The 72089-nt window shown below is 40.1% G+C and overlaps 3 protein-coding genes and 1 long non-coding RNA gene across 6 annotated transcripts in view; 2 read left to right on the forward strand and 2 right to left on the reverse strand.

Annotated features, from left to right (window-relative positions):
- The window catches only part of LOC135701838 (probable fatty acid-binding protein), a 12587-nt gene extending 8067 nt beyond the window's left edge, over positions 1–4520 (forward strand). Inside the window, exon 2 of the mRNA XM_065222784.1 lies at positions 3720–4520. Within this exon, the coding sequence (XP_065078856.1) occupies positions 3720–4045 (326 nt within the window). The 3' untranslated portion in view covers positions 4046–4520. The remainder of the gene's footprint in view (positions 1–3719) is intronic.
- A 9195-nt stretch (positions 4521–13715) lies between these two features.
- LOC135701807 (uncharacterized) lies at positions 13716–14443 on the reverse strand. Its single transcript, XR_010517665.1, has 3 exons — positions 14286–14443; positions 13950–13995; positions 13716–13746 (listed from the first exon to the last, which is right to left on the reverse strand). It is a non-coding gene; the product is annotated as an uncharacterized LOC135701807 (long non-coding RNA).
- A 3487-nt stretch (positions 14444–17930) lies between these two features.
- Positions 17931–45109, forward strand: sea (scheggia). Of its 2 annotated transcripts, none has more exons than XM_065222768.1 (4): positions 17931–18316; positions 43649–43890; positions 43957–44083; positions 44150–45109. In XM_065222768.1, exons 2-4 carry the CDS (start codon positions 43680–43682, stop codon positions 44775–44777), a joined length of 966 nt encoding a protein of 321 aa, XP_065078840.1. In that variant the 5' UTR covers positions 17931–18316; positions 43649–43679; the 3' UTR covers positions 44778–45109. The 2 variants fall into 2 exon arrangements, with proteins under 2 accessions (XP_065078840.1, XP_065078839.1); XM_065222767.1 differs by lacking the exon at positions 17931–18316 and adding an exon at positions 29384–29591.
- Positions 45110–66808: 21699 nt separating this feature from the next.
- The window catches only part of LOC135701815 (uncharacterized), a 23311-nt gene continuing 18030 nt past the window's right edge, over positions 66809–72089 (reverse strand). For both annotated transcript variants that reach the window (XM_065222741.1, XM_065222742.1), the window contains exons 7-9: positions 68127–68223; positions 67879–68051; positions 66809–67814 (exon numbers count right to left, since the gene is read on the reverse strand). In XM_065222741.1, coding sequence (XP_065078813.1) covers positions 67637–67814; positions 67879–68051; positions 68127–68223 — 448 coding nt within the window. In that variant the 3' untranslated portion in view covers positions 66809–67636. The remainder of the gene's footprint in view (positions 67815–67878; positions 68052–68126; positions 68224–72089) is intronic.

Raw genomic sequence — 72089 nt, forward strand, 5'->3', positions numbered from 1 at the left:
GCCGTGTAAAGCGAGGGGGGTGACTACCTACGATGCAGGAAAAATGTGTTTTGCTGTGGTTAGCTGCGCGCACGCTGTATAGATTGAAATCAGATTGATGACGATTCTGAAGATTTCCTACAAAAATATGATGCCCGATGCAAGTAGATGCGAGAAATGAAAGAAGATTTTTTTTTAAGATTGATTCGCTAGTGTGAGATTTGTTGAGCATCTAGAATTGAGATTAAGATGTGTCGCCCCCCTCGGTGTAAAGTTGTTTATTATTTTCCTCTGACTAACCTAAAAAATGTATAGAATTAGATCTATCAAAATGAGTTTGACCGCGATTTGTTATGCATTTTCCTCGGATTTTCATTAACATGCTCTCACATATATATTTGGGTTTGAAAATGTTGAGCAAACGGAACAAAAGTAAAGAGTTTGCCAAGTCTTTGACAAAGTACGGTGAGTTCAATTTGTGTCGGAATACTCAAAAGTGAGTATTTGTAGAGACAAAGAGAGTAGGAGTTATTCACTATGCTAAATCAATGTCACTCAGTTTTTATTATTTTGGATGGAAAACTGAGTAGAAGTTACTTAGAGTAGAATTTAGCAAGCGTGTGGAATTCTCTTAAAACTATACTTAGATTTTGTTTAATTTCTTCAGAATCTCCAGTGTTCCATACTCAAAGTTGCTTTGAAAAAATGCTCAACATTTTCTGCTAAACCTTCCCGGAAACTTCTTGAAATTCCTTAAAATTTCTTATGAATTCTCCTAAAATTCTGCATCAAATTTTATTTTGCTGAATTTCTCTTTGGTTCGATTAATCGATCGACATTTGAGAGATTTTTAAGTGAAGTTTCAGGATTGAAGTCATCATTAGAGGGTGACCGTTAGGTGAAGTTTCAGGGTTGTAGTCATATCATCATTAACAGTCACAAGCTTGCTTTTCGATAACGGGACAGTCGTCACAGAATTGACAAGCTTTTTGCAGGTTCAATATTATGAAAGTTAAGTTTGCCTTACGGCTAATTCACTTTGGATCCTCTTCCGAATTCATTTAGAATGCTCCTTTAAAATCTTTCCGATTTGCATTACAGTTCCCTAGAATTCCACTCAATTCCCGTAATAATCTCTTCAGGACAACTTAGAAATCACCTGTAGTTCTTCTTTAAATACTTCTCAAAATTGTCAGAAATTTGTAGTCAAATTCCATTGAAAAATCTACACAGAAATCCTTTATAATTATCCCTAAAATTTATCTACAATTCTCCTCAACAAATTTGGCATTTTATCTTAATTCTCTAGCCAATGCTTCGAAGTGGCAGGATCCTAAAATATTTTCCTCGCAAAGTTCAAGAATGTAAAATATCTACATTATGGTAATTATGAAACTTGGAATTTTTCGAAAGATTCACATGGATCATGAAACACACACCAACATACACATGTCCCGATCTCCTGCAACCTAAGTCGATTGGTATATGGCACAGAATGTCGGCTTCGAAAAACTTGTGCTGCCTTGAATTTTCTACATTGAACTGAATTTATGTACAGGAACTTCATTGTCCTCAATCCTACGAGATGAGGTGAACCAGATTTTGAATCTGGAATTTCGTGCTCCAATAATAACTCCCTGTTTACCAAGATAACATAGTACTATTGCGACACTGATTGTCGGTGGTTGTTTAATCCTATGGAGTCTTAGCCCTCTGGATATTGGATAACACATGGCTCCTGACAACAGAAACAAGAAACCAGTGTTATCTTGTTATCTAGTGCCTTAAGCTTCAGTTTCTCACATGTTGGAATGCGAAGAAAAATCAACACGCGAGCAACAACAAGAGTCTTAGCGGCTTATATTTCACATTGAACTTGTTGTTCTTCCGTAATGTTTTTCTTGTTTCTTTCCAGTAATCAAATGCGCTTAGCCGTTTAGGAACCGATAAGATTTTCTCCGAAATTCAATCGCCGCTGTGTTTTGGATAGAGATAACATTGAAGCGTAATATTTGAAGTTCAAAACAAGAAGTGTCGAACCTTATCTCGACAACCGTGTGATATCGATGCGGTTAGCTCTTGGCGTACGAAGTTCCAAGCTCGGTAACAAATCACTCCGGTAGCAGCCAAACGCTTATCGATGATTAGTTTACCCAAATCGTTCTGTAAATAGATCCCAGGAAAAGCCTTATCTGGCCTGGGGTTAATCAATTATGTAACCGTAAACCTCACCGTCACCTCATGTCAGCATGGAATAATTGTTTGTTCAATCAGGGAGCACCTTGTTCCATTTAGAATCCACGAACGCAACGAACACTCTTGTTGCACCCACGTCCGTGCGTCATCGTGCGATGAGCTCTGGATGGAAATTGGTAGTGAAAGAAGCGGAAATCCGCATTAATAGAAACTCTTCGTTCGACAAGAGAAGTTCAAGCACCTTATAACCATCCAAGATAGAACGAAGCATTATAGCCTCTTCCTCTTGTAAATTTATACTCCATGAATGCATATGCTAATCGGCACTTGTCGCTTCTGATAAAGTTGAAGGAAGGAAAACGACAAAAAAAAACCGGCGACAGACAGACGACGCGGCGACTCTTCCCAGGCTTTGACACAATTGATCAATTGTAATTTAAATTAATCGAATTCTGTTGCCGGGGTCGTCGGAATTCTCTGATCTGGATTATAATGGATTCTTGATTCAATTAACGAGCGCGAATGCCTGCTCGTGAATTGTCGTGGGGCACCTCGCTGATCGAATTAACCTTTGCTACAATATCTCCCATACGAATGATGTCCGGCGTGAAATCTGGGTCTATTCTGGATGAATTTAGTGATTTAGTATTTGTCCGATTTGTCCTACCGTATGTAGAATGAGCTTCTTAGTTGATAAAGAAAGTGTTCACAAAATTTCCGGTAACAAGCGATAAATATGAACTTTTTGCATCGATAGAATCTCATAAGGTAAGGGTGTTTTATTATGTTCACTAATTACTCAGAATCTATACTATACATAAATAATTGAAGATGATACATTGTTATTTTTTTTCAAATGTTACAAACGAGACTCCTTTAGCTCAGTTGGTAAAGGCGCAGCTACAAAGCAAGTCCATGCTGGAGGCGACTGAGTTCGATTCCCGTCCAGTCTATTAATTTTTCGGGTTGGAAAATTTCTCTACTTCCTTGGGCATAGGATAGTACAGACATAGAAAACTCTCAATTAAAATGTGAAAGTACTTCAAAGAACACTAAGTTGAGAGCAGGCAAAAATCTAATATGCTTGAAATGCCATGTAGTAGTATACAAATGGTATTTTTAGGCAATGAAAACAGATTTTTTTTGTCGCGGCTTAGTATTTGAAGTCGCGGATTTCTTTTGAGAAATCGCGGATCAAATTTAGAAAATCATGCAACAACCCTGCACTTGTGATCGTCTCAACAGGTCTGAACGAATTTCAATAATGTAACTCGTATGTATTTTTATTTAAATCCAAACATTTGCAATTGACGCAAAGATTGGACTGTGTTCGCTCTCTGATCGGTAACAATAATTTACTGAAATTGTATAAATCAACAATGCGCTCACACTTACATAAATGATACTTCTCGACCGCTCCAATTGCCAATCATTCTTATCACCTGTTTAACATTTTACCCTATATGCGATAAGCGCCAATTTAAACAATCCAAACTCAAACAATCTTTCTCTTTGCTGCTCTCGTTATCATCCCCCAAACGCAGGTGTCGGTTTGGTGCTCCGCAAGCTCGGCAACAGCATCTCCCCAACGGTCGAACTAGTCAAGGAGGGCGATGAGTATACCTTCAACACCACGTCGACCTTCAAGAACACCACCATCAAGTTCAAGCTCGGCGAGGAATTCGAAGAGGAAACTGTCGACGGACGCAAGGTCAAGTCTGTGTGCACCCTCGAGGGCAACAACAAGCTGGTCCATGAGCAGAAGGGCGAAAAACCAACCACCATCATTCGTGAGTTCACCGAGACAGACCTGACTGCCACCATGACCGCTGGAAGTGCCAAGTGCGTCCGATACTACAAGGTCGCATAAGCCGCATCTCGCTCGCCCATCATCACCCTTGTGAACGAAGCAGCGTCCTTTCTTCGACTACTCCAGTCTTTCTAAAACCGAAACGCCATCTTCCATACTCGACAACATCACAAACAACATCGGACCAACCTAGTCATCATTCCTAGAATGGAACCCAGCAGCTCGCGCAGACCGTTTCGATCTGTGACCGGAACGGTGTGGTGACAGCATGGTTCTCTTTTCCATCACAGTATCTGACGGGTGCAGACATGTCTTGTCAACCGACACAAATCAAGCGGACGCACGCTTTTCATATATTGCATTTAGTGAACGAAGTGAACAAATTCAATTTTTGTTTTTTTTTTTGGCTGTTTTGTTTAATTTTTTTTTCTCTACTGAACCATTGTTGAACCGAAACGAAATATCTATTTTCGGATATTATTTTTAGCATAGTAGTGCAAGGAGCATGTTGTATGAACGATGAACAAAAAGTAAAGTATATAACCACATTTTTTCAGTTGTTTTATTTTCATTTTCACAGTTTCCTTGGTTACCTAGTGAAATTACGACGACGAGCCGCAATCTATTGCGGCGAGTATTCTACAGCGTACAAATTCCTAGTATAAGCGCAAATAAACTAATTTACCTAGAATCTATTCACTCTGCTCGTTTATTCCGAACGAGCTATTTTTCCAAAGATTGAGACTTTTGAGGTCTTAGCAAACTGCCCTCCATCTCCTCCTCTTACTCAACAGGGGATTTTTTATATTATCGGACAAGTTTGAGCCCACGGTGTATAAAGAAAAAAATCTTACACGGAAAAAAGTTTCCATTGGGAATGCACATAATATTTTTCCATCAACAAAACCAATGATACCTATCTGAATTTCACATAACATTCATGTGATCACATGAGTTCTATATGATAAATCACTTAAATTTCATTTGACATTTATGACATGAAAGTTATGTGAAATTTTAATAAATATTTTCCATTGGATATGTGAACTATCATTTACATATATCAGTTGGGCAACTAGGGACACCCTCTATATTTACCAAAATATCAACTTTTTTTTTCAATTTTGTTGCAACAGATATTTTGGGGGTTATTCCGAGAGTCGAAGTGACTTTTGTCACTAGTGAAGTGAGAAAAGTCACGTCGTGCTGACGTGACTCTCTGTACAAATCAAATGAAGAGTTACGTCACTACGACGTGTCTATTCTCACTTCACTACTCAAGTAACATTGCAAGTTTTATGGAGGTTTTAAAGCATGCTACAAGTCTAAATCATGGTCTACAGAACCCTTATAAAACCGAAATTGTTACTTGGGTAGTGACAAAAGTCACTTCGACTCTCGGAATAACACCCTTCATTTCTCGTCTGAATGAGTAGTTTAACGAGTGAACTAATTTCAATATGTTTCATTCAAAGTGTTTTTTTTTTTTTTTTTTGTTACTTCATACGCGAAGTTAACGATTTTCAGAGTTGGTTGGAAATGCTAACATGAAGCTTTAGTGTGATGATTTATTAGCTAGAGAATGATTTTTAGAAGAGGGTAGGTGGATAGTTCCGTTAGAGTACGGCAGTATGAAAATTGAATAGAAGTTGAAAATGAGCGAAGGGCCATTAATTCGACAGTTTTCAAAGATAGACGCACATTTTTGCCTAAGCCGTACGATGTACGCGGGGACTTGAAGTATGTCTCCAACTCCACAGGCAAAAATGTGCGTCCCTCTTTTTGCTCATACACTGACTGCGGCTGTGGAATAGTTCTAGCGACGTTTTCATCACTACCTAAAGCCCCACGATGCGAGAGCATTTCCAGTCGATGGTGTGTTATAATGCAGTTCTTCTTTACCCAACTATTGTGTTGCTCCTCTCGTCATGACCAACGTGATCATCTCAGAGAGAAAGCAGTAGGGTGGTTCCTAATGTGAAGAGAGAAAGCAGTAGGGTGTTCCTAATCACAAGGTTGCAAAGACTCATTTCAGCTAAAATAATGTTTTTCGGAATAATAAAACCAAAAGATGGTATGATGGCATGTTTTACTTGTAACTTACAAGAAGAGGTTACAAAGTATGCGTTGGAAACATAAAACCTGTAAATTTTGCTTTCTATGAGTCACAATCAGCGATTTGCTGATCGCTGAGTGAGTGAGTGAGTTTGTGAAAAATCGCTGATTGTGACTCTCATGAAGTGAAATAAACAGGTTTAATATGTCAAACACATTCTTTGCAACCTCTTCTTGTATCCTACCAATTCAAAATTTGATCATGGCATCTAATTATTTCATAATTTAGAAAAACATTGTTTTAGCTGAAATGAGTCTTTGCAACCTTGCTAATCACCGTAAATTCTTGAAAAAACGCAGAGGCTTCCTGTGTGCTGAAAAATTATAATTCTCACGTATCAACCAAATAAGGTGTAGTGAGCGGTAATGAGACTGCAATTATCGTTTGTTGTGTTATATTCAATCGTTTTTGTTGTTCCCACATACATCGTTAATTAATTTTCCAATTCGGTTGCTTCTGGTGGTAAAATATTACGCATATTCCTAATTTTTTTTATTTCTATAAAGTGTCCATACTACCCGCTAGCTATACAATGGCAATGTAATGTAAAAAAAATTCAAATTGTTTTTTAAGAAGAAAAAAGTTATTTTTTTAAATTGCTTCAATGTGCAACCACAAACGAAGTTAACTTGTTACCTTTATTCAGGGTGTCGACTACCAGGAAAAACTTGGAAAATCAGGGAATTCATTTTTGGACCTTTAAAATCAGGGAATTTAATTGAAACACAGGGAAATATTTCTCAATCACAGAAGTATGTAAAACTTTGCTAGTTCAAACAACTTAATTACTCGGTGTCGTTTGAGGATGCTTTAAAATTTTAAATAGAGTTGCGAATTTGTGGTTGCTCAATGCTTGATGTGGCATGTTTGGAAGTTGAGCTAAGGGTATTTTAATTATTTTGCGCCTAATATAAATTCAGCTCCTACTGGGTTTTAACACATTCCTGAGTTAAACTGAGATTCTGAGGGTTGATAAACAAAATCTATATCCGTAGACACTAGACGTTGTTATTTGTTGCAAAATATATCCTCCAAATGGGTTTGTGCGTCTCTTTGATGGTACGACTGACTCTAGATCTACGTCTGACGTAGATCCTTTGGGCACATTGGATCGCTTTTTAACATATTCAAGACTGGTCAAAAGTTAAGAGAAGAAGACGATTTTTTTTCTGATCACTTGTAGTTCTTGTTCCTTGTTGTCTTCTTAACAGCATGACTAGCTCAGATAATAAACTATTTACGATAATAGCCGTGGAATAGCACTTTTATGATTATTAAAGAAACGTAGACTAACATTGCCTCGATAGCATAGAGTGGCGCTATTCAGTATTCTAGTTCTTCATTGGAAGCTTGGAAAATTATCTTCTCAATGAAGTATTGCAATTAATTATATGATTTGAGTAGTAGCTACACTGAAGATCCGAGAGATGTCGCCCCTTCAGTGGTAGGAAAATCATTTTTGCAGTATGGAGAATATCAGAAAATCCACGTTTTGTGACTAAACATGCTTTTACAGAAGGAAACAAATAAACGAGTGTTTACCTTATCACCATAGTAATGTACTCGTGCAATTTTTGTGCATCTAAAACTACCCATAAAGACGATAATGAATAAAAACTGAAAATTTTCATGCATTTCCAAATTGTTTTACTACCATTCCCATACATTCGAAGTGACTGGCCCTCTGGATGTGGATGATGTCAAAAACAACAAAACATGATTAATTAAGTATATGATTTGAGTAGTAGCTATTCTGAAGATCCGAGAGATGTCGCCCCTTCAGTGGTAGGAAAATCATTTGTGCAGTATGGAGAATATCAGAAAATCCACGATTTGTGAATAAACATGCTTTCACAGAAAGAAACAAATAAACGAGTGTTTACCTTATCACCATAGTAATGTACTCGTGCAATTTTAGTGCATCTTAAACTGCTCATAAAAGTAATAATAAATAAAAACTGAAAATTTTCATGCATTTCCAAATAGTTTCCTACCATTCCCATACATTCGAAAGTGACTGGCCCTCTGGATGTGGATGATGTCAAAAACAACAAAACATGATTAATTGCGATAAAATTAGGCTACTGAATTTCGGAGGTGAAAGCGTTGTTTTTACGATTTCCCAACATAGGAATCTGCCCGTGAATTAGCGTATTGTTAAGTGTATTATCCGGAATAATTTTCTTGTGGAGCTGGGTCTCAAATTGTACTCAAGGGAGAAAATTATAAAGGGATTAAAGACAAGTGTTTCATATGCAAGATGTAGGAGAATTGTATAAATTTTTGCCCCTAGTGTTGATTGAAAAAGTTCACGATATTTCACCAAGTTCAGCAAGGGAAAAGTTCGCGAGTCATAGGGAGTTTTGGTGAATGTTTTCAACAATGCTTCTAAGGGTGAGAAAATCGCCATACCAAGGAGCTCTTCTCATATCATGAAGTTAATCGAGCAAATTTGCTGCAAACTTTAAGCGATAATAATAAATGTTTGTAGATGTAAATGAAGATGGTTGCAGTTTCCTTCACACATCACTATTTATCATGAATTGAACTGATTCCCTGGCGCTTACAATATGTTTATTTAGAAAAATGCGGTGCCTTCCTTATTTTGGCAACACGCGTTTTCTCTTTTTTGCATCCTATAAAATGTATCGAACGCTTTACACTCAGGTCTTTTTTTACACGGGGGATACGGTCCGTGTAAAAAAAAACCTACGAGATTTTGATTTTTCGCATGCTTAAATGTTTTAAAAAAATCGGATTTTGATGCCATTTGTAATTAAAGCATGATATGGTCCATATAGACATATTTTAAAAAATTCTGTATTTACACCAAAAATTGTGATTTTTTTTAAAGTATGCCATTCGATTACAAATAGCTTGAAACGGATAATGTGATTGGAATCAAGTCGATAGGTTGTATCGTTGTCGAGAAATCGTTAAAAACGTACCGTGAAAATCGTGGAAAACCGTGTAAAAAAACCGTGTAAAAAAAACGGGTAAAAAAAACCGTGTAAAAAAAGACTTCAGTGTATTCAATTTTGGATTGTACTCCTCCTTGGACCCCTCTTCATTGGTTAGAGATCCATGTGGTATTTCATGAAAAAATGTCCAGAAAGCACTACCCAACTAATAATTTTGGCTGCAGACTAGCTAATACAGTCAAAAATTTCCTTATGTAGATAATCACCCCTATTCTGTATTTCGTTTCGAACGAAATTCTCATACAAAAAAATATTTTTTTGTATGAGAATTTCGTTCGAAACGAAATACAGAATAGGGGTGAATGTGTGCCTGTATAGGCTGGTCTGCAGCTAGCTTCTTCATTGATTCATCACTCTGTTATTGTAAGAGGCATGGATTTCAACCTCTACGCTAAGTTCGTCCCTCGTCCAAAAGAAAACAGACCTTTTGAAAAAAAAACAATCAAGCATTCTACTTCATTCCATTAACTGACCTCAGTTGGACCTACTAAAAATCATCTCTGATCTACCCGTTTCAAACTTATTGACCATGGGACCTGAAATAAGAAAATCAATTCAGCACAAATATCAGAAGAAATTCCTCTTGATCTAGTTTCAGTATGCCTAGTAATCAGGCTTTATAAGAAAACTCTAAGCATGAGAAGAGCTCAGAAGATTTGTCTGCAAAGTACGATGGATGTTGTTGCTAATTGTCTATTCTCGAATTACTAATATATTTCTCTTTAAGGGTCGAGAGACGCATTCAGAACATATTATTTAGCGAGTTGATCCTGACGGTGTTTATGGACAATGCTACCATAGAGGTAACTCTAAGACCAGAAGGTCCCGTAGAAACGAGCTCTACTTTTCGGCTCAGCTCTGGTACTATCTTCGGTCCCAAACTAATCGAGGCACCCCTCGAAACATAGGAAAATCCACGAACGCCTCATTTTATCTGTCAAACTTTCATAGCGAATCAAAACAAACAAAAAAAAACTAGAATTTCGACTACAATGGGGTACGTTAGCCAATTTGCTTGGGACCAATAGGCTAGTCAAGTAGTGAGCAAATTTCATATCGATAGTTTCGTATTGATTGTTGATAGTACGGTGAAAGAGGAAATGTTTCACCAAACCCGAGTGTCTGTTCACATTTTCAATACTTTTAATTACATTTATTACGGATAGATACACTGGAGTCGCTTTTTACGTGGTTTTTTACACAGTTTTTTTACGCGGATTTCTGAATTTACGCGGTTTTTTTTACGCGGATTCCGGAATTTACGCGGTTTTTTTTCCGCGGGACGTATCACCTGCGTAAAAAGCGACTCCAGTGTAATTTTAATTACCGTCAGTACTACCAACAATCAATACGAAACTAATGATTTTAAATTGGCTCACTGCTTGACTAGCCAAAAAATTCAACACGTTTGATCGAAGTGTTTAAACACTAGATTTTTTAAATGCACAATCACATTTACTTTAAGTGTATTTCACCTTGGTTCAATGTGTTATACACGTTAATTTATAGTGTTTCAAACTTTGAAATGTTGAAAATCTTTCACTATCTATTCAAGTGAATTGCACATTTGCACATTGAATCACACTACTGTTCAAAACAGATGGATTTAAAGTGTTTTGCATTTCAATGCGATATGAATTGCTTGCTCAGAAAGGTAAACATCGAAAACAAGACTTGTGATTTTATCCTATCAACCCGCCTCATATATAAGAACAACAGTGGCACAGTGAGATCGAACGAAGACTCCGGCAGCAGCACACCAAAAGATATGTGAAAGCTCTGGCCTCTGGTTTACTTGAACATAATTTTAGCAAAACCTAAATTTTACCAAATTTAACATAAATTTAATTTATTTTTAGCATAACTTTAACTTTAAGATAGCATTAACTTACGTATAACACAACTTTAACTTAAGTTTAACATAACTTTAACTTCAAAATTACTTTAACTTAGCTTTAACTTACCTTTAACATAACTTTAACTTACCTCTAACAAAACTTTCACTTACCTTTAAATTACCTTTAAATTAACTTTAACATAACTTTAACTTAAGTTTAACATAACTTTATCTTTCCTTTAAAATAACTATAACATAACTTTTTCTCTTACATAACTTTAACTTAACTTTAAACTTACTTTAACATAAATTTCACAAAACTTTAACTTAACTTTTACTCTACCTTAACATAAGTTAAACTTAATTATAACTTAACTTTAACTTTAACATAACTTGAACTTTATTTTAACAAACTCTTATCTTAATTTTAGCTCTCATTTAATTTTAGCTTAACTTTAACATAACTTTTACTTTAACATAACTTTAACTTTAACATAACTTTAACTTTAAAATAACTTTAACTTTAACTTCAAAATAACTTTTACTTTAACATCACTTTTATACTTAATGAATGATTCAAAAAAACTTAACATTATCATAAAATCAACTTAACTTTAACTTTATAATAACTTTAATTTTAACATAACTTATACTCTAGTTTGAATAAACCTTAACTTAACATAATTGAACTAAACATGAACTTAAATTGTGCTCAACTTTAACTCAATTTTAACTTAACTTGAACGTTACTTTAATTTTAAATTAATTATAACTTAACATTATCATAACTTTAAATTTAACATAACTTTAACCTAACTTTAACTAAACTTTAACTAAACTGCAACATAACCTTAACTTAATCTTTACTTAACTTGAAATTTTAACTTAAATTTAACATGAATTTAACTTAACTTTAACCTAACATATACTTAACATATCTTTAACTTAACTTTAGCTCTAACTAAACTTTAACATAACCTCAACGTAATTTTAACTTAAATTTAACATAACTTTAACCTAACATTAACTGAAGCTTAACTTAACTTAAGCATAAACATAACTCTAACTTAATTTTAACATAACTTAATTTTAACTTCGCATTCACATAGCTTAAACTTAACATTAACTTTAACATAACATAACTTTAAATTAACTTTAACTTATCTTTAAGATAACTTTAACATAACGTTAACATAACTTAACTTTAACTTAACTTTAACTTAACTTGAACATAACTTTAACTTTAACACAACTTTAATTTTAAATTAATGATAACTTAACATTATCATAACTTTAACTTAACTTTAACATAAATTTAATTTAAATTTAACGTTAACATAACTTATACCTAAATTTGAATAAACTTCTACTTAACATATTTTTAACTTACCGTTAACTTAACATTAACTTAAATTTTACTTAACTTTAACTTAACGTTAACTTAACTTCAACATAACTTTAACTTAACTTTATCTTACACATAACTTTAACTTTACTTTATCTTAACTTAAACATAGCTTTAACTTAACATAACCTTAACTTAACTCTAACTTACCTTTAACGTAACTTTAACTAAATTTTAACTTTTACTTTAACATAAGTTTATCTTACCATCAACATAACTTTTATTTTAACATAATTTTAACTTAAATTTAGTTGTTACATACTTAATTTAACTTAACTTTAAATTTTACTTAACTATAATAAAACTTTAACTTAAACATAAACATCGAGATCCGGCATCGGAATGCGTTGCATCAGTAAGGATGCTTAACTCAGCCGGATTCCTCCTGCGGATCAATTTTGGAAAATAGTTACATCAAAATTGATCCGTTGGAGGAATCCGGATGAGTTAATCATCCTTGTTGATGCTTTGCATCAGTCAATTAAATCCGCCGGATTCCTCCAGCGGATCAATTTTTGGAAAAAAAAATACATCAAAATTGATCCGCTGGAGGAATCCTGATGAGTTAAACATCCTTACAATAAGGATGCTTAACTCAGCCAGATTCCTCCAGCGGTCAATTTAAAAAAAAAAATAATTACACTTAATAACAAATTGTTCAATACTTACCTCTATTCCCGAACACCTCCGGAATTATTGGAAGCAGCCGGCTGAAAAAAAAAACAATTACAAAATAATCAAAATTTTGGATCTGTTTGTTAGAATTTGTAATTATTTTTCAAAATTGATCCGCTGGAGGAATCCGGATGAGTTAAGGTTCAATTTACTTTGATGCTTTTTGGAAAATTTCAAAAGCAGTTTTTTTCCGACGGATTGTTTCAGATTGTAAAAAGCTCACACTATTCGATTCCTTTTGAAATTTTACACAAAATGACGCGAGCTTTTTGCAATCTAAACTAATGCGCCGAAAAAAACTGCTTTTGAAATTTTCCAAAAAGCATCAAAGTAAATTGAACCTTAAACATCCTTGTTGATGCGTTGCATCAGCAAGGATGCTTAACTCAGCCGGATTCCTCCAGCGGATCAATTTTGAAAAATAGTAACATCAAAATTGATCCGTTGGAGGAATCCGGATGAGTTAATCATCCTTGTTGATGCTTTGCATCAGTCAATGAAATCCGTCGGATTCCTCCAGCGGATCAATTTTTGGAAAAAAGACATCAAAATTGATCCGCTGGAGGAATCCGGATGAGTTAAACATCCTTATTGATGCGTTGCATCAGTAAGGATGCTTAACTAAGTCAGATTCCTCCAGCGGATCAATTTTTAAAAATAATTACACTTAATAACAAACTGTTTAACACCTACCTCTATTCAATTTCCGTATCCGTCCCTTAATCCGGAATTATTGGAAGCAGCCGGCTGAAAAAAAAAATACAAATTAATCAAAATTTTGGATGTTTGTTAGAATTTTGTAATTATTTTTCAAAATTGATCCACTGGAGGAATCCTGATGAGTTAAACATCCTTACAATAAGGATGCTTAACTCAGTCAGATTCATCCAGCGGATCAATTAAAAAAAATTACACTTAATAACAAACTGTTCAATACTTACTCAGCTTACCTCTATTCAATTTCCGAACACCTCCGGAATTATTGGAAGCAGCCGGCTGAAAAAAAAAAACAATTACAAAATAATCAAAATTTTGGAAACAGATCCAATTATTAGAATTTGTAATTATTTTTCAAAATTGATCCGCTGGAGGAATCCGGATGAGTTAAACATCCTTGTTGATGCGTTGCATCAGCAAGGATGCTTATCTCAACCGGATCAATTTTTGAAAATAATTACATCAAAATTGACCCGCTTGAGAAATCCGGATGAGATAACTAATGCAACGCATCAATTTTTTAAATTACAAATAATAACACTAAATATAACAAATATTTGAATACTTACTGTTAAAGTTGCTAATTTCCTTCGCGGCTCGGGTGAAGGAATTTGCGGTGCGCTCCGTGCACTCAGCCATCTTGTCTAGTTTGTTTATAAACAAACCAGACAAGATGGCTGAGCGCACGACAAAAAAAAATACACCAATTTAAAAACGTCAGTCTTTAAGTCGCCCAATGTCAAATGACGTCACTTTGTCGCCGGCAATTCGTGTGTAAAGCCCTACAGTAAAAGTATGGACGTCTGTCAAAAGTTGTTCCAATCGAACCGTCAAAATGCACCGCTTTCTCGATTGGAACAGCTTTTTTCAGTTTTGTGGTGTCAGTCGTCCATACTTTTACTGTAGGGCTTTATTCGTGTGGGGTGCTGTATTCTTACACGGTAAGAAAAAAGTACCCAACGGCCAGTTCACTTTTACCTACTTTTGACTAGTTTGTCTCCTTTTCTCCTTCTAATGTTGTCAAAAACGGAGGAGCAAAACCACCCAACAGGGGTAGTAACGTGTGGGAACCCAACGTTGAGTATAATAATATTTACCTACTGTTGGGTACAACTAACTTACTTTTGCGTTGAAAGCTAGTGGAAAATTCCATACGAATTGCACACAAGTAAATGAAAACTACTTTGACCCGCTTTACCTATTTTTGGGTTCCTGCACTATAGTGCCGAGATGAGTGAAAAGAACTTACTTTTGGGTACTTTTTTCTAACCGTGTACACGGATGCGGTATACACGCTAACTTGAAAGTACTCATTAATGAGTAAAAAAAAGACCCATTTTGAAGAAAAGTGGTTTGACTCATTGATGATTAAACAATTTTACCCATTAATGAGTATCTGTTACCCATTAATGATTAACAATTACTCATTAATGGGTAACAGATACTCATTAATGGGTAAAAAATTTACTCATTTAATGAGTTAAGCCACTTTTCTTCAAAATGGGTCTTTTTCAACCATTAATGGGTACTTTCAAGTTAGCGTGTACAGCACACTATGGCCGACGTTATGTTTAACGTACAGAACAAGAGTAAAATCGGTTTTCAATTGAAACGATAATAATCAATTAAAACACTAATTAACTCTTGCACTGTAACGTCACCAGGGCATTGTTTTACATACAAATAAACATTGCCCACAGGGCATGCCAAAACTTCTTTCAGTGATTTGAGGCTATGTCAGTCGTGCAAGAGTTAATGGTGGAAAGCTCTACCTTGTAATCGCAATGTGCTATTTTATATGGTTGCGTCGAGGATTGCGTCGAGGATCGCGCATTGGGCACATTTATGAGATTATGAATGCGGAAACACTAATAAAAGTGCGGTTTTACGTTAAATTGTTGTTGTGTCTTCATCGCACATGATGAAGTTTGATTCTGATGTAACGTTAGGTTCTGATGTCATTGGATGTATTCTGATGTTTTATGCGTGCAACAAATTACATCGTGATGAAGTTTGATTCTAATGTAACGTTAGGTTCTGTTGTCATTGGATGTATTCTGATGTTTTATGCGTGCAACAAATTACATCGTGATGAAGTTTGATTCTAATGTAACGTTAGGTTCTGTTGTCATTGGATGTATTCTGATGTTTTATGAGTGCAACATATTACATCGTGATGAAGTTTGATTCTAATGTAACGTTAGGTTCTGTTGTCGTTGGATGTATTCTGATGTCAAATTTTACATCGTCAAGACGTTTGATTCTGATGTAACGTTTGAGGCTAATGTATTTTTATGTACTTGGACGTCACACTGAAGTCTGAATACATTAAGGGTACAGCAATATACGTTAAAATTTAATGTATTGAAGATGTCTGCTGATGTTTCCTACATTACAATTTCTATTCGGGTGTCAATCGATGCTCCTGCTATTACACTATATACTGTCCAAATATAGGATCACATCCAAGTTTTAAATTTATTTACCAGTCAAATTACTTTTTGACGTAATCACCTTCTGATCAAAATATTTTACGACGTTACTTAAGTCACCCGATTTCTATGAAGATGCGGTTTGTCTTAAGTAACAGCGCTGAGAAACCCGTGAAAAGTGTACGTTCGTCGTTTCGCTTTCTCATTATTAAAGTGAGTAAATCTAACTGTTTGTTGCTAAGATGATTTCAGTGGTCCTAAAATGATGAATGGGCTGCACGTAAGGTGACGTGATTGATAATTCTCCCGAATATCCTGGTAAATACACGTTGACTTAAGTTACATTATGGGGCCACCAAAGGACGTATAATAACTTTTGTCCCCAAATCCAGTTTTTTTAGCATGAAAGCTAACGATCTGCTTTGTATGATTAAACCCCTGCTTAATATGTTAAACATTGCTATCACTATGAGATTATATGAGTTTAATTGGAAATAGGAATAACTTTTCAGTCATCAAAACAAAACTTTATTTTTATCGGATCGGTGTGGATGTTACTTTCGACATAATGAAACTTATCTCTTGCAATTTTACCTCTTCACCACTTCAATTTACATGGAAATGATGTTAGGTTATTGTTTTAACTGATGAATTGTGATGTGATGTGATCGTTGATTACATAGAAATACATAGAATCAAGGGGAATTATATTCATTAAGGTATCTTGATTGCCAAATTTAAGTATTTATTGGTGCTATCGTGAGTGGGTGTTCAGTGAGATTCCTTACCTTAGATCTAAAACGTTCAAAGTTTTACAAACAGATGGCCATACTGAAAAAATCAACTTTGTAAGGTTCCACCCACTGGAATCATGTTTGCATAGAACGTACCACCCTGATTGTTCGCTCACATACACATGTACATGTTGACGGCGCGATGAAACTGCAAACAAAAATAATTTCAACATAATCAATGTTATTCATTATTACAGTATCAATGTAATGGTAATCGGACCATAAATTCAAGAACAATGTACCGCCATCAAGAATAATAACGCCATGACTGCATAAAGTTTTGATTGAAGATTGGGGATATGTATGTGAAAGCTCAAAGCCACATGGTTGATTACAATTTAAAGGGTTATTACCACTATAGCAATTCTAATAAAGGATAAATCTAGACCAACAATTGAAATAGGCGGAACAACCAAACGTAAACAATGGCTTTAAACGCAAATTTCTCGATAATCAAACCATTCCCACGCAAACTAACTATGCCATTCAATAAAAGAAGTTTGTTCTATCAGATAGTGGTGTTAAATTGCTTCGATGTGTTTTGATTATCGAGGAATTTGCGTTTAAAGCCATTGTTTACGTTTGGTTGTTCCGCCTATTTCAATTGTTGGTCTAGAAATATAACCGACAAAAAACGACACTAAAATATTATCTTGATTGCTTTTGGTAACATACCACTACCAACTTACCTTGCTCACGTGTTCCGCCAAGCTCACTCGGTTTTGACATATAATACATATGCAAAGTAAAAGGCGCGCCCCCAGAATTCAGCGACAGCGAAGCATAAATCATAAAGCATAGAAGCTGACGCCAAAGCAAAACAAAATCCGCCCGAAATCATCCGATGCATGAGCCGATGTGGATGACGTCATTCAGTCGGCTTTCACGAAAATCGAGAGTATAGTCTGTTATTGTCTGCTTGGGTCTATTGTAGTGCAAGTGCTGCAAACTGAAGCCAGACACCCGCACGACGGTTGACGGATCGGAGTTAAATATTTTGAGTCAGTTTCCCAACACCGGAACAGGACAGATCAGAAAGTTGTGCAGTAGCAGGACAATTTTAGAACTCACAAAACCATAGTAGGCATTAATTTCATCAGTGCAGAAAATATACATATTATGGATCAGCGAAAAAAAATCCCATTTCGTCCATCACATATCAGCCGGGCCAATAGTTAGATTTCGATGTTATTTGTACAATAATTGCCTTAAGTTTGCTTGTGGGGTTGGCAGACGGCTTTTTGTGTCGTGTTGAGCGTATTTTGTGTGAACTGTAAAGAATTACGCACATACTGCGTTTCTTTTGAGTATTGCGGAATACAATACATCTACTCAAAACGACATTGTGAACTTGGGCCGGAGTAGTATTTAAAGGTAAGTAGTTAGTACAAATTTCAGAAAATGAAATCTACATTTTTACATGTTACGAAACAAGTGTTTTAGGAATGCTTCAATATTGCTACGAAAATCGATATGTACCAACATTGCATAAGACTGAATGTATGCTCAATACTGATAGCATAACATAAACTCGGGTATGTGTATACGTAGCAATGTTTTGATTTACGGAACCTTACAACATTCATAGGCAGACCGGGCAAATATGTATTGGAGGCAGTTTGAAGCTCACATATACCACATGCGCACACCATTCACTGAAATTGCTTTACACATAGTACAGAACTATGGTTCATGGTGGTCACTAAAAGCTGAGGATTCTGTCTGCAACTGTCACAACTGCATTACAGAGACGTACCGTTGTTTGTAGATGAAGTTTCAACCGGTATTTCTTTTTCTCAATTCCTGCTGCCTGATCTTTGATAGTAAGAATAGTGACCGTAAATGGTACTTATGGTGTACTGGTAAGCGTGACTGCCTCTCACTCCAAAGGGCCTGGGTAAAATCTCGGATCACGCCTTCCTTCGGAAGGGAAGTACACCCGTTGTTCCCCGGTCCACGAGTTGATGGGTACAGGTGTGGCGTCGGTAGCATTGGTACCAGTCAAGATCAACGGAAAACAAATCAAGGGAAATTTCAATACCCGAACCCGATAAATTGAAACCTATTTTACCCGACCCGAACCCGATCGGTTAAATTTTATAAAACCTGTACCCGACAAATCATAAATCTCAATACCCGTCCGTACCCGACACGAACTGAAATTTTCGAAATGCTATTCAAAAATTAAAACTATTTAACATCATATTTATTTTCGAGTTATCGTTCGTATTCAGTATTTTTCAAATAAAGGAGTGATTATGAGAGTAAACATTAATTACCGATAGGCCAAAAAAGCTTATTCGTGTGAACGAATGTCAATGTACTCAAAGTTCCCGGTGAGAGGTTTGTTCTTCTAGCGTCTAATGTTGCTCCTCACTGAAAAAGTTCGCTCATCCGAAGTAGAGGAAGCTCGAATAGCAAGTAACCACAAATCAAGCTTTGAGATACGCGGATAGGTTTCACTGTGGAATCAATATTTTTTCGACTGGGTAAGATGCAAATAATATTACCCGAACCCGACATGTTCGTTTATTTTGTTACCCAACCGGAAACCGACATATTTTTTTTTAGGTACCCGTACCCGAAAATTTATTATTTTGAATACCCGTACCCGACCCGAACCCGTAGGGTACGGGTCGGGTTTCGGGTAAAAATACCCGTACCCGATCATCTCTAGTCTGAAGTATACAAATAACGTTGCTGTTGTTTCCACAGTCCTTTTGTTGCTAAGTAGGTCTCGTCTCTCCGGTAATCGAAAAATTGTGGTCGCTGTTCCTGGCTTTCGATTGCTTGTTCTCACTTCTCACTTCTTCATCGAGCACCCCAATCGCTTCCACTCCGGTTACCACCCCTGCATACGTACTATTATCCAAACTGCTACCACTCTGGGTGCTTCCGAGCCGGAAGAATTTCATCCGGTGCCTCTCCACCTTACATAAAAAACACGTGTTTTTGTTCCTACCATACAATATATTCCCTTTCCGATTTAGGAAATGCAGCGAGGTGAGAATTTTCTATTTCACATCAATATATACACCACGTACTCCAGTACGAGCACCAGTGGACATGTCGAAGCGCAGCTCTTATGGGAAATTCTTCCGAATGACACGTTTAACTTTAGCGTATTTCCCCAGCATCAACGCTAAGTCTCTGTTGTGAACTTCAGGTGGCATATCATACACTCGTATCATACATATTGAACGTTAACCCCCGCATGCGACATGCTTACCTCGACTGTCTTTCCATCAGCATAATGGAAAATTAATTATTCAGGGTCATGCAGCAATGCATAGCGCATAGATTCTTCAGACTTGAACTTTACGAAAAGTGCTTTCCTCTCCGCAATCCGGTAAATTGCTTCCATCTGAACGGGATTTGCAATGCTTTTACAAAAACATGGTGGATGTCACACTTCCACTGTAAAATCTGAACTTTATGGTATTCTTTATTTCAACTCATCAAATTTTTGCTTTCAACGGCAACCACAAAGCTACCGAGCTGCAGACAAACAACAAAAGCGCACCGAACAATAACTTAATCGAGTAAAAAAACTATCGATAGTGTGATCGACACCGTCAACAGCTCAAAGCAAGCGACTAAAGCTTGGAAATGTTAAACTGAGTTTTTTTTTTCAAAATCACAGACATAGGAAAAAATTAAAGATCCATGACATGAAAAAAAAAATCTACCACATACGTTTTCTCCGGCGTGAATTTGGTACCCTTGGTGCGGATGAACCAATGTCGTGAGGCGAAATTTTCGGATTGAAAATTGAGATTTCTGTAAAACAGCGCTGGATATGGTTCCATTCCTTTCCAAAACCAATATTTCTAGCTAGCTAGAATCAGGCTCAAAATTTTTAATAGCGCCTGTGGAAAATAAGTGTGGCAAATCGACTCCAAATACAGTTCATATCACGAATGACTAAATATCAAACTGTCCACAGCCACAAAATACCAACAAAAAAATGGTTCATCACAGTACTATCATAGAGATAACTCTAAGACTAGAAGGTCCCGAAATAACGTGCTCAACTTTTTGGCTCAGCTCTGGTACTATCTTCGGTCCCAAGCTAATCGATTCACCCCTCGAAACATAGGAAAAACCAATAATCCCTCATTTTATCTGTCAAAATTTCATAGCGAATCAAAACAAACATTGCGTAGTACTAGAATTTCGACTAGAATGGGGTACGTTAATCGTTTGCTTGGGACCAATAGGCTAGTCAAGTAGTGAGCCAATTTAAAATCGTTAGTTTCGTATTGATTGTTGGTACTATTCCTTCCACCAATCCGTCGAATGCAAGGAAAGGTATCAATCAACAATACGTGAAAAGTGATCATTGCAGAAATGCAGATAACGTCAAGATTTCAGCTACGCCATATGATGATTCACCAACATATGACAATGACAACACTAAATGTATGTTCTAGAATTGGGTAATCTATACCAGCCCTTCGGACCCTAAACTATTTTGGCTGGTGTTTTCATAGTTTCCATTTCTATTTTAATGCGGTTTATTTATAAAAATGTCTATAATAGAATGATCAATGGCCAAATTTTTAGTTGAACATGTTTGGAATACTGACAGAATAATGGCCTTCAGATGTTTTTGTTGAAAATAAACGAAGTTCCCGGTGTTATGACCATGTAGAACCACCATCGACTGATGCATAAAAGGATGAGCAATGCATGCTCGACTTCGTATGCTTTTTCTGCTGGAGAGATTCGAGTTAAGTGTGTGCGTCGTTCTACAATGTTCTACAATGTGCGTCGTTCTACAAGCTTACAGGTACCTTGTATAGTCGAAAGCGTAGATGCAACACGAAATAAAAATGCTCGACTTCGTATGCTTTTTCTGCTGGAGAGATTCGAGACAAGTGTGTGCGTCGTTCTACAATGTTCTACAATGTGCGTCGTTCTACAAGCTTACTGGTATAGTCGAAAGCGTAGATGGAACACGAAATAAAAAAAGACAAAAAACCATTACATCGCCTGCATGGTCAATTGCTAACATTCGTTGCGATGTTCATGAACAGAGGATGATAGGAACTGGAACTAACATTCATTGTAATAGATTTTTGGTTTGCGTGTACAAAACGGATGATTTGAATCCAATTGACTTTCCTCAACAAAATTATTTAAAACCCCTGCCAAACAATGCTCTAAGAAGTGACCCTCGAAGTGACCTTAACACTAAAAATAATCACCCCTATTCTGTATTTCGTTTCGAACGAAATTCTCATACAAAAAAATATTTTTTTGTATGAGAATTTCGTTCGAAACGAAATACAGAATAGGGGTGAATATGTTGACCCTGAAATTGCAACTAAGGGGCTGTTCATAAACTACGTAGTTATTTGGGGGGGGGAGGTTGGCAATTTTCCACGACCCATACAAATTTTAAAAATTTGGTATGGTCGATTGTTTACCCAGGGGGAGGGGGTGGGGTTTAATAATCTCAAAAAAACTGTCTACGTGACAGCCCCTAACGGGTGATAACTAAAAAATGAGAAAAGCTTCAACTCTCTCATACCAAACATAGAGGTAACTAGACGGTCCCGAAGAAACGTGCTAAACTTTTTGGCTCAACTCTGGTACTCTCTTCGGTCCCAAGCTAATCGAAACATAGAAAAACATAGGAAAATCCACGAACCCCTCATTTTATCTGTCAAAGTTTCATAGCGAATCAAAACAAACATAGTGTAGTACTGGAATTTATACTAGAATGGGATACGTTAATCGATTTGCTTGGGACCAATAGGCTAGTCAAGTAGTAAGCCAATTTAAAATCGTTAGTTTCGAATTGATTGTTGGTATAAGTGTCTGGATTTCGAGCCTTTACAGTAAACAAAGGCAAGAAAGTTTGTAGTTTTCATGAAAAGTTTCTTGAAAATTGTCCGTAGCACTCATGAAGGTAATAATTCATTTGTATTCGGCCTATGACTATGTCCATTGACTACGTCCATGAACCATTTTACACAGCAAAAAGTTTGAAATATTTATCAGCGTAATGTTTGCTGATGTTTCGAATATTGATGTTACAATAACAAAAAACAGATACAATCCCGACCAACCATTTCGTTAAATTTCTTTAATTTTCGATATATCGTTGAAGATCGACATTCATATGAAAAATCGATAGCGATCGTCACCATTTAATGAATAAATGTAAAGATGCTAAAAGCCTGATCGTGAATCATTTATAAACATCTTTATCAAAATGTTGCTACTAATCATTACCTATGTAAAAATATCGATTCGTGTTGCCAGATCAAAATATCGATTTCTCTTGTCAGATCAAAATAACAATACACGGTACTGATATTTTTGGATTTTTTTTTATCTGCATAATTGCTAGTTTCAATCCCGTGCCATCCAGGGTGTAATGAGCTCTTTGTTGGTAGCTGATCCTCGGGTCTACAGCTACTGTTGATGAGCTTATTAACGACTGGAAATCACACTCTAGTATGTGGTTCCAGTGTTTACTCGGCTGTCGACAAAAGCAGGCCACTCTCGATGTGTGCCACGCGATCGTCTGTTTTCTCGGCAGCAACCATTGTGTGGTCCTCCTCATTGTTCTTCATCAGCAGTTCTTTCGGTCGATGCGTCATCGAATTTGGAAAGCAACCGTTTCGTGATGAGTGTGTGAGTGCTGACCACGTTTTGCGTCTATTGCTGCAATGGACGCGCTCTGACCCTCGTTGGCGTAACCGCCATACAATGAAACTACTAGAAGCGGCTCCAGTTCTGATGGAGGAGGCTTTTTGGATAGCGGAAGATAAAGTGTTTATTGTGTTGTACCTTTTGACTATAGTTTTAAGATGTATTGTATAGTGACCAAGAATCATCGGCTCTGTAAAGTTAATTCGTTTGAGCCTTATCAAATAAATTAATAAACAAAAAAAAAAAAGCATGAATTCAAAATTTATTTGTCATATCCATAACCAAAGGATCAAGTTCCCTCATTCGGTTCAAAATGCCGAGCATTCTACCACGCTTGCTATCGCTGATTCTTAAGAAATGGCCAAGAGCGTATCGACCTAAACTTAAACTACTATAATGGCAAACATTTGTATCATCGTGGCCATCGATCAGTCTTTCCATTAATTTTCCGGCAGATCATGCTTCTCATGATGAAGAACAAAATTTGTCGATAACTAATATAAACATTGCCATCTGTCATCTAGTGTGTATCAAACTCTCTTTACCCAGCGATGCTAAACGATAATAAGGTGATTATGGCTATCTTTATTGTTCTTCGCCAAAGTTCAACGTTACGATGGTATCAAGTATTCAAATATTTTTAGATGAATATTTATAAAGAAAACTATAGTCCTTGTGACACATCGAAATTAGAAGAAATTTAGTATGGCATCTTTATAGATAACTATCATGCGACCGATAAAGAAATAATCTTAAATGTAAGTGTCGATCAATAAAGGTTTTTAAATTTATTCATCGAAATCAAAGAAACTTGAAAGTAAAGAATTACCGACATTAATCTTTATTTTTGTTTAAAGAACTTTGAAGAAGTTTCACGAATGGTTGGTCGGGATATTACAGCCATGGATGTAAATTTGTTTGAAAATTCTGTTTACATCGTACAGCGAAATATGGCATCTGTTTCGGTGCAATATTCAACAACTTTTTTTTTGCTGTGTACCGTTCTTATACAAAACGAAACGTACAGGAATGTAGAGCAGACAAACAAATTGATAACTTTACAAGTTTCCACTGAGTGAATCACTTATCCCACACGAGATGCTCACCTGAAATTTGGTAAGTCTTGTTGAGCATAACAATGGACCATCAGGCGATGATAAGGATGACAAAGTTGACAGATGGCGATAGAGTTGTATTTTTAGTTACGTTATAGCTCATGCAGTACACTTTCGAATGAGTTTGATTACCACAATCATTTGTCACACCCAACTTCATAATGTTATTTTGATCTTAAGGGGAAGCTCACCGGCCCAAAAATTAAAAAATATTTTCGGTAGGGTAAACGCTCCTATAGTTGCGGTACGTTAGAAGCGTTAGGTTCCTATAGTTGTGTATTGAGTCTCCATACACAACTATAGGAACCTAGCGCTTCTAACGTACCGCTACTATAGGAGCGTTTACCCTACGTTTTTATTTTTCTAAAAATATTGGGAAAAATTATCAAAAATCCAAGAAAATCTTAGATTTTTGTCAAAAATTATATGCAAAAAAAAAATTTCTATCCCATCATGAAAAAAAAATTGGACTCTCAGAAAAACCGAATAGTTGATGTTTTGTGGTTTTTTGAGTCAAACTTTATGCCATAATGACTTATAAAACATGTTTTTGCACGTGAATTTTCTTTAAAAAATTAGAAAAAATGTGATTTTTTAAGATTTTTGATACTTTTTTTCAATATTTTTAGAAAAATCAAAACGTAATTTTTTTTTTCGGAGCGGTCTGCTTCCCCTTAAATCTTGAAATAATATTTATGCACTGATGAAATCTGACCGTCAAAAAAGAAGCTTCCATGATTACAAATTTTGGCACAGGACTAAAGGACCACCCATAATGTGGGTGACCCTTAATGGAATCGACGGCGTGCTGCCACTCAATACATGTCATGTTCGAGCTGAATGGACGAGTAAATCGATGATTTGTGTTCATTCAATCGAGTGCCACAAGCTGCGGGAGGTGTTTTTTTTTCATCTAGTGCGTTTATTTGGAAGGCTCAAGACGTTAGCTTTACGAAGCCGATAATCCATTGTTCATTGTTTTAACCAAATTTACTTATTGCTATGTCAAGCAGGAGTTGGGCCGAATACTCGCGGCTTACCCAAGGTTAGAGGGATACATTATCGAAGCATAAGATCAGGAGAGGAGCTAGGGGGTGAGGTTTCGTTGTCTCATCAGAGCGTTGTCGCCAGTATGAACGGTAGTGCGGTTCTAGATTCGTCTGCAGTTCGACCGACTAGGGTGATCAGTGGGCGACGACGATACTCATCAGGACAGGGACAAAACAAACATAAACTAGTAAAGAGAGACAAAAGACAAAGGTATTAAATTCTTATACTAAACTTAAACACATAAATCGACGCTGGTTCCCAATACGTCTCTGATAGGGATATAATGTGGTCTTCCTTGGGCCTCGAGGGTATTCAAAAGTCGCTCTCTGGCGGCGTCATTATCGGTTCATTGCCAAACTGCGTAATCGATGTCATCGTAACCGTTTCCACACCGACAGATGTTGCTGTCCACGAGGTTTATTCTATGGAGATGCGCATCCAGTGGTGGCAGGAGTTTAACGTTTTTTCTTAACATTTGATACTTTGCGTAATGCCTCCCCTTGGCTAGTTTTTAACCTGGACGTTGGTGGGCGTGCCTAATCTTATGCATCGTAGTGGAGTGTTGGAGACGGTTGGTTTAGGTGACGGCATCGTTGGCTCATGCCGTGGCAGAATAGCGTCATGAGCATGTGATGAGAATTACTGAGCTTCCCCTCTCTGATGAACCATTGCATGAGAGAACCTAAGTTCTAGCCTGAAGTGATATTATCACACCTGTTACTCCTTTTTTTAAGAACCGCGTCGTATAACGCATACGTATAGGCACTGACGTTTGGTGCGATACTGGCGGGTTTTTTTTCCGCAAATCACTCTTATTTTATTTATTTTTACACATCGATTTATTTTGGTTTGCACGGGAATGATACTATTGATATATTTCAGAAAGTGCCCAACATTGGTCCTTCCACTTGCGTGACAAGCTTTCATTGTCGTTTTCAATGCTTCAGGGAACAATGTTTAACACCATTTTTGTACATGGTATTGTAACTTATCTTATATGTGCTTCTATTGTGACATATCCATACGTAATTTTGTGGGACGACATAGTGGAAACGTGTGAGCGTAGTTGGAGCATATACAATATATAATTTAAAAATCAGCTAGGAAACTAACTTCAAAGTTAAGCATTTTAGTCACTTAAAGGTGTCACCTGGGTATAGGTATAGGTCAAAATCAAAAGTACTTGAAACACGTTTAATTTTAGATTACAAGCACAAATGTAAGTACATAATAAAGCATGGGTTATGATTGATTAGTTGAATTAGAGATTTCAATAATTTATTAAATTAGACTAATGAAATATCATAATCATCAAACGAACTTAAATAAGAAAATTTAGACAGCCTAATAACATTAAGTAGATTGACAAAAGAGTTAGGATGCGGGGGTTCGATTAGGGAGGTAACTAGCATTTGAAGCAACTGGCAACTTGCCTTTTCATATATTGTCTGTTTATTTTGGTGGTTGCTTTAAAATATCAATTTGGTATATATAATGAACCAGTGGAAGATAGATTTTCGGTTTCTTTACAATTTGCAGCACAAATCTAGTATTATGTGTCATTTCCTCAAAACCCCCCAATAACCAACCTCTTCAATCCCTTCCTTTTCACATAGCGTTCAAGTGGTCCGCATAGACTATTCAGCCGTTACCCTTCCTTTATCCTCGGCTTTGGGTTGACTTGCGCTCCCATTGCCGCACCAAACGCTGCAAAATGAAAATGAAAGGTTCAGTATTATGACAACTAAGTTTGCCTTACCCAAGTAACAATCTTGGTTTTATGAGGGTTCTGTAGAGCATGATTTAGACTTGTAGCATGCTTTAAAACCATCATAAAACTTGCAATGTTACTTAGGTACGGGTAATTCACTTTGAATCCTCTTCCGAATACCCTTAGAATGCTCATTGAAATTCTATTCTACTCAATCATCTACAGAACAACTAAGAAATCACCTGTAGTTCTTACTAAAATTTTCTTTAAATACTGTTCAAACTTACCTGAAATTTCTAATCAGATTCCATTCAAAATCCCCCTGGAAATCCTTTATAATTATCCCTAAAATTCCTGCACAATTCTCCTCAACTAATTTGACATCTGAATTCTCTAGCCAATGATTTGAAGTGGCAGAACCCTAAAATATTGTCCCAGTCCAAGTCTGACTGCAAGAGTCATGATTCTTTTTTTAATCTGAGATCTTTAAAATAGATTGATGTCAGAAATCTCGCACAGTTCAAGAATGAAAAATTTCGCAATTGTGGTACCGTATACCGGGGTGAAGTTAATCATTGAAGTGAAGTTGATCACTACACTGCTCAATTTTCGTTTCTCAACAATCATTTTTCATGATATTGTTATAAGATAAATTGTTCAGTCTTTTGTTAAGTAGATCTAAATAGTACTTTTAAAAAAAATTTCCTATCAAACGATGCATTCTACTATTGCACTAAATGTATAATTTTGTGAAAGTGTTTAGATTTGCACCTTATAACTGTTCTTAAAATTCCTATCAGAATCAGTATATCAGAATTTATTCTGACGCTGTGTTTGGTGAAATAACTTATTTAACATAATTTTTATTCGCTGAATCCGAATCTGAAATCATATTTCGGTAACATGAACGATTTCATATTAAAAAACTGATTTCATATGAAAATCTTATGCTAGTTGCCTACATTTAGGCTATTTCGCAACGAATTATGCAGTTTGTTTGTACACGAATATTTTTTTTTTTTAATTTTAACACCAGATTCTCAATAGTTGGAGATGCTTAATGTCAAATATCAGACTTAAAGTGGACATTTTCTACGATAGATGAGGAGATGAAAGTATAGATAGTTCCGTTATAGTGCAGCAGTTTGAAAATTGTATATAGAAAGTAGAAAGCGAGCAAATGACAATTTTGAGGAAGGTACGAACCGGGTTGATCACCAAACTCCCGTTGAGGAGGGATGGCAAGGGGTGCACCTGGGACAAAAACCAGGGATTTAATTTTATTCTTCTATATAACTTATATTTTATTCTTCTATATAACTTCACGAACCGTAACGAAATGTTCAGTACTGAAAGAGGAGAACTTTAAAAACCGACCACTAGACTGCTAGACTAGAAGCTATAAAATAAACTGTGGTCCCGGATTCCAACTCAAGCACGCTTTACAATCAACGTACGGTAACTGGAAAATCATTCCTATTCTTCGACTCGTGTGATTCTCTGTCACTAGTGAGGTGACTCTCCGTGCAAATCAAATGGATGGAGAGTCATCGCATATGACATGACTTTTGACTCGCAAAATATTTGATTTCCACCCAAATAGCACTGTTGCCAATAATTGACCAAGTGAAATGCGTTTCATATGTCAAACCAGTTAATGCATTTAAGTGCATCCGAAGGCATGTTTCAGTTCAATCGTTGAGTGTATTCTAAATCAAACCGCACTAGTTACAGACCAACAGCGTTCGCGGGAGCGTTGTGTGGAAAAAAGTGAAACCATTTCCAGCATTTATTCACACCATCACACACGTTGTCTCTTTGTGCGCACCCATACGCTTCACTCGAAGCAAATTTTCAAAACACGCGCTCGTGAGCTCGAGGATCGCCCATGACATGGCTCCGGAGAGGCAGTAGTCATTCATAGCCTGCTACGTGGAGTAGACGTATCTCTAGTCGTCGCGGTTCTCGCTGCCGCTTCGCACAGTAGTTTAGTGTCTTAGTAGGCCATCGGAACTGTAGCACATCGTCGTCATAGTCACCGTGCGATTATCACCTCACCCCACCAGATATCCGAATCCGCAAAGCTGCCTTCTACCTTGCACACATTGTAAGTGACTCAATGTTTTTTTTTCTTCTTGTGGTTGCTCACCTGTTGTAATCCGATCGGAAGCTTTTTGAATGTGTATTGCTGTTTTTGTTTTTGTTAGGTGGCCCAACCTATAGTGTCTGTATTTCGCGCTCATTGTTTATTAGTTGGTCTGTCGATACGAGAAAACAAAAAATGACCGCTCTAACTATATGGTGGTGGCTGAAGGTCATCCAACGATTGGAATTCGTAAAGGTACATTAAACTACCTAGCTACATATTACATAACAGCTACGGCAGATGATAAATATACAATCGTTCATGGAAATGCGATGGATTATTGTGGACCGCTTAACACCGTTGCGTTTAGAACACCACATTCAACAGAGGAAAGAACTCGTTTGATTGAGTGACCTAATGGCCGGGTCAATTAACGATATTTGTGAACGCGAAAGTGTTGTCGCCCGTGTGCTTCAGTGGTACTGTTGCTGGGCTACAATCAACCAGCCAACCAGCCATCCAGTAGACGACTAGTCGATGAGCTACAGCTGATGATAGATGAGACGTGGATTTTCGGTCATGAAGTAACCGCTGATTTGCACAAGACACGCTGTTATCAGTCCATTATCTTCGAATTTGAAGAAAGGTGCAACATTTGTCGAGCCACTATGTGCAGTGTAAGATAACCACACGCCCGTCGAAAGTAACTCAAGAGACTGAGTCAAGTTTACTCTCTCTTTTTTTTCATGCAAATTATACTCAGTTTCGTAAAAAGTGAAGCTACTCATAGCACTTAATAACTCCCCTTTAATGTGTGTGGGGAAACAGGGAGTGAGTTAACTTGACTCAGTCTCTGAGTTACTTTCAACGGGCGTGTAGTTGAGAAATAAAGCTTTGAGTTTCTGGCGTTATCAAACAATAAATGCAGTTGGTTGATATATGAATGGATGATTGTTATGCCACAGTGAACTATAAACATGCGAGATAATTGATAACAATCTACCTGTATTTCCCGAATTTCATTGAATCAGTAATTTTTGTTTCTGTTTGAATAGTACAGCTCATAAAACATTGCATGGTGATGAAATGAATTCTGTTCTTTTTCTGATCTGGTGTAGCTTACCGCTGATTTTTTTAAATATTTAATTTTTATTAGATAAACCCGTTATATTGTATCGCCAGCACTAAATTAAAGTTCGTAAATCTGGCTTCTGACTTCGGAACCTACTTTTTTATTTTTTTAGTAGATAGTCTTTCGACATTTTTTTTTTCCATGAACTGTTAAGGGATCCAACTTCAACTTGAAATTCGGGGACATTGTTCGTACACTAACTCCGAACAACGAGAAAATACTAGTTTATCTTCTGTTCCTCCTGCACTTATTATAAACACAATTTTTAATTATTATTTAAAGTTCCTAATCATATCATGCCTGTTTTAGAGAATGACCACCTTGGTGGGATTGGTTTGTTTTAAATTCGGAAAAAAGTAGACTACTCATAACTACTATTTACATTTTTGGAGAAATCTGTTGGTGGAGGTCCGTTATTCTAGTGTCAAAAGTACGATCGAGGATCATCCTTAAGACCCTGTTCTGAGCCACCTGGATCTTGTTCCTCTTAGTCTGAGCGCATGGTTCCCTTACCGGATCTGCGTAGAACATCGCAGGTGCTATAATTTGTTAGTAGACTGCCAGTTTAATCATCCTCGAGAGGCGGGATCTGCGGCAAATCATCGGATACCGACACCAAACCAAGGCGGAACATTTGACTACGGTTTTCTCTACACGAGAGCGGAATAGGAGCTTTTCGTCAAACAACATTCCGAGATAGGTTACTTCGGCGGACCACTCAACCCTTGTGCCATCCAAGATTACAGTACAAGAGGGAGCCGGTTTAAGTATAGGCGTTTGCCGATGGAGGAACATGATTGTTTGTGTTTTGGAGGCATTGATTTTGATTTTCCACGTGGTGGCATAATCAGCAAAGGCGTCGAGGCACCATTGGAGCTTGTTTGTTATTCCACAAGGCATCGTACCCTTGACGGTTATTGCGGTATCATCTGTAAAAAGGAAGAATACGCAACCGTCTCCGAGGGGAGGAATTTCCGAAGTCTAAATGCTGTAAAGCAAAGGGCCCAAAAGACTTCCTTGCGAACATCTGCTGGGATGGAGAACGTGTTTGAAAGGCAGCCATACAACGATACCCTGAACGACCGTTTGAAGGTAGTTACGGGTTATTTTAACCAGATGCAAAGAAAATTTGAAATTACAAAGCTTTTATACAAGCCCATTGTGCCAGACATTGTCAAACGCTTCCTCAACACTATCATGGCTGTGGACTTGGATACAGCCTTGTTACTTCGGATGTTATTTATCACCCGTACTAGCTGATGATTTGTCGAGTGCCCCTTCCTGAACCCGAACGGTTCCGGTTGGAGAATGTTGTGTTCTTCCACAAACTTATTCAGGCGGTTGAGGATCAGTTTCTCAAACAGCTTGATCAGCGCTGAAAGGTCTTGCAGATGCTTAGAAAGTAGTGCAGTTCCTAGCATTTGTTGAAGATAGTGAACCTTCGGGTTGAGGTTTTTCAATACTAGGTTGAATATTCCGTCGAACCCTTCATGTTTTTGAGTACGCATTTCAGGGCCGGCCACCACAATTTTCAATGAAAGAGTTAGTTTGGAATATTTTCTAACACAAGAATAATTACACATGAACTGAAAATCTGAGAATCTTTTTAGTAATAAACGGAAAATGGGCTCTGATCAATTATTACACTTCGGAAGAAATCACTAATATGGGGAATTTCAAAAAACGTTCGATCAAAATAGTTAACATATGTGAGCCTAGTCGTACGTCAACTGTTCGTACAACCCCATTGGGCTGTCCCTAGAAGTTTTTAGCACAGACTTATATTTTGGGGTTATGAATCAAACTGGAGGGTGGCCTATATGATTGTTAATCCTTTTTTTTTCGAAATTAAGCATCCTAAGTCAAAGTTGTTGATTAACGATGGACGGCATTCCAGATCTGAATTGGGTTCTTTCATTTTGAACAATGTATTGGTTTTTATATATCATCTGAAAGAGCTTTGCTTCTGAGCACAGCGATGTGTTTTTTTCGAATCCACACACTTTCATCTCGATTTTTAAATCAAGATTTAAAGCAAAATAATAACTTCACTGTTTGACACTAAACTGACAAACTGACAGCTAGCTCCCATACAAAGTGACACCGAGGGGCGCTAATAAGGTGATTTTTGCAAATGTAATCGTACTTATTTAAAATAGTTCTAGTGTACCAAAATGGATGAAATTTTGGGTTTGGGTTCCATTTTTAATGCAGATTACGAATATGCATTAACCTCAATACCCTTAAAGAACCCAATTGACTCACACGTTGGCACTAGTGAAGAATACCGTACTGTTCTTCAAGATATTTCTTGACCCTGACCATAAAAACAGTTCCTGTCAAAGAACTCCGGATCAACATCCGAGTAGAGCATGTTAGGGAGGTTCATCAGACTTTCCTTAAAATCAGAGTTTGTAGGGTTAATGTACCTAATGTCGGCCTAAGTGTCCATGCATTAATTTCGAAGGACAGCATTTTTTGACAATGATTAACTAGCAACCAAAAATATCCATTTCCAGTGTCCGGATGACGCATTGTTCAATGAAAAATTTAAGAACAGGAGATGGGCCCAATATATAGAACCATAGGCCAACATTAAAGCCATTTCCCCTATTTGTTTTCGAAGTTATTTAATCCTGTAGAACTATCCTCAATGGTCCACTGTAATCTTTCTAGAAAATGTTGAAAGTAATTACAGTGGACCTGTCCTTTGTGTTTAACGATCATGTACTGTTAGTGTACTAAACATGCAACAACTTTTTCTAAATTTCTATTTCCGCAAATTGAACATTCAATTACGACTAACGGCTCTCAAAGCATCTGATTTACGTACAAATGATCCCACTCGTGACAAGGTTTAACCGTGTAATACTGTATCGACTTGCAACAAGGCAATACCTCCTGACGACAACATCAATGACAACGAGCACTACAATATTGTTGCAAACATTCTCTTAACGTACACATTCCCCATTATACCTCTCAATAACCGCGCCATTTGACGTCAAACAGGAAAAAAAAGCTGTTGAAAACTGGTTTTTCTGCCTAAATTAATCACCACTCACGCACAGTGGTTTGAAAGCAACAATTCATGAACTTAATTGTTTTCTAATGAAAGTATACATTTTGGCGTTTAAGTTTGTTCTGAAGGTATTCACTATTTCAACTTTCGCATCGTTTAGAATATACACTGAAAAAAGTTTTCACTTAGTTTCTATTAGGAACGCACATAATATGTTTCCAATAACAAAAATAATGGTTGTTATCTGAATATCACATAGCATAAGATATTCTATATGAGAAATCATATAAATTTCATTGGACACATAACGTTCATGTGATTTAGTGGTGCAATTTCCAATTATGGGATCACATGAAAGTTATGTGAAATTCTCATGGATATTTTCCACTGGTTATGTGATTTATTTTATGAGTTTACACTTTAAGGTTTTCTTAAGGTACAACTGTACTTTTACTATTTCAACAGATAGAGAGTAGATTTTCTTAGGTAAGCTGTAGAAAATATAATTTCAAGCAACTTTGCTCAAAACATAAATTGCCATGACTTGAGCTTGTTCAGTTTTGTTTTCCTTTTCTACATTTTAATTTCGTTATATCTTTTCGGTATGTTCTGCAAAATATTATAAGTTATAAAACACACATCTGTGCCGAAGACACCAAGTAGCTAAATCTTTATTTGAGAGCAGGGATGGAAAATCATTTACATTCATTTCGTGCATTCATTTACATTCATTTGCCTCTAACTTTTTTCATCAACAAAGTTCCGTAAAATAGGTTTTGAAGCTTTTGTAGGCTTTTATGTTAGCTAAATTTATTGTAAACAACTCAAGTCTGTATCTCTTATGCATGATGAATCAGAGCGATTAGAATCCACCATTGTTTTTCAGTGAATGTAAATTGCATTCACTGAAAAACAATAACATGTTCTGCCAGCTCTATTTCATCATGCATAAGAGATTCATATTTAAGTTATTTACAAAAGTTGTAGTTAACATAAAACGCTACAAAAGCTTCATATATAATTTAACGGTATTCTGTTGATGAAAAAAGTTAGAGGCAAATGAATGTAAATGAATGCATGAAATGAATGTAAATGATTTTCCATCCCTGTTTGAGAGAGATATATCGATTTTTAAGCGAAAAAAGCCCATTTTCAAAATTGTTTAACTAAGCTAGTTGCAAGTGGCTGCGCAGGCATTGCAACAAGTTTCATTTGAAAGCATGAAAAACGAATTTTATTCGTTATGGTGATCATTTGTATCCGTTAGTATCCTGACAAGGTGGGTTTTAGTATAAAGGGAATCAAGATTATATATGGCGCTATTTAGGTAAACATAATTATGGAAACCTGATGTGTTTCTACACCATTGCGGATAAAATATACTCTATACCCGTTGAAATAAAAAAGTAGTTAGTTTCTGAATTACATTTGCTCCTTAAGAAAAACTTAGCTCCGTAACGTGGGTAGATCACCTTTTCGTGGTACGTTACGGGATGTAAGATGTAACACCGATTCCTAGTCCTGACTACTTCAAACTAGGAGAACAGGATTTTTCAGTAATCAAAGGAACACATCTTAGTCCTGGCTACCTTTAATGCCTTGTTAATAGTGATAAGTCCTCGGGTTGCTTGGACCGAGGATGATCTTGAAACAAGGAAAAATGAGTTAGTTAGTCTTCATCTATGTGATTCCTAATCATCTGTTAGTTGTTCCCTAGTTTGAAGTGGTTAAGACTAGGGTTCTGATGCATGGTCATTACCGGTGTCATTCCTTAATTTTGTTACTAAGGAATCCAATTTTGACTGACAAAGGAGCGCGCCTTTGGAGGGTGTTTCAACACTCCGAAGGGTATAAATAGCGGGACCGTTCAATTAGAGTCGGAACCTTGCGATAAATGCAAGAATGACAACTGTAAACAAATCGAATACTTCATCATTTCTCAATAGTGATGGAGTAATACGATGCACCAAACTAAGGACAAGGGATATACTACTATAGATCAACTTACTGGTCGCAGTGGTGTTAGGTTCCGAACAGAGAAAAAAAAAGAAAAACTTAAGGTGCATATACCAAAAGATTCGAAAAACATCAAATTATGAATATCTTCTGAACACACTTGAACGCATCAGAAAACAATTAAATTCGTGATTTTTCACGTTTAACCCACTGTGCACCGATCCGTAGTTAGGTGCGATGGGCACTCGTTCAGAACCTTCAGAACGTTCCAAAATTGCCGGTAATGGCAATTTCGTAGGCCCGATCGATGACCAATACACCCTTATGTCGTTTTCGTTTTTGCGGTGTAGCTACACCGGTGCTACACTGCCGTACACCGAAATATTTTAGGGTGTAGATATAGGATGCACCTTTGTTTACAAACAAATGATGTTGAGCTGTCAAAGACTCGCGCTTATTCCTGCTTACACTACACCAGTGCTACACCGCAAAAACGAAAACGACATTAGAGACCTTTTACTCTCACGACGTGGTGATTGCGATCGACCAAACTTCAAGTTCACACGAATCACAACACAGAAAGCTCTCGCGTATGTACATATGTACCCTATATGCTGCATCGTCGTCGTCGTCGTCGATGTTGTTATCACACATTTGACTTTCAATGAAAGTGATTTGCATTTGAAGGGGTTTGATGAACACGCGTCTACGGTCGACCGACAGCGAGCGCTCCTATCGGCTTCCGTCATTACCATAGTGGTGTGGTTTGATTATGTATAGGGAGAAGAGATGATGCTGACTTTCCTCGAATCGGGAAGGAGATTACATCGTCTAGGTCGTGCTGCATTTGCGAAGCCCATTAAATTGACAGATAATGAGTAAGATGCACTTCAAATAACGAATTGGCTTCAGTTTTTTTATTAAATAATATTGCTAACTATTGGAGATGACATAACTGAATATGATTACTCAGTTATCACTTTTACACTATATTGTGTGTCCAAGGTCGTGTCGTTAGCGAAGTGTTATAGTTTTGAAATTTTCAACCATATTGCCAATAAATCATGGCGTGCTTAAGAAAGTTATTTACGATATGGTCAAAAATTTGAAAATCGGCCGATTGTGCTAATTTAAAGGCCACCACTGTACGTGTTTTTACATTCTTCCTGCCTCGGCAATTCAGTATTTTAAACAGGTTTCCTAAACCTGCATGTCAGTATAATAATTGACGTTTTAAAACGAAAAACTAATACATACTAATCTAAGTGTAACGAGAATTAATCGTTGCAATTGAGGATTGCAACGAATTTGCCTGAAATTATTAATTATTTTGATGGACATTTGTTCTAAAGTCTCAACATTCGAAATTCTATGTACCTCGGTAGTGCCAACAATCAAAAACAATTTGGTTGGAGCGGAGAAGGGATGTAGAGTTCAGTAATATCAACAATCAATACGAAACTAACGATTTTAAATTGGCTCACTACTTGACTAGCCTATTGATCCCAAGCAAACGATTAACGTATCCCATTCTAGTCGAAATTCTAGTACTACGCAATGTTTGTTTTGAAACGCTATGGAAGTTTGACAGATAAAATGAGGGGTTATTGGTTTTTCATATGTTTCGAGGGGTGCATCGATTAGCTTGGGACCGAAGATAGTACCAGAGCTGAGCCAAAAAGTTGAGCTCGTTTCTTCGGGACCTTCTGATCTTAGAGTTACCTCTATGGTAGTACTGTACCATGGAGGCAACTTCAAAATCATTTTCAGAACTGTTCAGTGCTTTTTTACTGATAGTGCAACAACTAGACCATATTGGCACAGCATAAAGCATGGCCGGTATAAAAACTTGTTTAAATATTGGAAGTTTATTGTCAGGCAAAATTTGGATGTCCTGTTTATAAGAGGATACAAACATTTTACATATTTGTTACATTTGGCTTGAATGCCCTCAATGTGATATTGAAAAGTTATTTTTTGTCCAAGTACTAATCCAAGATATTTCACTTGACCAAGAAATTGGAACTCTGTTCATAGTGACTATGAGACTACTACTAGGTTTCAAAAAGGAAGCTCTAGAATTATGTGTAAATATTATAAGTTGAGTTTTGGAAGCGTTGGGAGCAGCGTTGCCAGATATACCGATTTCTCAGAATACCGATTTTTGAGATTTTATACCGATTTGTACCAATTAAAAACGTAGGATTACGTCTTTCGGGAACATATTGGGGGTGTAATTCGACCGCGTTACGAAGAGTGGTCAGGTTTTGACCACTTATAACTCGAAAATAGCGGATTGAAAACAAGCCAATCGATTAAAAATTTTTCTACGAATCTGCTAAAACGAACATTTTATCAATTGAAAATTACACAAATAGCCAACTGTTGCAATGATGATCAAATTTTTTTCTGCCTGCAAAAATCACTTTCCCTAACACAGATTTCAAAATCGTATTCGATCCGGTCTAGCCGAACGGTGCTTATTCAATAACCGTGTGTGGTGGTGATCAGTAGCAGTGTTTTCGTCGCGTGGCGTTGAACATTGTTTTCCAGTACACAACGAAAGGCTGCCAGCAAGCAGCGAGCTGCAGAGCCCACATGAGCGTCTATTCACCGAAGAAGGAGGAAGAAGCCGCACCGCTACTGATCGGTCGCTGTGGGCCGTCTATGCTAAGCACGTCACCCTCGTTCCAAACAACATACAGCTCGCCAGCCTCATCTGTGTTGAACACTCACAGCTAATAGCTCAGCATTACTCAACCATCACGACAAAACGGTCCTTTTAATGACCACCATGAATTTTTTAAATCCTATTTTCTAGACATATGTCAAGGTCATCAATCGGATGTTAGTTTCTAACATAGGGGAAATGTCTCTAATGTTGGCCTATGGATCTAAGATTGGGCCCATCGCTAAAAATCTGCTATTTATCAAATTTATCTAGATGAACGCGATATTGGGACGATAGTAATGGATATTTTTGGTTGCTATTGAAAATTTAGTCGATTGTTGAATTTATGTATGGGTCCAAATTAGGGACACTTAGGCCGACATTACCTGCATTTCCCCTACCATGTATTTTTAAGGCAACATTGGGGGTGCAATTTCAAAAACCAAATTCGGTCGTGGCATGAAAGTGGTCTGATTTTGATCCAGAGATGATGCATTTTAATTCTTAATACGCCAATCGATAGGAAATTTTTCTACGAACCTCTTAAAATTAAGACTTTATCAAAAGGTCACTATTGAAAATTGCACAAATGTGCAACTGTTCCTATGATAATTCAAATTATCATCGATTGCCTGCGAAATGCGCTTTCCCTAACACAGATTTAAAAATTGAATGTTCTAAGAAACCGAAATGATCTTTAATATGTAAAATTTCTAAATCTTAGATTTTCATGCATCGTCCATCGTTCTGGTAGCACTGTTATGCTTTAAGATGAATTGAGATGGTCACACACACGATAATGCTTTGCGCAAGAGCAAACCCGAGCGTCTGTTCACCATGGAGGTGTGGCTCAGACAGCGTCTGACTGGCATCCAGCGGCTGAATAAGAAATGCTCTTCCCCGGAAGCTATACCTAAGGTGGCAACCGTATCACGGCGGATAGGAGACCTTCGGCTAACCACCTACTGTCTCTGAAACCTTTATAATTGTTCAAGAAACCAACAGATAAAGACATCGAACTGATCGGCAACGACTTTTAGCGCAAAACAACGGACACGAATTGGATCATGGAATGTATTGACGTTAGTCCAGCGTCAACAACTCGCAACAACGGGCACAACTCGCCAGAAATCCTGGAACTGAGTGAAGTTCGTTAAACTTTGGAGAACACAAAGTGCCGTCGGGACAGGTACTACTATACTCTGGTATTCGAGGTGAAAATGCGAAAATGGTGAGCTGTTTGCAGAATTTTGTGGCAATAACGACATGGTGATCGGGGGTTCGCTCTTCCCCCATCGGCCAGTGCACAAATTCACGTGGGTTTCCCGTGATGGACACACCGAAAATCAGATCGAACACATCTGCATCAGCCGAACATGGAGACGGAGCCATCTTGATGTCCGGAATAAACGCAGCGGCGACATCGCGTCTGACCATCAACATTCTAATCGGTGAGATCCGCCTACGCATGGCGCGGATCCAGCGAGGGGAGGAGAGACTCGAGCGACGGTTCAACCAACAATCAATACGAAACTAACGATTTTAAATTGGCTCACTACTTGACTAGCCTATTGGTCCCAAGCAAACGATTAACGTACCCTATTCTAGTTGAAATTCTATTACTACACTATGTTTGTTTTGATTCGCTATGAAAGTTTGACAGATAACATCAGGGGTGTGTGGATTCATGCAGAACATGCAGGGGTGAGAGAAATAGCTTGGGACTACTCGGGACCGTTGTTCTGGTACTGAGTGAGCCAAAAATAATAATGATTTTCTTCGGGACCCAGTGGTCTTAGAGTTACCTCTATGGTTCAACACGCGCCGACTTGAAGATCCAGCGGTAAAAAGGTCTTTCGTTGAAGAACTTGAGACTCCCGCTGCGGACGTTCCAGAAGGTGGCAGCGTGAACGGCCATCAATAATGCCATCAATAATGGTCTTGTGTGGACCATATTGTCACGCTCTGCATCATCCTGAAGCAGGTAAATGAATTCCAAGGGACCCTTTATTTGATATTCATTGACTACGAAAAAGCTTTCGGCCGACTCAATCACGAGAATATGTGGGGTGCCCTGAGACGCAAGGGTGTCCCGGATAAAATCGTCAACCTCATGGAAGCGCAGTATCAGCAACCGGAGGAAACTAACGATTTTAAATTGGCTCACTACTGATTAGCCTATTTGTCCCAAGTAAACCGATTAACGTACCCCATTCTAGCAGAAATTCTAGTACTCCACATAATTTTTTTTTGATTCGCTATGAAAGTTTGACAGATAAAATGAGGGTTCGTGGATTTTTATATGTTTCGAGGGGTGCATCGATAAGCTTGGGACCGAAGAGAGTACCAGAGCTGAGCCAAAAAGTTGAGCACGTTTCTTCGGGACCTTCTGGTCTTAGAGTTACCTCTATGGTATCAGGCTTTCACGTGCAGAGTTCTACATAACGGAGCCTTGTCTGACCCTATCCGGGTAGTCGCTGGTGTGAGACAAGGATGTATTCTATCACCGCTGCTGTTCCTCCTCGTAATCGACGAGATCATGGTGGGTGCAATTGACCCTGTACCGAACCGTGAGCTGCTTTGGCATAGCAATGACTTCGATTTGGTTAATGATGTTGCTCTACTAGCACAACGGCGCTCTGATATGCAGAGTGAGCTCAATGACCTAGCCGAACGCTCCTCTGCGGTGGGTCTCACCATCAACGTCAACAAGACCACGGTAGCGGGGCAAGCAGTGGAGAAGGTCGAAAGTTTCCAATATCTTAACAGCCAAATAGCGTCGGACGGTGGGACCAAGAGCGACCTAGGTGCACGAATCAAGAAGGCTAGGGCTTCCTTTGCAAGTTTACGAAACGTATGGAGTTTAAACCAGATAACTCTACGCACCAAAATCCGAATTTTCAACTCGAACGTGAAATCTGTGTTGCTATACGCCAGCGAAACGTGGTGTGTATCAGCGGAGAACACTCAGAAGCTGCAGGTCTTCTTCAACCGATGCCTGCGGTATATAATTCGTGCCTGGTGGCCTCACAGCTGGATCTAGAATGCCGAGCTCCATCGTCGATGTCATCAGAAGCCGATAGCAACAGAAATTCGAGAGCGAAAGTGGAAGTGGGTCGATCACACACTTCGACGGGGCAGAAACGAAATCTGCAAGCAAGCGCTGGATTGGTATCCGGCAGGATATCGCAACAGAGCCGGCCCCAGGGGGTCATGGCGGCGGAGCCTCAACAAGGAAATAAAGCAAGTCGATAGGGATCTGACCTGGGCCCAGGTCAAGGCAAAAGCGAGCAGCCGCCCAGGATGGAAGTTTTTCACGTTGGCCTTTTGCACCACCATGGGGTGTACAGGACCCTTAAGTAAGCTAGAGGAAAAAAAATCATCAAAATTGGCGTTGACAACACCGTCAAAAAGTCGTCTCTTCTAGCAAAGATCGACCGTTCTAGTCGGAATTTTCGGTGAAGTGGAACGATTGTTCGATTGTTCTTAAAAATCTCAAAAAATAGAAAATGCACTCATTGACCAAAAGGGTGCTTCAATTATCACAAAAATATGGATTTTTTAAATTTGGAGCTAAATATACTTGTCCTTCAAACTTGGTTCAAATCGGAAGAAGTCAATTTAAATTTTTCGATTTTTCTTGGTCACTTGGCGCGTAATGACAAATTTCTACAAAGTAGTACAATTTTAATAAAAGACGATCTTCAGCTCTTGATCCGCCAAGGACCACGCGATCCTGCCATGAAAGTTATCTGGTGGGATTCGCAAAAACAAATTAAAAAAACGATTATCTGCCCTGGGGAACAAAACTTTTGAAAATAATGTTTTGGAATTAGACCCGAGTTCCAAACCCCAAACACCTCAAACGCCTATTCCAGCGCTTAAAGAAGGTGGTAAAAATTTTGTTCACAAATTTGGAAAAAGCTCAGAAATTTGCGAAGCAATTCGAGAGTTCCCATAATTTCAGTTTCGGTCTTACTAGTCCTATTGAGAATCAAGTTACTCGGGATTATCTGAATATTTTCTCTCGGGAAAATATTGTTGATGGATTCCTGGGGGACTGATTTGAAGGAAGTCAAATCCATAACTGAAAAGATTCAAAATATGAAAGCCCTATATCCTTATAAAAAAAACTCCCAGAGAGTACCTTGTCTTTCTTGGTAAAATTATTTAACAAATGTTTCCATTTGGCATACTTTCCCAATAAATGGAAAAATGCAAAATTGTTTCAATTTTGAAGCCGGATAAAATCCAGCTGAAGCATCTAACTACCGTCCAATAAGTTTGCTTTCTTCAATAAATAAACTTTTTGAAAAGATAATGTTTAATAGTATGATGCTTCACATCAATACGAACTCAATTTTTGCAGATGAGCAGTTTGGATTTCGCCATGGGCATTCAACTACTCATCAACTCTTAAGAGTTACCAATTTAATTCGTTCAAACAAATGTGAAGGCCACTCAACTGGAGTTGCTCTTCTAGACATAGAAAAGCATTCGCCAGGTTTGAGAAAAAGTTTAATTTTCTACTTTATATTATGAAATTACTTCAAGATTATTTAACTGGCAGCACTAGTCTATGTCTATAGTGGACCCTACACGTTTGCTTTTATTGACAATAATCGTATAGTCAATACATTCTATATTGACGTCAATACATCGGTATTGACAATAATTCTGTATTCACATAATTAATATTATTGTCAATAATTCCCCTTCGCGTCAATATATTGATACGTGTGGGGTTCGCTTATAATACAAAATCAATGTGTTCGCAAACATCGTAATCATAGAGGTAACTCTAAGACTTGAAGGTCCCGAAGAAACATGCTCAACTTTTTGGCAAAGCTCTGGTACTCTCTTCGGTCCCAAGCTAATCGAAACATAGGAAAATCAACTATCCCCTCATTTTATCTGTCAAACTTTCATAGCCAATCAAAACAAACATTGTGTAGTTCTAGAATTTCGACTAGAATGGGGTACGTTAATCGTTTGCTTGGGCACAATAGGGAAGTCAAGTATTGAGCCAAATTAAAATCGTTAGTTTCGTATTGATTGTTGTCATAATTGTATGTAGTGATATGGGGGACTCCATGGCCCAGCGGCGACCATGTTTGCTTACTAAGCAGCAGATCGTAGGTTCAATCTCAGGCTCCTTAACATAGTAGTGGAGGGTCGCATCGATGTATAATAACTGCTTATCTATCTTGTTGTGCAATTTCACTATTTTTGTCAAGTTATTATGTGGACCAAGTGAAGAAACGAATAATTCAAATATTACTTCTGTTCGCTTACAGTTCCTTGCACCTTAAACCCGCCATCACAGCCATGGATCGTAGCTGTTTACCCACGAGCAGACAGAGCTTCCGCAATCCCTTCGGTCGAAGACCATGGATGGAGCAGAGCGGTGCCGCGGCAGCAGCCGGCGGTGGTACCGGTATCAAAGGAATCGTTGCCGGTGGAATTACCGGCGGTATCGAAATTTGTATTACATTCCCTACCGAATACGTCAAGACACAGCTTCAGTTGGACGAGAAGGGTAAGATAGACAACTCGTTTGTCAAGAATAGAAAAAGAGCTAACTCGCGTTGGTTTCAATTTTCAGGTGCCACCAAACAGTACAACGGAATCGTGGATTGCGTGAAGAAAACTATCAAGACCAATGGCTTCTTCGGGCTGTACCGAGGACTCAGCGTACTGCTCTATGGATCGATACCAAAGTCAGCCGTGAGGTAGGAACTTTTTCTAAGCTGAAGTTTTTTGGAAACATATCTAATAATAAAATATTTCCTCGCTAGGTTCGGCGCCTTCGAGACATTCAAAGGATATCTCATGGAACCCAACGGCCAGCTGAGCACTTCGGGTAAATTGTTGGCTGGTCTCGGAGCTGGTGTAGCTGAAGCAATCCTAGCTGTTACACCGATGGAAACGGTGAAGGTGAAATTCATCAACGATCAGCGAAGTGGTAATCCCCGGTACAAGGGTTTCTTCCACGGAGTTGGATTGATTGTCCGGCAGGAAGGTTTCTCCGGTGTGTACAAGGGACTTACCGCAACTATCATGAAGCAGGGTTCGAATCAAGCCATGCGGTTCTACGTCATGGAGTCGCTGAAGGAAGTCTACAAAGGTGGAGATCAATCCAAACCAGTACCAAAGCTGATGGTTGGTGCTTTCGGTGCGGTAGCTGGTGCTGTATCAGTCTTTGGTAATACTCCCATAGACGTCGTCAAGACCCGTATGCAAGGCCTGGAAGCCGCTAGATACAAAAATACCGCTGACTGTGCTGTTCAGATTTGGAAAAATGAAGGCCCTCTTGCCTTCTACAAGGGTACGGTTCCACGATTAAGCCGCGTTTGCCTGGACGTGGCCATCACCTTCATGATCTACGATTCGTTCATGGAACTGTTCAACAAGTTCTGGCACTAAACGAACCAAAAATTGTCGTGCGTAAGATCCTAACATGACACGGAACACAAAAACCGCGCCGCCAATCTGCCCCTTGCTAACGCACCTGAATCACTTTTATCAGGGAACTGTCTCTGCAAAGATCCGATGGGAGCATTTGTAGAATGAAGTAATCAACCTCAATGTTAATTGTAGTCAACCTAGGCAGGAAAACGAATCTTAAAGAAAGAAGGATGCATTTGTGTTAGTCGCAACGAACATAGCTCGTTAGAGGGTGGGAATCATATTAATGTACGGGTAGATTGTAAGCACTGGAACCTAACGAGACTTGTAGAGTGCACAAACATGTAGCAAACTCCCCCCGGTAGTTTTCAATACGACAGGCGTACTCACTCGAGTCCATTTTATATAGAATATTTTTTTCTCGGGTTTTACTGTATAACAAACGTACTTTTCAACTTTTGTGTTGTGCAACGATTAACCATTCCATTTTGTGACCTTATTTTACTGGAGCTTATTCCTTATCAAAAAATGCATTCTTGCGGTGCATTAAAAAGAAACTGCAACATTCTGAACGCCTAATTATTTTTTTTTGTTTCTATAAGCGTCTAAATTTATAGTTTTAAACACAGTTTTCATTTTCAAAATTTTATCAACCGTGACCGTTACCCATAACAATCAGACGAAATCGGAAAACGATCAGAAAGTAATGCCTATTTATTGCTTGATGTGTAATATATTGACGTAGATGTACCATGCGAAGCTGAAATAAAGCGGATGTAACACTTAATTTATTGACGGGACTTCTATGTTTATTTTTGATTGATGACCGCTTCTAATGCTGCACCATGTATTAATCCTGGTATCTTCGACTTGGCATTGAATTGAATCAGAGGAATTAAGTTAAAGTTCTTCACAGCCCTCAACCCCTCAAGCCGTCAAGCCGTATAAGGAACACTGAGGTTGGTTACTGTGCCACGCATTGGACATGCTCATTTCGTCATGATGTACCTATGACCAAAATACTACCCAACATCTAGTTTAGTGGGGGATGGTCGTCGAATAGGGCTTATAACCAGTACAACTCTTTGCAGCTTTCCGTTATAGCAGTGAAAGGCTTCTGAACTACTCAATCTTACGCATTCTTGTTTCCTGGAACACCATCCAATCATACTGTATACCGGGCCAAGTAGCCTGTGGTTGACTTACGATCTCCGGTGTCGCCGGCCCAGTCAACATCTACGAACAACTTCAATTGTATGTGATGAACTAGCCTACGGCTAAAAATCACAAAAATAAAGAAAAAAAACTCCAATTGTGTGGGAGCTGATGCCAGGATTAACTCGTGGTCAATGGTACCTTTGAGATACATACATCAGGATACGCTTTGCCTTCATCCAATCAAACTGTCGTACTGTTGGTTACTGGGGAGCGAGATACCCTCCTTTGGATGCAGGTTCCCGGGGTCCAATGAGATTACGGAGGGCTTAGCCTTTTTCCAATCGAATCTGGTCAGAAGCTTCTGGATGTAGGTTATCTAACTTTTAGTCTTATAGACTTAACTTTCTGTCAGTGCGAACCTCCGGATAGGAAAAAGATGATAGAGATTTTATTCAATATCTCATCAATTTTTTTGTCAATGTTTTGAAAATTGCAGTTACAAAGCTCATTAATTATATTAATTATAACAGTATTTTTCCTTGTGCCGTGTTAATCCGTACAAACATTCACTTTATCGATTACATACTGTTGCTTTTTTTCCTTGATTTGTTTTTCCATCGATCTTGTTTTCCCGTACCAATGCAACCGACGCCAGAGAGGCCGCTCCCAAACCTGGACCCTACTGATCGACCCATCAAACTCATATATAGACCGGGGACCAACGGTTTTACTTCCCTTCCGAAGGAAGGCGTGATCAGATATGTTATGCCTCAGAACATACCGGCGGCGCCGACTGGGATTTAAACAAGGCCTTTTGAGGTGAGAGGCAATAACGTTTACCACTACACCACTGGCGCCGCTTATACCACAGACAAACAGACATAACACTAGCAAGTTGTTCATCGAACAAGCATTTAACGGTCAATTTAAAAGTATCGTAGTTGGTAGTACCGCCACCTGTGGCGCGCATAGTCAGTTCCCTTGCGTTTGACGTTTATACACTATCGCCATCTGTTCAGCGTACTACCCACCACAGTGTATTCAACAGATGGCGGTAATGTTTTAGCGACGATGTTTTACAGTGAGAAATATTCAATGTGTTATGTCTGTTTGTCTGTGCTTATACTGTTGCTTGTCCAAATTCATATAAATCAGTTAGAAATTTTGTTTTTAAAATCATTTGGATTTCTAGCATGACGGCCATGTTATTTACCTGATCTGATCAGGTACTTTAATTTGTAGTCTGTGAAAGGGACTCCCAAGGTTTCTTGACAGCACTGTCCTCTGTTAGCAACTAACGAAAAACAGTTTTGTCAATCAATACAAATGTCGAGAACCATCTACAACAATTACTCATCGCAGTTGAGGAAGTCATCCATGCCGCAAAAGAAGTCAGTAGACGTTGGAATGCATATGCATAGTTCGATGCAATATGAAATGGCCTGCTATTCTCTTCTAACTGGGTAGATAAGCTTATGTGCTAATTGTTAGTGAACAAATGTAATGTTGCATTGAAATACTTTATATCGTGTTAAATTTAAATGTTCCCTCATTTCACATCCGTTGAACCATTCTGAACGGCCATCCCGTTGAGGTTATATCACATCATTGCTAATAATGTATATATCTATATCTTTTCCGGTACCATGGAGTCAACAAAGTAAAAGTGAAAGAAGCGCTGCAAAATGGAGCACATGCGATACGAAAATGAAGTGATGCTCGTTAAGAAAATACCCGGAGACACTGTTCATTTTCCATATTGGTGTTACGGTTTTATAAGACGCAACTAGGAACTCAAGATCATCATACAAAGATAATGGACTGCCCACTGCTATCGGACAGTTTCCGTGCTACCTTGAGTGGTAGACAATTATCACACATCATCATGTAAGAAAGATGCTACCGAAAACGTATACTAATGCGAGGGGAAATCTCAATTCTAGACGCTCAAAAAATCTCACACTAGCCAATAAATCTTTGAAAAATCTTCTTTCATTTCTCGCATCTACTTGCATCGCGCATCATCTTTTTGCACGAAATCTTCAAAATCGTGATAAATCTTCTTTTTATCTACTCAGCGTACGCGCAGCTAGCTACAGCAAAACACAATATTTCCTGCACCGTATATAGAGTCGTCCCCCTCGTACTAATGGATATTTTTGGTCGTTATTGAAAATTCAGTCGATTGCTGAATTTATGTATGGGCCCAAATTAGAGGCATTAAGGCCGACATTACATCCATTTCCCCTAGTAGACCATTTGTGCACGATCTGTTTGCGCTTCGCATTGTCATGGAAATGTAAAGAACTGACACTTGCGATACACGAAACTGTTGGTCGAAATGTAAACAATGATTCAGCGTGATAATCAGCTGTTTAAACGTCATCTGAAACAAGTATGGGCGTTCCAAGTCGTGCTTAGACATTCTGGGACACCCTATAGCATAGGTAATTTGGAGGGGTGAGCTTTTATTTGCAAGAAATCAACAGCTAAATCTATTGTTTACAAAAGCAATTACGTCCCTTTGAAAAGTTGGCACTGAAATGTAAACAAACACAAAAACACGTCATAAGTGTGCGTGACGCTGAGAAATTGCTAATAGAAGCGAGAACACTGCTAAGATTGACGAAATTACGTAAATTCCCAAAGTCCTGCCGGTGAAAACGAGAGAAAACTTTCGACGAAGCGCATCACGGGTGAGATGAAAGTCGTAGACATATACAACTCTAGTGAAAACTCTCTGCAGCCCACAAATCGCACCGTTCACACTTAGAAATGATTATCGTACTTTCAACAGATAACAGCGAAATGACTACCAAACGATCGGTAAACAGATTTTTTGATGAACTGCCTCAAATCTACCGAAATTACTTTCATTGTTGTTTTCATTGAAGTATTACCAACAATCAATACGAAACTAACGATTTAAAATTGGCTCACTACTTGACTAGTCTATTGGTCCCAAGCAAACGATTAACGTATCCCATTATAGTCGAAATTCTAGTACTACGCAATGTTTGTTTTGATTTGCTATGAAAGTTTGACAGATAAAATGAGGGTGAATAAGCGGGGTCGACAAAGGCGCGAGAATCGGTGACAATCGAACACTATTTGTTTGGATTGAGGTGTATATTTCGACTGATCTGTCGGTCCAGCACAGAGATCTGATCTCTGCTGGGAGAATCAATATGTGAAAACGGATTGGCAAAAGGCCTTTCCGATCGATCACTGCTTCGATAGCCGAAAGCAGTGATAAGCTTATCTAACTGTGTTGCTGTATACATATAATGATCGAATGTGTAGTGTGATACAGAGGACGGAAATTCAATTATATGCTAAATCAGCACGAGTATTTTCTTGTTAGGGTGGTGCTCTAACATATGCCGGCCCCCGTTGAAAGTGTCGCCTTTCAACCAAGGAACACGATATCATCGGCTGCTTCGGTTCGCTTCGGTCGTCGGTACTGGTAAACGATTGGGTATCCTCGTGTTTGTTTGGTCTGCTACTTCTCATCTGGTTGTTGTTGTTTTGATGATCAGCTGTTTTCCTCCCACGACTAATCATATTCCAGCTCGGCTCGGATGACGTCACGGGATTCCTCACACGACAGTTCTTCTTCGGGTTGCAGGTAGCTTTACAGGGTTGTAGCTCGGTAGTCTTCAGTGTTGGGCATACTCGGATTGAGTAGCCATCGATGAACCAGGACATGTCGGAGGATGAAAAATTCTTAAGTTTTTTGTAAATTCAATTAAATATTAACTTACAGGGTTGGAGGCCCGCAGGCCTCCCGTTGCGCAACGCCGTAGCGATGCGATAGAAGACTCATTGCTCTGAGTTTGGGTTGGCCGGACTAGCGACGTCCGTTGTGGGTTGGCGTATCGGCAGGACGCATATCTTGGAGATGGACCGTGTGTACTCCCCGTCGGCCGTCCGCACGACGACTACACGGATGTTCTTATCCTCGCCACGGTAGACACGGGTGATTCGGCCGTACTTCCACTTCAGGGGTGGAAGGTTGTCCTCCTTGAGCAGCACTAGAGTGCCGACGTCGATGTTGTCCCGCTGTTGAGTCCATTTCGTACGTGGGTGTAGGCCAGAGAGATAATCGGTGCTCCAACGCTTCCAAATGCGTCGGAGAAGTTCGTTGTTCTCCTGCCAACGGTCGAGGCGGTTTTTTGGGATCTCGGACAGGTCGGGATCAGGAAATGAGGTGAGTGGTCGATGTATTAAAAAGTGACCCGGAGTAAGGACTTCCAGATCGTTAGGATCAGCAGAGAGTGGAGTTAACGGTCTGGAATTTAGGCAAGCTTCGATACGAGCCAGCAGAGTAATGAATTCATCTTGGGAGAGCACAGAATTTCCGATGGTAGCCCGCAAGTGCTTCTTGAAGGATTTAACTGCCGCCTCCCACAAGCCACCAAAGTTCGGGCTGCGGGGCGGGATGAATTTGAACGCAATGCCGTCGTCTGCACAGTGGTTGATCACTGCTGCTTGGTGTTGTTGGTCGTAGAATTGCCTTCGTAGTTTTGCCAATTCTTTCGCTGCTCCCTTGAAGTTCTTGGCGTTATCGCATTCGATGAGCTTCGGCGTCCCTCTGCGAGCGGTAAATCGATGAAGTGCAGCCAGGAACGCGGCCGTGCTAAGGTCGTAGACGAGCTCTACGTGGGTAGCCTTTGTGACAAGGCACACGAAAATAGCTACATAGCATTTGACCGCTGATGCTCGCGGTGAATTGCGGTACTGGAACGGTCCGCACAGGTCAACTCCAGTGTTGAGGAATGGCAGCGTTGGCGTGACTCGCTCAGGTGGGAGATCACCCATTAACTGCTCGAGGTTGTTGGGCTTGCAGCGGTAGCAATTCACACAGGAATGCACCACCTTCCGTGCCAGGTTACGGATTCGAAGTGGCCAAAACTTTTCTCGAACACAGGCGACGAGCAGTTGCGGCCCTGCGTGGAGATGTTTTTCGTGGTAGTGGACCAATATTCGTTCTGTGAGCGTGTGACGAGCGGGCAGGATCATTGGGTGTTTTCTGTCTTCCGAAATGGCAGCATGCCGCAGACGTCCACCCACACGCAGGATCCCGTTGATCAGAATTGGTGAAAGGTTTTTGAGCTCGGAGCGAGAGCTAACATGTCCACTGGTGCTGATTTCAGACAACTCTCGGGCAAATGATTCTTGCTGAGCGATCCGAACGAGAAACTGTGTAGTGTCATTCAGCTCGAACGTGGTGAGATGTCCAGTTTTTCGGTTGTTGCGGTTCTGGTACGAAACGTTGTGTTGGAAACGGCGTAGATAGGTGACTAGCCGCACCAGACGAGGAAATGAAGAACGAAGTTCAAAGAGTTCGTTGGGTGGTACTGCTTGTACCGGCAGCGATATCGGACGTTCCGCTTGGGCGATGTTTGGTAGATTGTCAGGAATTGGTTGATTGATCGGTGGCCAGAAGCGAGATGGTTGATTCAGCCACTGAGGTCCAATCCACCAGGCAGGTGTATTTCTCAGGTCCGCAAGGCTCATACCACGTGAAATAATGTCCGCTGGATTCTCGGAACCGGGAACATGTGACCAGATACCTCCAGCGGTAAGACGCTGGATCTCCGACACACGATTGGCGATGAACTTCTTCCATCGAGCAGGTGGTGAACGAATCTGGCAAAGCACTATCATGGAGTCTGTCCAGAAGAAGGGCTTTGTCTTCAGGCTTATGCTCAAGCTGACCTTGTCGTACAGATGAGCCAAAAGAAGTGCCGATGAGAGCTCTAGCAACGGCAGTGTGAGCAGAACCGAGTTCTTCGACTTTCCGCTAGGTGCCACTCTCGATTTAGCACACAGTAGTCTGACGGAGATGCTTCCGTCGATAGATACGGTCCGCAAGTAGACGCAGGCACCGTATGCGCGTTCAGATGCGTCGCAGAATCCGTGTAACTCGACGAGGACAGGATCTCGTGCGAACGCGGCCCATCGTGGGATGGATATCAGTGGCAAGTCGATTAAGCTGTCGCGCCATTCCCGCCAATATTGCTGTTGCTTGGGTGTCAGTGGTTCGTCCCACGAAGTAGTAGTCTGCCAAAGTGATTGTACGAAGATTTTGGCCAGAACTACGACAGGACCAAGCAATCCAAGAGGAAGAAACAGTTTGGCAAGATCAGAGGCTACGACACGCCGAGTAATTACAATTTGAGTTGACCATTCGGGAACTGCGTAGCTGTACGTGTCCGAGGAGGGCTGCCATTGGATTCCGAGAGTTTTGATCGAAGTAGAGGGTGAATCCAGGGCTAACACTGATCGTTCGTCACGCAGTTCAATGGGAATTTTCGAGAGGACTTCAGTTGAATTTGATGCCCACTTGCGAAGGCTGAAACCGGCGGACTTCAGAAGCGCCAGTAATTGCTTGCAGAGTTCTTCTCCTTCTTCTTCGTCGTAGACACCTGTCAGCATATCGTCCACATAAAAATCTTTTGCCAACGTTAGCGACGCCAGTGGAAAATCTTCAGCACCTTGTTTAGACAGCTCTTTTAGGCATCGAGTAGCCAAAAACGGGGCTGACGCAGTACCATAGGTGACTGTCATGAGTTCGTAGGTGCGTATCAGTTCTGATAACGATCTGCGCCAGAGAATACGCTGGAGTGGGTAGTCCAAAAGATGAATGAGAAGCTGACGGTACATCTTTTCGATATCTGCAATCAGGGCAATACGATTCATACGAAAGCGAAGGTGTATGGCTAAGAGGTCATCCTGGACAACTGATCCAACCATCAGTGCCTGGTTCAGCGAAACTCCACTGTCCGTCCGACAGGAGCCGTCGAATACGACGCGTAGTTTTGTGGTTGTGCTGTCCGCTTTCTCTACTCCGTGATGTGGTAGGTAATAGGACGGGACAGCAGGTGAACATGTGGAATCGTTGACTTCTCGCATGTGACCCAGCTGAAGATACTCATCGATAAAGTTAGTGTAGGCTTGCTTCAGCGGAGGATTTGCATCGAGACGACGTTCTAAGGCGAGAAATCTTCTGGTGGCAATCTGCTTGGAATCTCCGAGTTGAGACAGAATAGATGTATGCTTGGGAAGGGTGACTACGAACCGTCCCGAATCATCCCGATATGTGTTTGCGACAAAATGTTCTTCACATGCGACTTCCTCCGCAGACTGGGTACTTGCTGACCAACATGACTCGACTTCCCAGAAACGAGTGATTAGTGAATCGAGAGACTGGTCACTGCATACGTGGGCTACCTTTGGAGTTGAGTCGCACTGTCCGGAACCTATTTTGCCTGACGCTACCCAACCGAAGACGGTGTTTTGGAGGATCGGCTTTTCAGGACCCAGCTTCGCGAATCCATCTAGCAGCAAGTCGTAGTATAGTTCCATGCCGAAGAGTATATCGATAGAGCTCGGCACAAAGAACTTCGGGTCTGCTAGGACAACGTTTGGTGGAAGTTGCAATGTAGAGGTATCAAGAGTTCTAGTAGGAAGATCTTGGGTGATATTTTTCAAGATGTGAAACGATTGAACAGCCTTGAAGTCCGTACAGTGAGACCCCATCTGAACGTGAACAGCGTAGGACGAAACGATTACAGAGTTGCCTACACCCCCAATCTCCTGATGACAGTGGTAGCGGCGCAACTTCAGCCTTTGGACGATGTTCTCGGTGATCAGGTTCAACTGCGACGCTGGATCTAACAGGGCTCTGGCCCACTGGGGTTGTCCATTCGAAGCGAACACCTTGATGATTGCCGTCTGCAGCAGCACAGTAGCAGGAACAGAAGGAGCTCCGACGACGTTGGTGGACACAAGGCTAGTGGCAGAGGGCTGTTGGGATCCAGACGATGACGACGACGATGGCGAGTGAGTTTGCGAGAAGGATTGATTCGGAGGATTTCCCGGCTGGACAGAAAATGAACGTGGAGCGTTTGGGTTAGTAGGAGTAGATGGATGATCAATCGATGCTTGATGGAGCATAGTGTGATGCCTTTGGTGACACTTGTCTACTCGGCATGTACCAGATGAACATTTGCGAACCATGTGCTCCGGCGATAAACAATTAATGCACAAGTTCTTTTTCTTCACAAGATCGAAGCGTTGCTTAACTGACAACCCTTGGAAGAATTCGCATTTGAATGGAGAGTGGGCGGACTTCGAGCAAAACGGACACGAGCTGGTCGCTGAACTGGTGACGGCGTAGACGGCCTTTGATTTCAGCGGCCGATGCTGCTCCGGTTTGTGAGAATCCGACGAATACGATTTGGGCGACGGCAACGACTGGAGAACGGATAAATGACCACGCAAAAAGGCCATAAGATCGTGGTATTCTGGAACTTCTGTTGAACGATAGAATGACTCCCACTGCTTGAGGGTTGAGGGATCGAGACGACAGCAGACCATGTGAGCCAGAAGTACACTCCAGTTCTCCGTTAAGAATCCCATTTTGTCAATCATCTTTAGGTTTCGCTCGAACTCGTCGACCAACCGCGTCAACGATTCATACGATTCCCGTTTCATGGGCTCAATCGAAAATAGAGCGTCCATGTATGTCTTGAAGATAAGCTTCTTATTCTCAAACCTATTTTCAAGCAGCTGCCAGGCGACAGGATAATTGGCAGCTGTAAGCTCTATAGCTTCGATCACCTTCCTCGCGTCTTTCGTCAGAGACGCCATAAGGTAAGAAAATTTATCGAAATGCGACAAATCAGCATTGGAGTCGATAAGCGATTTGAATGAATCGCGAAAAGTGATCCATTCCGAAATGGTGCCATCAAAACTTGGCAGTTTCACATTAGGCAGATTGACCCGCGACTGAATAGGTGTATGTTGGTTGAGGTTAGGTTGGGAACACGATGCATGCCTTTTAATTTCGTTAGCCAAGAAGCTGTAGACCAAAACGTAATCAAGTTCGAATTTCTGCCGAATAAGCCGATTGCTTTCTTGAGCGGCAGCCTTCTCCGCTTCCTTTTCTGCAACCTTAACTTCATCTTCTTCCTGCTCATCTTCATCTTCATCGTCGAACGATAATTCAATGGCCAGGCGATTGGCATGAAATTTCTCATCCAAGCCATCAATCCGTTGCTTCCATCCTGCTAGATGCCCTCTGTGTTGCTCTGCGTCGTAACCAGAAACAAATTGCTTTGCGTTGGCCAACGTGTCCAAATAGAACCACTCTTGGTGACAAAGTGTCCTCAATCCCGGTGCCATCTTCCACAGCGACCAGCCAAGCCCAAAAGATGTTCAAAAATGCGAATCTCTCACTACCAGAGCCCACAACGCAACCTACACTAAGCTTGGATGAAAGCAGCAGTGACGACGTTCGATCGAGTGTAGCAAAATCGATCAATTTATTGAATCACTCTTAACTTCGCAGAAAGCTCAAATTTATCTTACGTTTTCTCAATGCCTATTTGCATGCAGTACTCACGTGCTTATAGTAATTAATACTACCGATGACCTTGTCCGCCGATCAAAAGATTAGGTTCCTTTGTCCACTCAGGACAATGCAGACCCAAGCCAAGCCTTGCCTTATGCCACGAGGTTCCACAATGTTCGAAGAAATTCTTTTCTATCACTTGCAGCCGGAATGATTTTCAGCGCAATTAATCAGAAACGACAGTTCACTTTGCGCACACTATTCGTTTCTTATTACAGGTCACAAACAATGTTCTCCACACTTCACACGCGGCGAAGGGTTCGAGAGCCACACGATAGGCAAATTTTCACCTTTACCGACAGCGAGAATAGTTCACTAAAAACTGTCCGCGATTGTCCGTATTAAATCGCGCACATCCGGCTCGAAGGACCATAAAATGAATAAGCGGGGTCGACAAAGGCGCGAGAATCGGTGACAATCGAACACCATTTGTTTGGATTGAGGTGTATATTTCGACTGATCTGTCGGTCCAGCACAGAGATCTGATCTCTGCTGGGAGAATCAATATGTGAAAACGGATTGGCAAAAGGCCTTTCCGATCGATCACTGCTTCGATAGCCGAAAGCAGTGATAAGCTTATCTAACTGTGTTGCTGTATACATATAATGATCGAATGTGTAGTGTGATACAGAGGACGGAAATTCAATTATATGCTAAATCAGCACGAGTATTTTCTTGTTAGGGTGGTGCTCTAACAGAGGGGTTATTGGTTTTTCCTATGTTTCGAGGGGTGAATCGATTAACTTGGGACCGAAGAGAGTACCAGAGCTGAGCCAAAAAGTTGAGCACGTTATTTCGGGACCTTCTAGTCTTAGAGTTACCTCTATGGTATTACCATAGAGGTAACTCTAAGACCAGAAGGTCGCGAAGAAACGTGATCAACTTTTTGGCTCAGCTCTGGTACTCTCTTCGGTCCCAAGCTAATCGATTCACCCCTCGAAACATAGGAAAAACCAATAACCCCTCATTTTATCTGTCAAAATTTCATAGCAAATCAAAGCAGCGTTGCCAGATATACCGATTTATCGGTATTTATACCGATTTTCAAACTAGATACCGATATACAGATAAGGTTCCTCAGAATACCGATTTTTAAGATTTTATACCGATTTATACCGTTTTTTTTTAAATAATCAAAAGTATTTGCCCGCGATCGATTTTCAGAGAAAATTTTTGTGAGAGACTTGTATCTTTTTGAACACCCACTATTTTTTTGCCTTCAAAATTCTAAACAATAATCTCTAAAGATGCCTTATGCTTGATACTCTTTCGACTAATGTTTGCATTCCTCACCGTTTTTGGCTACCCATCAATCGAGAAATAGTCGATGGCTCTTTCTCGTAATTCCTAGGGAATCGAGATATATATTTTAAACATTAATTAACTTTCTGAAGTTTTTATTCATTTTAAAACTTCCTGAAGTTTCATCCAACTTTCCCGGGAATTTTCTTCCACCTTACCTTGGAAGCTTCTTCAGCCTTCGCTCGAATGATTCTTTCATCTACTCCCGCCAGCTTTTTTTAGCTTTCCCGGAGCTTCAAGGATGCTATCAGATTTTTATTGCGGATCCACACTCGCTGCAGGCACATTTAAGAAGTTCTGAAACTTCTGAAAAGTCCAGACTTTTGTGTAAGTTTCGATTAATTAAAGACAGTTTCATTAATTTCTCTTAAAATTCGAAAACCCGGAAATTTCAGAAAAGTCCAGTGAACTTAAGGAAACATCATAAATATTTTGAAAACATCACAAGTCCAAAGAACTTCAGGGTAACTTATTGGTTTTCAGGAACTTTAGTGAAGGAAGCTCAGAGAGCATCAGGACTGCTCGATCATTTCAATGAAATTTCTGAAATTATAAAGGAGTTCCGAGAAACTCAGACAATTTCCGAAAACTTCAGCAATGTCCATGAAAATTTAGGAAACGTAAGGGAAGTTACATGAACATTAGATCATTGGGAGAACATTTTATGGGAAGTTCTATGTTTTTTAACGGCAATGTCGATAACTTTTAAAAAATAAAAAATAAATCGGGAAGATCAGAGAACTTCAGTACTTATGTTATAATAAATTCAAGAAAATTGTGAGAGCACTTAAGAGATTTCGTAATCTTCAAAAAAATCCAGAGACCTTCTAAGATAATTAGAGATATTCTGTAGTTCTATTACAATCAGGGAAGTTCACTTCGAAGATGACCAGAGAACTCCAAAACAGCCCATAGTTTCCGTAAAATTACAAGAACTTTTAAGGAATTTCGGGGAATTATGGAATATTCCTAAGTGTATTTCAGGAATGTTCTGAAAACCTCAGGGAAATTTCTGAGGATGTTTTTTGAATATCAGGAAAATTTTCTGGATCATTGGATCATTATTGAAACATTTTCTGTATCCCCCAGGAATCTCTTTCTTCCGGAATAATGTCCTTGTTTCTCTCGATTGTTCCGTAAATGCTCTGGCTTCCGACTTTCTTCAGATGTATGTTTCAATCTACCTCAGGAAGTTTCTGCCAGCGTCTCCAGGAAGTTTATTTCGTCTTCTCAAGGAAGTTCAATTAATCCTCCAAGATTTTTTTTTTCCTCTTCTTCTGGAAGTTTGACCATAAGTTAAAGTTTTTTTTATTCGACTTCTATTGGAAGGTTTTTTCGAGCTTCTTCTGGCTTTCCCTGAAAATGGCTACGTCTGGAAACTTACTTCCGGTTTCCGAAACTTTTCTGGCTTCCTTTGGATTTTTCCGATAGTTTATTTTAATTTTCGCCACAAGTTTCTCAATTCGTGTTTTGGAAGTTTCCCGGAGGTTTTCCCAGCTTTTCTCGAACTTCACCCAGGAGAGCTTCTTTCGTATTTCTCTGGATATTTTTTCCAGCTCCATTCAGAAGCTAATTCAAACATTCCCCGGTGCTTTCTTCCGGAATTTTTCGTTCAGAAGCTAAAATGTTGCTTTGATTAACGGCTTTTTCAGTCTTAATACAATGCAACGACTACGATGTAATCTGCACGACATTTCCGCCATAGATTGTGGCTTTTTTCAAGGGAAAATATTTGTTGTCGTTATTGCCAGTAGTTAAGTCATTGTTGTGGCTGATTTTCCATATTTTGGTTTCATTTAATGATATTTAATCGAAAAAAAAACAGTGCTTGGTGACCATTTTGATCACCACTTAAGGACAACAAAAATTTTAAAAATTGAATTAAGAAAAATAAAGAGTTTTTTAAGACTGAGAAAGCCGTCAAACAAAGCAATTCCCCTCAAATCCCAGTCGTAACCATCGTTAAAATTTTCGTTTTAAAAAACGGCAAAAATAGAAAATTTAAAAAAAAACTAAATAGGTACCGATAAATACCGATTTTTAAATACCTTTGATAGCGATAAGTTTTAAAACAATCTGGCAACGCTGAAACTTTGAAACATTGTGTAGTACTAAAATTTCGACTATAATGGGATACGTTAATCGTTTGCTTGGGACCAATAGGCTAGTCAAGTAGTGAGCCAATTTAAAATCGTTAGTTTCGTATTGATTGTTGGTATTACTCAGGGAACAACGTTTAACACCATTTGTGTACATGGTATTGTAACTAATCTTATATGTGCTGCAGTTTGATTTGGGATAAGTGTTTGAACTATGGCGCGGGATGTCCACACTGTGGCGTGCTTCTATTGTGACATACCCATACGTATTTTTGTGGTGCGACATAGTGGAAACGTGTGAGCATAGTTGGAGCATATACCCTATATAATTTAAAAATCAGCTAGGAAACACTGAAAATAATTGTTTTCTGCAACGAAATGGATTTGTACATTGTATGAAGCTAACTTCGTTAGAACTGCCACACTCGCTATCGCTACACCCAACCAACGAACCACAAGTGTTGGTTGTGGAGACCGAAAAATGTGGAATGTGTTATGTGAGGATGGATAAAAATAACTTCAGCATTGGAAGAAATAAACATGACAAAAACAAATTAAAAAAGGGTTCAGTCCAGACTCGTACCATGAACTTTGCGATTGACATATCTGTGCCTTACCCGTCGCTCTATCTGTGCTTCGGGAGAGGGAAAGGCTAAAGGCAAATAAGAAGTACTCATGGAGCGGTAATTCGATTTCGTTTGCTTTTCTGCTGCTTGCATTTATTTTTTTCCTCTGGCATAAAACCACCGCGACCAGTATTTTAATTTATAATGGTAGCTTGCATTTATTGGTCAAACCGACCATATTTAAAAAAAAAAAATTTATTCCATCTCCAACACATAATCAGCACTTTAGGAGACAATAAGCGCAGTTGTTGGTTTGATTGTACGAAGATAAATTTGTATATTATACGAATAAGGCGTAATATTGCCATTGCGCCAGATGACAGGAAAAACGAATGTTTCGTACCATTTATGAAAGATGTGTTGTATGTACGATATTCATTTTTACGAAACGGTTTTCAGAGAAATAACGACAATAAATTTTCAGTAACTAACTTCAAAGTGAAGCATTTTAGTCACTTGAAGGTGTCACCTGGGACGATCTACCGAAAATAACACTAAGCTGCAGTTTTACAGAATGGCGACTAAGAGAGCTCAGTGGATGCTCTTATGTATCGGTATATAAGTATAAGTATGCATATGTAAATTTCCTCAATTTTCCCCAATATACATTCCCAGATTTTGATTTTGACAGCGTTTGACTTTTGTAATAAAATGGCGGCTCTGTCGGATAGGTGAGCATTCTCCTATATTATGGTGTTTTTGGCTGGTGTGGGTGGTTTTCGGTTTGTGAAAGAGGATGAGTAAGTAGGTTTAAATGCCTAAGGCCGATGACATGTTGACGCGGAGAGCGAAGTGATGCGTCACGCGTGAAATGGAATTTTTATCATTGATATTATGTATTGATATTATCTTCCAATGGGACTCCCGTCTGAAGTCCTCACCCCTCGTGTTTAAGAAATGAACCAGCCCAAGGCTGAAAATTTCTCTAATAAAGCAAAAAAAAAATATCTTCCAGCAGATGCTCCGGACAGCAATGTCCCCATATATTTAAAAAAAAATCTACATTTCCCAGCACCACTGACTGGGTGTATCCTATGGCTTACCGTCCCAACTAACATAATTCCTAAATTCCCGAGACATATCTCTCGTAAGTAAATGTTGGACTAACATACCTTTCCTATCCCTATCAGTTGCAAGGACGTGGCCAGGACAATCCTTAACTGTTGGAGAGGGATATGTCTTTACCTGGGAGATAGTAATTATTTTCTATTTACTATCTGTCCAGTGATAGATAGCTGTCTTATTCTTAATAGTTTTGAATTCGTACCACCTACGATATTGTGCAACTTGATCGATGCTAATGCTAATGCTAACTGTCTCAAAGCTACCGAATTGAGCTTATACCGTTCGATTCGGTAATTTTTTACTGAACTGTTCCTATTCTTTTTTTTTAAATTTTCTCTGTATTTTCTCATGTATTTTTATTTAATATAATTTTGTATGATAATAATTACAATAGTAATAATACATTGCTCGGTCCCCGCATACAAAGCACAGAATCCCAGGTAGTGTCTGAATAACAATCATGGTGCAATAATACATTTCATACGGGACATTTAAGAGAGTGCATTCTTCATGTACTTGAATTGTCCTGCATACCTGCGTTGCGTTTGTTTGGATGATTACAGCCAGTATATGCCCATATATGTGCTGGTAGCGGGGTGTGGGCAATGTTATCAAGATTAACCCTTATCGTGATGATAGCAAGGCTGAGGAGGTGCGAATCGTCGAGCGTCTGTCCACCAGGAGGTCTGGCATCCAGCGGCTGAAACAAGAAATGTTGAATCGTGTCAACTAAAGGGCGAACACAAAATTATTGCGACACCGAAAATGTCATGCCAATTTTCTTATAATGTTTAGAATCAAACCAAAATTTTAGGGTAGTTTTATACATATATTTACTTCAAAAATCAAAAGAAAAGTTAATCGATGGAGCCTTGAGTGTAAAATTGAACGCATTTTCGCTTGATGCCCTCCATCAAAGTCTTTACAGTGTCATCCGGTACCAGTTTCTCAGTTTTTTTTTTCCATTTTCTTAACATGTCCTTCTCGTCTTTGACTGTCTTCTTGCTCTTCCGAAGTTCCCGCTTCATTATTGCCCAGTACTGCTCCACCGGGCGCAGCTCCGGACAGTTTGGCGGATTCATGTCCTTTGGAACAAAATGGACAGAATTGGCCTCATACCACTCCAGGACACTTTTAGAATAGTGGCATGATGCCAAATCTGGCCAAAATAGCGGAGCTTCGTCGTGCTGCTGCAAGAACGGCAAAAGGCGCTTCTCGAGGCACTCAGATTTGTAGATCTCGCCATTTACTGTGCCCTTTGTCGCGATCGGCTCACTCCTCAGTCCGCAAGAGCACCTTTCCCGCCGTCTTTTTGTTCTCCGGTCCCGGTTTTCTTCCAGCTCCTTTGCCGTGGTCCAACGTCAACCGCTCCTGGAACCGCTTCAACACTCTGGAGACGGTTGAATGGTGAATGTTCAACATTTTTCCCAACTGCCGGTGCGACAGGTCAGGAAATTCCAGGTGTTTGGAAAAAAATTGTTCTCTCAACTCGCATTGGTTCACCTCCATTTTCGTTGAATCGAAAAACACGACTTCGAGTTGGACAGCATGTACACAATACACATCAATGAGAAAGTGTGCAAAATTTGGTTGATTTTTACCCAATGGTAAAAAAGTTATGCCCTGTTGAATGTGTCGCAATAATTTCGTGTTCGCCCTTTAAACCTAAGATGGCAGCTCAATCAACACGATGTAGGTATCGCGACCCTGGTACGGTAGCATACTGAATTATAAAAGTACTAAGAAAAATGAAGTAAGAAGAAGAAAAAACGAACGGAATTTTCGGCAACTAACCCAACGGCAACGAAATAAGGACAATGAATGGAAACTCGCTTCTTGGGATGTCAGAACGTTCAATGAACCTGGACGAGTGGGCCTTCTGGCCCGTGAACTGCAAAAGGTGAATGTGAGTGTGGCTGCTATTCAAGAAGTACGGTGGCTTAGATCTGGAGAACGTGAATTCAGGGCGGTAGATCAAATACCATATCTACTACAGCGGTGGCGATAAAGCAGAACAAGGAGTTGGTTTCGTAGTGATTGGGAAACAGATAAAGCGGGTTATGCGGTGGAAACCGGTTAGCGAGCGCATCTGCGTTTTGAGGATTCGTGGCAAATTCTTCAATTACAGCCTGATCAACATCTACGCACCGACTAACGATAAATCCGATGACGTGAAGGACGCGTTTTATGAAAGCCTGAATAAAACCTATGATGAGTGCCCTAAACACGACGTGAAGATTATCATCGGAGATGCAAACGCGCAGGTCGGAAGAGAGGAATTCTTTCGCCCAATCATTGGAACAGAGAACCTTCACTCTGCAACGAATGATAATGGCCTGAAGCTGATAAACTTCGCTGCTGCTCGTGATATGGCCATCAGTAGCACCCACTTTGCACGCAAGGATATCCGAAAGCACACCTGGAGACACCCTAAAGCCGAAACTTGCTCCCAGATCGACCACGTGTTGGTGGATGGTCGGCATTTCTCGGATGTCGTAGATGTCAGGACCTTCAGGGGTCCTAATATCGACTCGGATCACTACCTCGTTGTCGCGAAAATTCGAGCGTGTCTATCGACCGTTACGAGTTCGAGAAACCGGAGATCGATGCGTTTCAACATCCAGCGTTTGACAGTAGATGGTGTTGCTGCAGAGGACCCCCAGAAGTTGAATGAGCGGATAGCGGAAATCAACGTGAACGAGAATCTCAACAATCTGTGGAAAGCTTTCCACGGAGCGGTGAGCACAACAGCACGAGAGGTGATAGGTACAGCTCAGAGGCGCCCCCGGAACGGGTGGTTTGACGAGGAGTGCCAGCGAGTGACAGAGGAGAAGAACGTCGCCAGAAGCCGGATGTTGATGTCTGGTACCCGTCAGAACAGCGAGCGGTAGAGGGTAGCAAGGTCAGCCGAGAAACGAACCCATCGCAGGAAAAAAAGGCAGTACGAGAAACGCGTTATTGCTGAGGCGCAAGAAAGTATGGAGCAGAATGATATGCGAAGGTTTTACGCAACTGTCAATGGCGTGAGGAGCGAGGGGGACGACTCTATCTACGATGCATAAAATATTGTGTTTTGCTGTGACTAGCTGCGCGTACGCTGAGTAGATATAAAGAAGATTTATGACGATTTTGGAGATTTCCTGCAAAAACATGATGCGCGATGCAAGTAGATGCGAGAAATGAAAGAAGATTTTCCGAAGATTTATTCGCTAGGTTGAGATTTTTTGAGCATCTAGAATTGAGATTTAGATGTTTCGCCCCCGTGAGGAGTAAGGCAGCGCCGTCCCCCGTTGCTTCAAGACGTTGCTGAACGGAGAGAACGAGAGAGCATCTACAAACAGAACACACATCGACGACGATGGTCAAGCTGTGGAACCACCAACGCTAGAAGAGGTGAAAAAGGCGATACGAGAGCTGAAAAACAGTAAGACTGCGGGGAAGGACGAGCTCCCGGTCGAACTTCTCAAACACGGAAGTGAGCAGCTGCACCAGGTGATCCACCGTATACTGCTCAAGATATGGGAGGAGGAAGAATTGCCCGCTAGTTGGTTGGATTATTTCGTTTGTCCCCTCTACAAAAAGGGACACAGACTGGAGTGCGCCAATTACAGAGGAATCACGCTTCTGAATTCGGCGTACAAAATATTATCACATGTTCTGTTCAACAGATTGAGACCGCTTGAGGAATCCTTCGTCGGCGAATACCAGGCTGGTTTTCGTGAGGGTCGATCAACGACGGATCAAATGTTTACCCTGCGTCAAACACTTGAGAAGTTCCGGGAATACAACTTGCAGACTCATCATCTGTTCATAGATTTCAAGGCAGCGTACGATTTAGTAAAGAGAAACGAGTTATGGCAGATAATGCAAGAAAACGGTTTTCCGACGAAACTTATTAGGCTGATTCGTGCAACGCTGGATGGTTCGAAATCATGTGTACAGGTTGCAGACGAGATTTCGGCCTCGTTCGTGACCTTAGATGGGTTGAAGCAGGCAGGGAGATGCTCTTTCGAACTTGCTACTCAACATCGCCCTCGAAGGAGCGATTAGGAGAGCTGACGTGCAGAGGAACGGTACCATCATCACAAAGACGCACATGCTCCTTGGTTTTGCGGACGACATCGACATCATCGGAATCGACCGTAGAGCAGTGGAAGAGGCGTTCGCGCCTTTTAAGAGGGAGACAGCGAGGATTGGTCTCACGATAAATTCTACCAAAACGAAGTACATGGTCGCCGGTAGAAAGCGTGGGAGCAATAGTGGTGTTGGTAGTGAAGTGGTGCTAGATGGCGAAAAATTTGAAGTTGTGGACGAATTTGTTTATCTTTGTACTTTAGTGACGTGCGATAATGATGTTACCCGCGAGGTGAATAGGCGTATTGCAGCCGCGAACAGGGCTTTCTACGGGTTGCGTAGCCAGCTGAAGTCCCGCAGCTTGCGTATGAAAACGAAATTCGCGCTGTACAAGACGTTGATTCTGCCGGTAGCCCTTTATGGCCACGAATCATGGGCATTGAAAGAGGCAGATCAGAGAGCTTTCGGTGTCTTCGAGCGTAAAGTACTGCGAACAATACTCGGCGGTAAACTGGAAAATGGCATCTGGCGGAGTCGCATGAATCACGAGTTGTACCAAGTATATAACGGCATGGATATTGTGAAGCTTATAAAACACGGCAGGCTACAGTGGGCTGGGCATGTGGCACGAATGCCGGAAGAGCGTCAAGCGAAGTCAATATTCAGCAGGGAACCCGGAAGAGGACGTCGGCTTCGGGGTAGGCCACGCACGCGTTGGCTTTGTGCAGTTGAGGAGGACATTAGGTCCTTGAACGGAAGCGATTGGCTCAGGACCGAGACCAATGGAGACGGTTACTTCGTTCGACGCAGATTTGAATTCAACGAGTCGTCGCCCATCAGGTACTCAGGTAGGTACCTGTGTTGTTTCACTGGATTTTCCGGTTACTTTCAACTGTTTACTTTTACACTTGAAATAAACATGACCGTCGTTCGATTTGACAGTCTGGAATAATTTACAGAAGTTCGGTAAACAAATTTCTAACATGCAGATTGTCCGGTATCTTTTTACCGAGTTCGGTGTTTACCTAGATTTACAGTTCGTACTGTAATATTTCTCACTGAGTTCATCAGTTTAATAGTACGATAAAACAATACCGAATAATGGTAAAATTATTTTTGTTAATTGAAAAATCTGTATTTTCCGATTATTTTCGATAAAAAATATCGAACAAGGAAAACGTAGCTGAGTGTGTATGCTCCATAATTTGTGCGACGTAGCCTTAGCATGAGGTTGTTACGAAGCGGTCGGGGTTGAACATTCAGGTCGATTTGCCTCATGATAGTTTCGCAATCTGTCCTTCCCTACAGGATTCGGCGATGATTAGGGCTCTGCTTGTAGGTTCTAGGTCGATAAGTTGACAACGGCTTTCGTAACTCGGTAATCGAAACAGATCATTCCAAGAAAATCTACGTAGCGCAAAACGAAGAAAGCGACATTGACCAGATTCGATTCTCTCGGCACCGTAATTGTAGTTTGGGTTCCAAACTGCTGAACAATACTCAAGCGTCGATCGAACAAGAATAGAAAGATTTTGGACAGCAGATGCCGTTGAAGTTTTTAGCCATCCTGAAAATGAACCCTAATAGAGTTTTAGACGCCTTATCGACAACATATTCAATATGTTGCTTGAATCATAGCTGCAAAATCAAGATCACACCCAAGTCTTTCACCTAACTCAAGTGTTCGATTGTCGAGCGAAGCAGGTCATAGCTAAATATTATCGGTTGTTGTATTCGTGAGAACGTAATAGCGGAGCATTTGCCTGGGTTCACTACCATTCCGTTTAAACTGCACCAACTAGCGAATACATTAAGCTGACGTTGAAGAAAGTGACAGTCAGCGATCGAGTGGATTCGTAGGAAGATTTTGAGATCATCTACATACGATAACCGAGAAGCTTCAATATAGTAGAAAAATCAACGATCGCAGGTGACTTCCTCCTGAAGTGGCGAAGAAGCTAGGTGATCTGCAATCTTCTCAGTAAAATTGCGGGTTCTTATAACAAATGCTGAGAAATTCAGGGCAGTATAGAGAACTTTAAGGAAATCCCGAAATCTTTTGGGCAGTAATCTTGGCGAAAGATTGAGGTTCGGCCGCCAGATTTTGATGTCAACCTTTGGAACCTTATCCACTTCGGCATTCAGTTGACTGTAAGCGTAGAATCGACATCGGAAAAGGAAAAAAAAAACTATCCTGGGCGTGTCAGTTTTTACCTATATACATAGCTTCGTGGTATTCAGCGACGGTCTCCCTTCGGGCGTACAAGGACAAATTTCTTTCCTAATAACTTATCTTCCTCAGCGGAATGTTTGCCATTTTCGATTTTATTTTTCCTTTCTAATGCTTATATGCCTTCTTCAGCGTGTGCCAATATTATGCAATAAGTATCTATAACGTACGCATATCCGTTGCTATTTCATTTTACTTACAAACTGTGCAATCATCTGACTATATCCACACGATTCAGGGTTGTTAGCGGAAATCACATTTCTCTCAAAAGCAAAGATGTTTATGTTCGTATGATCTAACAAAAAAAAATGATTCCTGTTTCTCCGAAACAGATGCTCTTTGGACTAAACGAAATTCCGTTGTAAATTTACTATAAACGTAATTAAATCTGGCTCAAGTGGCAACGAAATAAACTCTTCAATATTGTGTTCACTAATTCCACGAAAATTATACAATTGTATAGATTACAATTTTGTCAGTACTTTTCATATACTTAGAACCCTAACGTGTTTTGAACCCTTTCTAATGTAAGGTAAGAATAAATATACCTCTAGCTAAACGCAGAGTTTCTATACACGATCGTAATACATATTCTAGGTAATTTGATATACAAGCAGGTTCCCTATACCCTACCAAGAGGATATATCCTGTTCCTCATCTGACTATTTAGTATTGTTGCTGCTATGAATATTTGTTTGCTCCTGTTTTTCAGACACTATGTGGTATAAATATTAGTTTTTGATTCATCTTCGATTCGACTCACTATGTACACCTACACTGCGCTTACCATTTAGATTATTAGATAGGTGCAAAATTCAATGATCATGTCACGCAAACTCCACATAGGATAGGGAGGAAATCACACTTACCAAATACATCGACAACACCACAAAGGCGTTTACCTAGCGCCGTTTCAGCAGATTTGACAGCGTTCGTATGTGCTTGATCAGTTCTGATTCCATGTTGAACGCTTCGGCATCTATCAGCTCCTTCAATGTTCCCAGCTTTGGCATGTGTTTGATATCCTTGATGTTAAGCAGCTTTTGGAATACTTCAGTCCAGACATGCTTTTTAAGATATCTGTCGATGGGGAAAGGAACGGTTAGAGTTATATTCCCGAACAAGTTATGACAATAGAAGGTACCTTGGCAGTTTCTGTTTGATGTCCCAATCGGAGTCGTACTTCTTCGTCAGCTGCATGTATTCACCGAACAGCATCACGTGGATCGTTCCCGCCACACAGAACAAATCAGTCTGGAATGACCACGGTCGGCCTTCCTGCATTTCGATGCACGTGAATCCATCTGTCTGTATAACCTGTTGTTTGGGGATAGAATCGGTCAGAACCGTGCATGGGATATCCTGGGTATGTGCGCTGCAGATGATGCTTACCTTCTTGAATTGCCGCTTCTTTTCGAAGAAATTCATGTCGATGGCACAACCAAAATCTATCAACCGGAGTGTGGGTATGTCAGATTCCACTGTCGGTCTGAAAATAAAATGAAAGTTAAAGTTGCAGCCATTTGATAGTTTGTTTAAAGGTTATTTTGTTAAGGACGCTATTGACGGAATCCATTTTCCATACAATTTGGTTTTACCACTTCGCAATTACACGGGCACACATCTGGCGATCTACTTAATGGACAAAGCTCAAAATGAACCCACATGTCTGTTGCGGAGAAACAAGTATCTCAAACCTTAACGGAGTGAACTGACAATGAATTATATTTAGAGTAATTACGAAAATATGCAAGATATCCTGCCATATTTTGAGCTCTCCTTCCTGGGAGCCGACTTGATTTCGGCTTTTTCCCGTGTTCCTTTTTCGTACTTCCATAAATCCAGACCTTTGTTATAAACATTCGTCATTCAGGTACTTGAACTGGCGAATCACATTCTCTGATTGACCGTCAAGCAGTACAGTTCGGTTTTTACTCGCTCTCTCAAGTTGTTCACTAGTTCGTTGCGATAGTGTTCGCGTTTCTTTTTTCGCGGTGTTTGGTGAAGCATCGTGCGACTGCAACATGGGAAACCGCCGCGTGTTGACGCGACAATTATTCCGGCCGGGAAACGATCCAGATCGGACACCGCCAGTACTCAAATGGCATCGGAGAAGCTGTTGGCGAACAATAGTTACGCGATCATGACAAACGGCGATGAACCGAAGGTGGAAAAGAAGGAGAAAGTTCCACCGCTTTACGTCAAAGTACTCCCGGAAGGTTTGCGGGATAAAATCAAGTTTTGCAAAAGGAAAAATCTCAAATCCACCATGCGCCTTTGCACTGAAGGCTAAAAGCTGGTAGTACCAGCGATGAACCACTGCAGGGTCGTCGAGACGTTGCTGAAGCAACAAAATGCGGAGTATTTCTCGCACGACCTCGAGGCCGAAAAGCCTCTCAAGGTAGTACTGCGTGCCTCCCCGACATTGAACCCGACACACCGTTTAAAGAAGGAGAACGGACTCAAACCGATCCAGATTTACAAGATGAATCGACATGACGTCACTCGCAAGTACCGTGACAAGCTGTATTTGGTCCACCTAGAGAAGAACTCAACATGTATCAAGGATCTGCAGAATATTCGGGCGCTGTTCCACATCGTGGGTCGTCACCCAATGCTCGAACTGCTTGCTGTTCGGGCATGGTCAAGCTAACACGACGGCGCGAAAACGCCACTATCGATATATACATCACTACATCAGCAACATAGGTAACAACGGTGATAACATCTCGCAACCTGTCGTCTATCAGGAACTCAGCTCGGACCACTATTCGGTGGTGGCTGAAGTGGGTTCCTCAGTCAACAGGTTCCAAACATCGCGGCGAACTACCATCGGGTAGATTGGACGCAGTTCCAACACTGCGTTGACAACAGAATCGACTATGACGTCCACCCGGAAACTACCGACGAAATCTACCGGTGTCTGCGCACCATTGATGAAGCGATTTCTCGGACCAGGGAGCAACATGTAGCAGTATCCAGACAGGTGAGTAATACTCTGAATCTTGACAGGGCCATTAAAGACCTCATTAGACTCCGCAACACGATTCGTAGACGGTACCAGCGTACTGCGCTGCCTAATCTGAAAACCAATAGCAACAGTTTAAAAAGTTGTGGATCTCAGAAATAATGACTTTGCAAACAAGATTCGCTCTCTTCCACATTGTGCTACACCATTCTGGAAAATGCCCCCTTTTCCCTCTTAATCAGAATATGGATTCTTCCTTACTTATAACCCCAGTTGAAAAGGCCAATGCTCTTGGTCAACACTTTATGAATTCACATAACCTTGGCCAAGCCATTGTGAGTCCCTACGAGCCTGCAGTATCGAAGGCAATGTCTAGAGTCACTGCCACCCCCGTAGTTGTCCCTGACGAAAGTAGAATATCAGTTGATGAGGTGATAGCAGCCATTAAATCAATCAAGAACATGAAGGCTGCTGGTGTCGATGGAGTGGTCAACCTCGAGTTGAAAAACTTGGGTGTTGACTTCTTCGAGCACCTTGCAGCGGTCTTCAATAAGTGTTTTTTTTGTTGTTGCTGTATTAGAGATTTTCAGCCTTGGCTGGTTCAACGAGGGGTGGAGACTTCCGACGGGAGTCCCCCTAATTACAGAGGTAATAGGAAGGGCAAGTGAGGTTCCAGAAGAGAACCCCGAGGATACGGAGTTAGGGGATGGGCGGGAGTTCCAGAAGGGAGTCTCCATAATAATAGACTTTTAATATTTCAGAGTTGGGAATTTTCCTTTAATGCTACCTGATGTTACTGTCCTTTTGAATAATCGGGGTCATGTGGTCAAGTTCCGTGTCCTGTTCCTTTTTAGTCGCTGTATTTAATTTTAGTGCCGTCATTCGACCATTTCCGTGTCCTTGTACATGCTTTGCTTGGTTCGATATCTTCGTTGATCCGTGTCCAAGTCAGTATTTGTTGCCGAGGTATAGTTTTGAGTCCATATATTGGGCCGAATCATTGTCCGTTGTCGTTGCTTGGGTGTTCATAGATCAAAAGGAAACAGAAAAGTGTAGCGATGCTGGATGGGTCATCTCTCAGGGTATCCTTGATGCTACCTGTGATCCCGTATAGAGAACGGGGCCCGTGATACTGGGGGCATTTGCATAAGAAATGCTCCACTGTAAGTGGAATATTGCATGTATCGCACTGACGTCTGAATCCGCCTCCGCCTCCCATGTTGTGGGAGACTTTGGTATGGCCGGTTCTCAACCGGGATAGAATAGCTTGGAGTCGGTGTTCAAGTGAATCCTCCCATTTCCTGGTATCCCCCTTTACCTTCCGGATAAATTAGTCTCTAGACCGCATCCATTCGTTAGTCCAGCAGTTCCATATCGTGATTGTGATCCACCGCTTAATGTCCTGGGCCGGGACCTTTCTGGTGTATAAGTTGGACTGTCTTCCGGATGCCGCCAGGTGGTCGGCTTTCTCATTACCTCTGATCCCACAGTGTCCGGGACTAAGACAAAGGTTGTTTCCTTAGGAGCGAACTGCTGGATACCCTGGATCCAGGGGTATTTAGCTGTTTCAGGCTGAAGAGCTGCTAAACCACTGGCAGAATTGGAGAATATGACGCTCGTTTTGTTGGAGGGTAGCGTGGCAGCTACGAGAATGGCGGCTGCTTCAGCAGTGAAAACGTCGTTAAAAGGTGCACAGCTCCGAATCGGAAATTCCAATACCAACTCTACCACCGCTTCGGGATCCATCATTCGTGCTTGATGATTGATGTATTTGGTTCGGTGTAATTTGGCTACTGTTCTCACTAGGGCAGGGGAGTTGACTCCCGCCCGGAAGCTGTTCTTTATCACCGGATCGATGGACAGACCGGGTGACACCAGTGGACCCTGGCTTCATGGGGAGCTCCAGGTCGGCGATATTATTCAGGGGATCGTTCGCCTCCATGAGGAGGGACAATCCGTCACTTGTCCCTGTAGTCGTTTCTGCAAAGCCAATCGCTTTCTTGCAAACAGTTTCAACTATGTACTTTTCAAAAGGCAGCCTTCCACTCTCCACGCAGGCTGCCAACCTGGATGGGAGGAGACCTGATGTGACCCTAATGGCGTGATAATACACTGGAGCCAGTTTCTAAATTAACCTATCAGCAACCAGGCAAGTCAATTCTAAACCGTAGGTCAGTCTGGAATCAACTCCCGCTTTGGCTACACGCATACGAACAGCACGGTTGTTTATTAAGTGTATTTTGGCCAGTGTTCGGAGTAAATCAATCCTCGTTTGGCATCCCTTTTTACCGCAATAAAGTGGTTGAGAAAGTTTAGATGCCTATCTAGTCGTAGGCCTAAGATGCGGATAGACCTTGAAAGGCATGATTCTTTCACCAATGCTGATT

The sequence above is a fragment of the Ochlerotatus camptorhynchus genome, unplaced genomic scaffold (assembly GCF_037179485.1).
Source record: "Ochlerotatus camptorhynchus isolate MF236.1 unplaced genomic scaffold, CSIRO-AGI_Acam_v1.1 ptg000177l, whole genome shotgun sequence".
NCBI lineage: Eukaryota > Metazoa > Arthropoda > Insecta > Diptera > Culicidae > Ochlerotatus > Ochlerotatus camptorhynchus.

Bases quoted from the DNA above. Each gene is read 5' to 3' on its own strand.
- sea (XM_065222768.1), top strand. From the start codon at position 43,680: ATGGATCGTAGCTGTTTACCCACGAGCAGACAGAGCTTCCGCAATCCC. The intron at 43,891-43,956 runs GTAAGATAGACA...TTCAATTTTCAG, and splicing joins GCTTCAGTTGGACGAGAAGG to GTGCCACCAAACAGTACAAC. The intron at 44,084-44,149 runs GTAGGAACTTTT...TTTCCTCGCTAG, and splicing joins ATACCAAAGTCAGCCGTGAG to GTTCGGCGCCTTCGAGACAT.